The sequence below is a fragment of the Panonychus citri genome, unplaced genomic scaffold (assembly GCF_014898815.1).
Source record: "Panonychus citri isolate SS breed McGregor unplaced genomic scaffold, ASM1489881v1 Contig00055, whole genome shotgun sequence".
NCBI classification, from domain to species: Eukaryota; Metazoa; Arthropoda; class Arachnida; order Trombidiformes; family Tetranychidae; genus Panonychus; species Panonychus citri.
Window position 1 is genome coordinate 1 of NW_026515460.1, and position 71846 is coordinate 71846.

The 71846-nt window shown below is 30.0% G+C and overlaps 10 protein-coding genes across 13 annotated transcripts; 6 read left to right on the forward strand and 4 right to left on the reverse strand.

Annotated features, from left to right (window-relative positions):
* Positions 1-50: 50 nt before the first annotated feature.
* LOC128385885 (GTP-binding protein 4-like) lies at positions 51-2231 on the forward strand (the record flags this gene model as incomplete). Its single annotated transcript, XM_053344815.1, has 3 exons — positions 51-214; positions 483-1275; positions 1355-2231. Coding segments are annotated over 3 exons (1785 nt in total), but the record flags the coding sequence as incomplete, so codon positions are not given.
* A 123-nt stretch (positions 2232-2354) lies between these two features.
* Positions 2355-3406, forward strand: LOC128385884 (uncharacterized). Its single transcript, XM_053344814.1, has 2 exons — positions 2355-2803; positions 2887-3406. Exons 1-2 carry the CDS (start codon positions 2779-2781, stop codon positions 3291-3293), a joined length of 432 nt encoding a protein of 143 aa, XP_053200789.1. The 5' UTR covers positions 2355-2778; the 3' UTR covers positions 3294-3406.
* LOC128385883 (mesoderm-specific transcript protein-like) lies at positions 3339-4946 on the reverse strand. The gene is made up of 5 exons (XM_053344813.1): positions 4662-4946; positions 4421-4575; positions 4107-4243; positions 3916-4006; positions 3339-3846 (listed from the first exon to the last, which is right to left on the reverse strand). The coding sequence occupies exons 1-5, from the start codon at positions 4822-4824 to the stop codon at positions 3415-3417; spliced, it is 978 nt and encodes a 325-aa protein (XP_053200788.1). The 5' UTR covers positions 4825-4946; the 3' UTR covers positions 3339-3414.
* A 90-nt stretch (positions 4947-5036) lies between these two features.
* On the reverse strand, positions 5037-25259 carry LOC128385882 (band 7 protein AGAP004871-like). 2 transcript variants are annotated; one of them, XM_053344810.1, is made up of 6 exons: positions 24606-25259; positions 15078-15181; positions 10455-10610; positions 8021-8280; positions 5956-6060; positions 5037-5712 (listed from the first exon to the last, which is right to left on the reverse strand). In XM_053344810.1, exons 1-6 carry the CDS (start codon positions 24937-24939, stop codon positions 5184-5186), a joined length of 1488 nt encoding a protein of 495 aa, XP_053200785.1. In that variant the 5' UTR covers positions 24940-25259; the 3' UTR covers positions 5037-5183. The 2 variants fall into 2 exon arrangements, with proteins under 2 accessions (XP_053200785.1, XP_053200786.1); XM_053344811.1 differs by lacking the exon at positions 24606-25259 and adding an exon at positions 21913-22879.
* Positions 25260-27487: 2228 nt separating this feature from the next.
* On the forward strand, positions 27488-28365 carry LOC128385890 (ras-related protein Rab-36-like). Its single transcript, XM_053344820.1, has 2 exons — positions 27488-27497; positions 27568-28365. Exons 1-2 carry the CDS (start codon positions 27488-27490, stop codon positions 28077-28079), a joined length of 522 nt encoding a protein of 173 aa, XP_053200795.1. The 3' UTR covers positions 28080-28365.
* Positions 28366-30281: 1916 nt separating this feature from the next.
* Positions 30282-30791, reverse strand: LOC128385891 (uncharacterized). The gene has a single exon (XM_053344821.1). It carries the CDS (start codon positions 30789-30791, stop codon positions 30282-30284), a length of 510 nt encoding a protein of 169 aa, XP_053200796.1.
* A 4144-nt stretch (positions 30792-34935) lies between these two features.
* Positions 34936-39116, forward strand: LOC128385887 (ras-related protein Rab-34-like). Its single transcript, XM_053344817.1, has 2 exons — positions 34936-35672; positions 37838-39116. Exons 1-2 carry the CDS (start codon positions 35373-35375, stop codon positions 38366-38368), a joined length of 831 nt encoding a protein of 276 aa, XP_053200792.1. The 5' UTR covers positions 34936-35372; the 3' UTR covers positions 38369-39116.
* Positions 39117-39249: 133 nt separating this feature from the next.
* Positions 39250-40615, forward strand: LOC128385886 (phosphatidate cytidylyltransferase, mitochondrial-like). Its single transcript, XM_053344816.1, has one exon. The coding sequence runs from the start codon at positions 39331-39333 to the stop codon at positions 40441-40443; it is 1113 nt and encodes a 370-aa protein (XP_053200791.1). The 5' UTR covers positions 39250-39330; the 3' UTR covers positions 40444-40615.
* A 9549-nt stretch (positions 40616-50164) lies between these two features.
* Positions 50165-61689, forward strand: LOC128385888 (uncharacterized). 2 transcript variants are annotated; one of them, XM_053344819.1, is made up of 4 exons: positions 50165-50576; positions 50792-50832; positions 51949-52223; positions 61475-61689. In XM_053344819.1, exons 1-4 carry the CDS (start codon positions 50552-50554, stop codon positions 61593-61595), a joined length of 462 nt encoding a protein of 153 aa, XP_053200794.1. In that variant the 5' UTR covers positions 50165-50551; the 3' UTR covers positions 61596-61689. The 2 variants fall into 2 exon arrangements, with proteins under 2 accessions (XP_053200794.1, XP_053200793.1); XM_053344818.1 differs by lacking the exon at positions 61475-61689 and adding an exon at positions 52555-52880 and having other exon boundaries at positions 50194-50576.
* A 2118-nt stretch (positions 61690-63807) lies between these two features.
* Positions 63808-67587, reverse strand: LOC128385892 (uncharacterized). Of its 2 annotated transcripts, none has more exons than XM_053344824.1 (13): positions 67485-67587; positions 67179-67409; positions 67005-67123; positions 66809-66923; positions 66595-66722; positions 66387-66524; positions 66031-66282; positions 65845-65958; positions 65674-65781; positions 65455-65611; positions 65175-65336; positions 64694-65104; positions 63808-64613 (listed from the first exon to the last, which is right to left on the reverse strand). In XM_053344824.1, the coding sequence occupies exons 1-13, from the start codon at positions 67546-67548 to the stop codon at positions 64336-64338; spliced, it is 2277 nt and encodes a 758-aa protein (XP_053200799.1). In that variant the 5' UTR covers positions 67549-67587; the 3' UTR covers positions 63808-64335. The 2 variants fall into 2 exon arrangements, with proteins under 2 accessions (XP_053200799.1, XP_053200797.1); XM_053344822.1 differs by having other exon boundaries at positions 63880-64613; positions 65175-65354.
* Between the last annotated feature and the right edge of the window lie 4259 nt (positions 67588-71846).

Below are 71846 nucleotides of genomic sequence, written 5' to 3' on the forward strand. Positions count from 1 at the left end.
GTTAATCTCCCAAAATTGGTTGATCTTTTTCATCTTATCCATGTGTCTTGCTTTTTTCTTTTGTCACGTGGTTTTTAATTTTTCTTTTTCTCTTTTTCTTCACCTTACAGGAAATTCATCCATTTTTCGCTGATTTACTTAATGTTCTCTACGATAAAGATCATTACAAGCTGGCCTTGGGTCAAATTAACACAGCTCGACATTTGATTGATAAGTAAGTCCAATCTTGGAAAGGTTTACCTCTTACTCTCCAACTCCTTGTCATCTTCAGTATGATAACCATAATTTTAATCTTCCATTATCTTTACCATTAAATTGGTGGCACGTATAAAGTGTTCATTAACTTAATTCAGTAGTTTTTGAATCCCGTTAGCGTGCTAGATTAAACTCTGATCTGGATTATTAGCTCTTTATTTATATTTTGAATATTGTGTCCAGTCACCAATTCAACATTTTCTTTTTCTCTCCCAATTTCTAATTAGTGTGGCTCGTGATTATGTTAGACTTTTAAAATATGGAGATTCTCTTTATCGATGTAAACAGCTTAAGAAAGCAGCATTGGGACGAATGGCAAATATCATGAAACGACAAAATGATAGTTTAATCTATTTGGAGCAAGTTCGTCAACATATCTCTCGATTACCTTCAATTGACCCTAATACAAGGACATTGTTAATCTGTGGTTTTCCAAATGTTGGTAAATCCAGTTTTATCAATAAAATTACCCGAGCTGATGTTGAAGTTCAACCATATTCATTTACAACTAAATCACTTTATGTTGGACACACTGACTATAAATATCTTAGATGGCAAGTGATTGATACTCCTGGTATTTTAGATCATCCTCTTGAAGAGCGTAATACAATTGAAATGCAGGCAATTACTGCATTGGCACACATACGATCTTGTATAATCTATGTAATCGATGCCTCTGAACAATGTGGTGTCAGTCTGGAAGATCAACTTAGTCTGTTTAAAAGTTTACAACCACTTTTCACCAATAAGCCGATCCTTATTGTCAACAATAAGAGTGATATTGTTAAACTGGCCGATTTACCGGAAGAAAGGAAACAATTATTAGAAAAATTGAAACAAGAAAACAATTTAACCATCATGGATATGAGTACAGTTGCTGAGGAAGGTGTTATCGAAGTCAGAAATGAAGCTTGTGACATGCTTCTTGCCCATCGAGTTGAGATGAAGATGAAAAGTAAAAGTATCGAAAATGTCGCTAATCGACTTCACGTTGCTATTCCTCATCCAAGAGATTCACAGGTAAGTTTATTATACTTATTACTTGTTATTCTTGTCCTTGTATTGACCTTTTGAATTTTTTTTTTGATTCGATTTGTAGGAACGGCCACCCTTTATTCCTGAAGGTGCAAGCAAAAAGAAATCGCAATTAGATGATGATAGTGATTACGATGACGATGATGATGATGATGTTAAAATGTCTAAACCTAAAAAGAAGACAGAACGTGATATTGAACTAGAACTGGGCGATGATTATATTTTAGATCTTAAAAAACGTTATGATATCGAAGGAGATCAAAAGTTTGACGTTATCCCTGAAATTTGGGAAGGTCATAATATTGCTGATTTCGTTTTTGCCGATTTGGAAAAGAAATTGGCCCAATTAGAGGAAGAGGAACGTCAACTTCTTGCCAATGGTTATTACGATCCAAATCTTGAAGAAGAAGATGAACAATTGAAAGAGATCAGAGGTTTAGCTCGACAGATTAGACATAAGAAAGCATTATTGAAGAATGAGCATTGGCTTAATAAAGGAATTACTCGAGCTAAATTACCACGAACTGGACGTAAACGAGAGCGAAGTGTCTCCAGATTACGACACGAGTTTGAAGAACTTGGAGTTGAATTTTCTGATGATGAGGGTACTCATTATGCCGATGCATCTGCACCAAGACCTCGAGGTCCACCATTGAAAAAACTGAGAACAGATAGTGAAGGAAGAGTTCGAAGTAGCTCAACCAAACCAAGAGATCAATCTGGTGTCCGTGATATTGAAGAAAAGGTCAAAGTTAAAGCGATCGCCAAGAAAGCTCAAACCAAGAGGAATCGTCAAGCAAGAAAAGGTGAAGGTGATCGTAAGATTGTTAACCTTAAACCTAAACATTTACTCACAGGAAAACGAGGGTTGGGAAAGAACCAGAGAAGATAAATTATCTCTATGTATCTCATCTTATTCTATTAAAATGTTTATCCTGCAATTTCAATTTTCATCTAAATTTAAAACGAACAACCGAAAAAAAGAACAATTCGAATAATACAAATTAGGCGCTTCTCTTTTTGTTCTCTTTTCTCTTCTCTTTATGTTCGCTTGTTCGTTTGTGTATTGAACGCGTTCAAAGTGACTGTTTTTCTTTCTCAATTGGACTGGATTAGTTTAAATTTCTTCTGATTAGATTTTCTTTTGATTTTTGTTTTCGAAAATGAGTGAAGATTTTTTGACCTTTAGTGAAGATTCGCTTAGTACCACTCGAAGTGAGGCGGGTTCTTCTACAGCCGATTCTACTTGTAGTGATAATGAAAAAAACGCCATCAGAAGGCGATTGATGGAATTGGATCAAACAATTAAACAGTTGGAATATGCCCGAAACAATGCGAAAAAAGATTCTGAGAAATCTAAAGATCAACTGTACACGTTGATGGATAGATTACAAAATTACCAAGAAATTGAAAGAAAATATCAAATGATTAGTGATTGTGTTGAAACTCCTATGCTTCATTTAGAAAATTATTACCGACACTGAAGAGATGGTTGAATTTGGTTACAAAATGTGTAAGTATTGAGTTGATTCTTTGATTCTCTTGACAATTTACTAACTGTGGATTCTAATTTTTCAACATTCGATGCGAAATTAGTGCAAAAACTACAAGCCATAAATGAAAACAAGAGGATGAGAGAAAACAAATTGACCATTGGCTATAGTGAAACTCCTCAAGAATACGCTAAAACCTATGGTGCAAATTTGGAAGGCAAATTTAAACGTCCAACGAGAAATGAACTACTAGAGGACATTGAGGCCTCAGCATTAAATGAACCAGAAATAAATGGTGAATTAAAAGGACTTTTAGATGAACTTCGAAAGGAAAAGAGTGAATATCTCCAGATGATTAATGAATCCATAAAGTATCACGATGAGATGCACCAAAGATTATCCAGACAAAATACTTGCTTAATTAGTCAACCTCCTGATGAGAATCCAGAGGAATCAAATCAAGAAGAGCAAGAATGTATTACAATTCCAGATACTCAATTTATCCCTTAAAATGGACCCAAAGAATTGGTTAATTTCAAGTGAATCTAAAGAAAATTTCATCTCGTGATAATATCGATTAGATTTATTTTGTCAAAACACCATAATAAACATATCAAACTGTACACTTATACTAAAGTCCTTTCTTTTGTAAAAAAAGATTCAATCTCTTGACGACTTCTTCGGGTGCCTCGAAATGAGGATAATGTCCAATGTTTTCATCTAATTTATCAAAATATGGATTGTAGATCAATTTATGATACATCACATCAAACGGCGGTGGATTAACTGGATCACTAGGACCATAAATAAATTGCAATGGAATCTTGGTATTCTTCATGGCGGAAACCCATCGATCCTCATGTTCAAATCTTTCATCCAGATAGGCTAAAATATCACCGAATACTCGGTATCCGTGATTATGTCGCACAATTGCCCAGAAATTGTAAAACTCGGCCATCGTTGGACTGGTTCCACTTCCGAAAACTCTGTTTAAATTGATTGCGAACGTATATTTATTGTTTAACTTTCCAAGAAGATAACCAATCACTGGAAGATGAAGTAGCTGTAAAAGAAGAAGCAAAGAAAATGATAATTCATAGACTGATGACCAGAAAAAAGTTAAGAAATTTACCTTTTGAATAACTAAAGGTGAATGAATTGATGGAAATACTCCTCCATTCATCATGGATACTGATTTAATCTTTAAATTAAGGCCATCGTCTCTAAAGATGTGTAAAGAAAAGAAAAGATCAATTTCAATTATTGAGATAATCCTTTCCCTTGAGAGACTTTTAATCCTTTCAAAATCAATCAAAAACTAACCTTATACGAGCAAGAATCTCTTGAGTCACTGTATCACCATAATCATGGGCTAAAATATGAAAATCGTCAAGTCCAATGTGATTGATTACCGATTGAACAATATCTGCTTGTTCCATGATTGAATAAGAATGTAAAGTCTGTCAAAAAGCAAGAATAATAATGAATGAAAACATTTCCAATTAGAGTAAATGACAAAAGTGAATGATGAAGATGATTAAACCAAAGGAGGAAGATGAAACGATGAAGATGACGAAGAGCAAAACAAAAAGGACAGAGAACAATTTACAACAATACTAATTAACAAGTTAAATTACCGGTTTATCACTATAACCCATTCCGAGAAAGTCAATAAAAACAATTCTATCAAAGCTTTTGATTAAAAATGGATAAGCTTTAAAATAGTCAAAACTTGAAGTTGGAAAACCATGTAAACATAATAATGTCTTTGTCCCATTGTTGATTTGTTTGTCTATAAAAAAAGAAAAGGAAACAAACACAATACATGTAAAATTAGAAGATGATTAACAAGGTAACCCTAAACAATTAATTACTTACCAATATAAAAGATTTTAAATTGTTTAAAAGTTAAATATGATCCCCAAGTTTGCCATTGATACATAATTGGTGAGATCGGTGGGGCTGGATAATTGGTGAATATTGTGAATCCAATTGCGATCAGAACAACCAGAATAGAAGTGATTTTAGTTAACAAATCCATCACAGTTTAGCTTACGATTTGGTCAAAGTTTAAACAATTAAATGGTAAAATAAATTAACCCGACATCAATTAACTAACTAGAGAATAACAAACATTCAAAATGAAAAAAAAACTTCTTGTTCCTTTTGTTAGTCATCAATGTTTACTTTTCTTTTCTTTTGGCGCCAAATATGAAATGGAAATAAAATGGAAATAAATTTAATTTATTTACGAATTTGGAGAAACTTTTTTTTCTTTTTTATTAATTGTAACAATTTAAAAGAGAACAAAATTTTCTTAGATAATTGAGGTAAAAATTAGTGTTTTATTTATAGAGATTTGATTTGATTTACTTTTAATTTTTAAGATCATTTGTAAATTCAGCTTTCTTGTGATTCAAATTGTTGTGGTTGAATTAAAGATTGATGATCAACTTGATTGTTTGACTGGCTCGGTATTGGTATTGCTGATGATGATGATGGGATTGGTTGAATTGGTGATTGTGACTGTATTGTTGATAATGATTCCTGATTTACGGAATCACCATTGGTCTGAGCATTGGTCATTTGATTACCGCTTAGATTATTGTTTAATTGTCCTCTTGTTGGTTCATCAGGAAAAGTCACTTTCGGCTTAATATTTGATTGATTTTTATTGTTAACATTTTTTCTATTGTTATTTCCATGTTGATGGTTATCATTACCTTCATGATGTTGATCTTTACCATGAAAAGGTTCAGTCCAACGACCAGAGTTCAAAAATCCACGAAAAAGGTCAATAGGTAACGGGAAAACTATGGTTGAGTTTTTTTCTGCCGCAATTGAATTTAAAGTTTGAAGATAACGAAGCTGAAGAGCCGCTGGTGAGCCATGAATGACCTCAGCCGCTTCTTTTAATGCTCGAGATGCTCTAGAATTGGAAATAGTAATCACAAAGAAAATGTATCAATTAATAATTAGCTCAAACTAAAAAGCAGCAATTAAGTATTAATGCTCAGTTGACTACGAAACCCAAAATTCGAGGTCTATTGATTAAAGTTTAATTTCTCAAGCTCGAAACTTAAACTAAAGATTCATTAACCAATTTAAAGGCTTAGAAAGTGGAAAGAGTTTGAAAATCTCAAGTTAATCAATCAAATCGTTTAAAATTTACCTTTGTTCTCCCTCGGCAGCGATCACTTTGGCTCGAGCCTCTCGAGCTGCTTCCGCTTCCGTAGCCATGGCACGTTGTAATTGAACAGGTAGACGAGCATCTTTACTGTAATTATCATGAAAACGACAACAAATCAAATTAATACAAGAAGCAAAAATCAATCAACAAACTGAACAAATGAAGTTTCGAATTCCTGTCAATCAAATTGAAAGAATCTGTTAATATGACAGTTAAGAGCTTCTAACATGATGAATATCGGAAAATTAGGAGATAATATTGAACTAGTTAACGTAAATTGAGCTAATTTAAATGAACGAATCAATTGATGATCGTGGTGATACTCGTATCTGTGGTGAATATGTGATGAAGATATTCAGCCAAGTGTAACCACTAAGATCTGAGAATATGATAAGAAGGAGAAAAAAACATCGAATAGAAAATAAAGGAAATTTTCTTATGATAGAAAAGAAGAATAGAAGCAAAAAAAGAATAGAATATTCGAAGATTCTTTTTTTCTCTTTCTCATCTTCCATGTATGTATAAACAGAAGATGAGGAAGTTGAGTGAGAAATAAGTTCTATCGCCATTCATCAATTACCATGGATGGATAGTTGGAAGACATTTTCATGGCGAAGATGAGAAAAACATTATAATCATAGATTGAAAAAACTCAACAAAAGTGAATCTCAAGAAAGATAAAAGTTCTGATGATGGAAATGATTTCTCAGGTTCAATCATGTTAATCTCTTTAAAAAAGGATCAGGTTGAAATGTCGATGAAAAGAAATGGATAAATCAAAATGAAGCAAGAAACTTGTAGCTGATTAAGCATATCAACTGGCTATCCAATCTCAACAAGTTCAAATCTCTGACCATTACTGACCAATGGTCTGAGTACAAATAGATATACACACAGAGAGAAAGAGAGGAAAGTGAGAGAGTGAGATTGAAATAATAATAAATCAAATGAAGTGGAAAGACAAACAAAAAAACAGCTGAATATCAAAATCATCATAAAGAAATTGAATGACCACCAATGACCAGTCAAAAGTAAGAAGAATAGAGAGAGAGAGAGAGAGAGAGATTATCTTCGAAACTTTTTTCGAAAAGTTTCGTTCTCACCATCGTGGTCATTATCATCATCAAAGAATCACAAATCGAATTGGAACTTTCATTTTCTGGACAATGGACACAATGTCCAGTTCTAAAAGTTTACCTTACATACCTTTTCCTTTGTGATCTTTATTACTATTGGACTTTCTCATTGTTAAACTGCTCTTCCATTATCATGTTCATCATCATCATAATCATTATGATATAATATCATTCCTGAGACCTTACATGATGAAATTCAGTAAATTTCATGGATTAAAATGGATTATATTGGAAAGAGAAAAGAATTTTTTTCTTCCTCATCTTCTCCATCATCGCAACAACATAATATCAAAAAGGTGGAAAAGTAATTGGAAAGTTTAATTACTTGGAAAGGGTTAGATTAAACTGACCCTTGCAAGTTATTTACCAACGTCAATGTTGACCACTTTCACTTTTTTTTTATCAAACATTTCATGACATTTAGACAATGGATTAACTCTGGTTGAAGATTAACAATGATAAGCTAGTAAAGAGATTAAATCTTTCAACAATCTGACAAAAACTTGACTTTCGGTGATAATGTTTTCTGTTTGTTTCCACAAGATGAAATGTAATCAGTGAGATAATGACCATGGTGATGATAATGATGACCATAAGAGTATCGAATGAAATGTTTCATGATGGTTTTGTAAACATTGGATGGACAACAATTACTATCAAGTGACAATTACTATTAATTTTTTTCTTCTTTTGATGAGTTTCAATTTTACTTATCCAATGGGAAAGAAAAACGGAAGTAAAGAAAATCTTTTCAATAGGAAACACAATTTTTAAAGTAAAAGAAAATTGGATAAAAATGATGACGATGAAAAGATTGATTGAAGTGGAAAGAATCAGATGAATCTTAACATGATGACGATGATGATAAAATACAATGGAGAAACTTTTCCAAGTCTAGTGGTCAAACTTACATTTCAACTCGTTCAACTTTTACGCCCCAAGGGTCAGTTGCTTCGTCAAGGCTACTTTGCATAACATGGCTAATAGATTCTCGTTCGGATAAAATTTCGGACAAATTTTTGGTACCCAGGACATTACGAAGAGTAGTAGCGGCCAGTAGACGAGTGGACCTACCATAATCTTCAACATTGGAAACGGCGATCGTTGCATTACTGATACGATAATAAACAACAGCATCGACGGCAACGGTCACTGAATCTTTGGACAAAATCTACGAATACATTTCGTAAGGTTTACGAAAACGACAAAAGAGAAAAAAAAAACAAAAAACAATCAGTGACATGAGAAAATCATCATGAGACATACGATAGATACATCGAAGAGAGAGAGAGAGATTCCATCAATCGAAGGAGAAAGAAAGAAAAAAGTTCTCATTTCGAAAATATAACATTTTCGATTTTTCTTTTTATTCTTTACTCAGGATTCCTTGCATTTCTTTGTACGTTTATTGATTTTATTACAGGGAGTTTACCATCATCATTCATCATTCAAACTTGATTTAACATAACTCATAATCATTATCATCCTACTACACAAGAAATATTTACCATGAGAAAGATTTCATGATGATGAAAAAAAAAGTTCTGAAAGAAGTAAAAAAAAAATAACAATAGAAAATGAAAATACAAGGTTGTCATCATCAACTTATCAACAAACACAATTTAGATAAACACTCAACTTCTGAAATCCTCTGTAAATAAATATCACATTCAGAGAGTATTATCAACATGGAGAGAGAGAGCATTTCAAGTTTCAAGATTGTAATAGTTACTAAATTAATTGGAAACTGAGAATGAACTTAATTCAATTTCTTGGAATTATCTTGATTTAAATGATTAATGTTGAGAAAGTTACAGGAAGAGGAAACATTTCAAGAGTAAGCATTGAGACTAAGGAAAAGGAGGTAGAATAACAATAAAATTAATCAATCAACGATAATTAATTGTTTGAATATAATCAGAATGCTCGACATGCCCATTCCTTAATTGTAATGTTAACTATTAAAAGGGAGGATGAGCAAAAAATATCTACATGATGATGAGACCTGATGATTGAAAAATGTTCATCTCTCTTTGTCTCATGATTATCATCATGGTATCTGAATTTAAGATCTGAATTCATGCTGATTAAACTTCATGATAAGGTAAATAATATTATCCTGTTACTTTGGCATTTCCATATTTCCTCAGTGAATTTAATCTCATGTAAACCTGAACTTTTATCATGTTTTTTTCCTTGTTGTTATTATGATTTTAAGTGAAAAGAAATCTTTTTTTTTTATTCCTCTTCATGACAATTAATCATTTCTATTCATTAACTTGAACAATTTAATAAATTACCATAATGATCAGAGCAACTTGAATATACATTCAACCAATTTACTTTACCGGATTATCATTATAAGAAAATGAGATTAACATGATTGAGACTTTGATTTTCTTAATCCATGATAATGATGATGATGATGGTCATCATTGTTATATTTTGATTAGTTTGAGTTAATCCATCACAATAATAATCAAACACGTTAAAGCGGACTAATTAAGTTGATGATCAATTATTTAGACGATACAATTATTAATAGTTAGGATAAAAAGTTATTCCCAATCATAATCAGAAACTTTTACTTTTGATTATTTGACTTGAGTATTGATGATTATCATTTATTATAATAATGATGATTACCAACAATTGTGATTAATTGTAATTAGTTTGTTCTTTATTTGTTATAACAACTAATCAGAAAGAGGAATGAAGAAATTAACTAATAACAAATATAAATAATAAATTAATCTAAATTGATTACATTTAGATATTGATTTTCTGTCAGTTTTGCTCAACCAAAATAATAATATTATTATAAAGTAAACAGTTGAGATGATGCACATGATTAAAGGTTAATTGTTTGACAGCAATTTGATTATGATTAAGTTAATTTCATTCTAACTTGATGATGGTGGTGGTTAATTGTGTTTGAAATTGAATCAAATGTAAATTGTTATATTTAATTTTTCGTCTCTTTCTAGTATATTGATTGTTGTATGGAATCAATGTTAACAAGGAAAGAGAAAGTTTTTTCATTTCTTTAAAGGTAAAACTTTGTATTCTCGAGCTTTCATCTTGTCAGATGAAAATCCCACCGAGAAGGATGAGGATGAAGAGAACAGGAAGAGAGAGAGAGAGAGAGAGAGAGAGAGAGAGAGATGAGGATGAGGATGAGGATGATGAAGGTAACTAAATCTTGTGAATTCAACAAACCAGAAAATTCGTTAAATAAATAAAAATGTTCTATGAAATTGTGACAAGAGTTGGATGATGATGGAGATGATGGTGGTGGTGATGCTGGGTGAAAGGTGGGTAAATAAGGGTAATATAGAGACTTACCTCTTGCGGAGGAACATCAAATGAAACGGTTCTGAGGTCAACTTTTGAATAGGTATCGATACAGGGGATGATGAAAAAGATTCCTGGTCCTTTTGCCCCACCCTTAACTAACCTTCCAAGCCGGAAGATAACTGCTCTTTCATATTCCTGGACAACCTGTATATCAATTTGGGTCACCAAATTATATATATATATCAAAATGTTATCAATAATTAAGAGGATAATTAACTTTAAGGGAAACAATTTCCTTGGAAAAGTCTGACAATTGTAATTCAATTGGATTAACCATTAGTCCCAAAAACTTTTATCCATTGTCTTTAAATGGACAACAATTAACTTAATTTGATTTGTCTCTTTTTTTACTTCTCTCTCTCTCTCTCTCTCCAATGCTTTTATGAAACAAACTTTAAATAATTAATTGTTGTTGATGTTTGGCTGATTAATTGATTGTTATACTTTAATGATAAAATTTTACTCTTTTCCGTTTTTGTGAAACAATTAAATCTAAATTGATCATATTAAATGTTACTTAAATTAAGTATTCATAGTTTCTCATTGTAGGTATTAAGGATTACAGGATTTACCTTAAACCTCAAGATAAAAGGATTAGGATTCTATTATTATTATCATCAAGTTTCAAGAAGCTGAATAATATGATGAAAAATGATGGTGATAATCGTATTGGTCAAGAAAATGTTTCCTCAACAAATGACCACAGAAAATACTGAGAGTGAGAGGTCAGTCTTTTTTTTCTGGGAAATAAGAAAAGTTGACCAACGAAAAGGAAATGATTCCAAATAATATTATGAATATGATTCTTTCCATTATCAGAATAATTCTCAATATTCTGAAACTGAATATTCTTATCACGAACTCAGGGGGTGAAAATATTACACATGAGATAATAATCAGAAATTGGAATCGTCATCTCTTTAAGGTTATCCAATGATCCATGTTAATATCAATCGTATTATCATGATATGAATTTTTGATGAAGAAAAATAAAATTAAACATCTAATTGTGGTGACCTGTTGTTGTTGATTATAATCATTAAAGAGATTGAGCTGATTTATGGTTATCTTGATTAGCATTTTGTAAAAAGACAATTGCATTGTTTGTATTAAATCAAAATCGACGAGGAAATTAAGGAAATGACCAATTTCCGGGTAAATGAAAACAATTCAATAACAGAAAACCATGAAAGTAGATAAATTCATGATATAATATTACAAATCAGACACAAAGATCAATGAACTGATTTACGAATGAGAAAAAAAGAATGAGATATAAATAAAGTTGTAACAATCAGATTAATTGCAAGTTAATCAATCAAATCAAATTCTGTTCAAATTTCAAGACAAATTATTGGAAATTCAATTTAACTGATTATGTGCTCGGGAAAATCGACCGGATAGAATTGTGAATTAATATCATCTATTAGAATCTATTAGATACCGAAAATTGTATCTCAATCACTTTTCATGAACAATTCAGAATCATAAGCAGATTTAATCATCACTTATGTACCATCATGATAATAATAATATTGGTCAGTTTTCCCTTGTCATCAACTGTCCATTTATCAATTGACCTTCACACATTAAGAGCCAATAGTTATCATGAATTCAGCATTTTCAGTTATATTATTCAATAGTTAACAATATCTTATGTCAGCTACTTTATTATCATGTAACCTTATCAAAGATGAAAATTAAGGTAATAAAATGATAGCCATTGGTCAGTAAGTGTATTTCAAGATAGATCATGATAATGATACTACTCTTTTTTTTTCCCTTGGTTAGCTGAAAGAGTGAGATACAAATGATAAATACAATAACAAATAATACACATGGAATCACATGGGAGTAATCAGTTGAAACTATTTCCAGAACTGAGAAAACCAAACTAATTGAATCTCAAAGCAATATCAAGCTGAACCAAAAACAACAATGGTGATGATGATGATGATATAAATTCACCGAATTGTTTTTCCTCCTTCTCATCGTTATCATCATCATGATGAAGGTGGTAAATAGTTGGGATGATGAGGAAGAATGAAAAAAAAAATTCATTCCATTTATGGTGAACAATTTTCTCCGCCATGATTATGATATACACTCTAATTGTGGGTGAAATAAAACTAATTAACAGGGAATCATATTAATGCTAATTGTTATCTCAAGATTATTTTATCGGATTAGAATTGAGTAGTTTTGTTGATTAGCTTTAAACTTTCAGAATCATCATTCTGAATTCAATTGATTAAAATATGATGAGTCAAAAGATTCACAATCAATTGATTGTATTGGTTACAGTTTTGTATCAGACTAAATTACCCTTAGGCTAATTTTAATCATTGGGAAGATTGTGTATCTTTCTTGGTTAAATTATTAATCCTCCTTTTTTTTGTGCCAAGATAACAATCAATTCTGATTACATCATCATGATTTAACAGTTAATAAATCAAATTAGTCTCATGATGATTATAATTATCAATCAATTTAACCTTCTAAATTAATAATACGTAAGATTGGAACAACAATCAAATTAAAACTCGAACCAGTAAATCACAATATCAACAATCAGCTAATCCAATAAACTTTAAATTGACAAATTGCTGGTCAAGTTAATGGGAAATAGTAATCAGCTGATTAAACTAAATTAATGTAAATATTAGTTGAAGTAACAATATATTCAAATAAGAGCAAAAATAATATATACTAGGTTATTAACTTTCATTATAATAGAGACAATCAACTTTGATTAAGGTCAAATAATCAAGTTGATTGTTGGTCATAAATCAGATTACAAATGAATATACATTTTTTCAATCAATCGATCATCTCTAATTAAACTAAATCATTTTACCAATTAAATTGATCAACTTGTATCATCACCAATATTGTAATACATTTGAATTCTCATTCCAATATTTAACTTTTGTTCAATTGATTTTCAGTGTTTTAAAAGTTTATTATATTGACCAACTGATTCGATATTGAAAAGATAATAGTAGCCAAGGGTCAATCACATGGAACGAAGCAAAATAGAAAAAACAACTCAGTGGTCAGTCTAATGGTCATTTGTCTACGTTTTAGATTAGGGGTCACTCCTTACATTAGATACAAGGTAATGATAGGATATATAAGTCGATATCTACTCCACCCTGTTGGCTCATCATGATTATCTGAGTTTAAATTGTGACAGAAAATGATTATAATCAAATGGAATTGAAAAATTTAAAGTTACCATTTAAATGGTCAATTGAAACAGGAAATTGAATGAAAGTCCAATTTACTATTATCGTTACTTAATCATCACCTTAATCTCATTTAATCAGATCATTGATGTTGATCAGTTGAAAGAGAAAAGTAAAAAAACTAACAAGATGAATTAATTTTCTTGTCATGATGTGAATACGATAGAATCAGTGAAACTGAATGAAATCTTTTCAATTCAATGAGTTCAATTTATCTCCCTCTGTTTAAATTGTTAGAAAAATACAATTTAATACAATTGATTATTAATGAGTAACAATTAAGATCTAAATTGGTAATAATATTTTCTCAACAATTGAATTGGTAAAAAAAACTATCAACAAAAAGCAAAGTTTCATCAATTTGATTTCTATCCAATCCTTTTATCAACTATATTCATCCAAAGGGATTTGATAAATTGTTGATTTCTTTTGTTATCACAATTATAATTAAATTGTCAAACCTTTTAATCATTTCTAATATAAAATCATCATGCTGAGCATCATCATCATGAGAAATAAGAGTTGAATTAATATTAGAAACTTATACATGAGAAGTAACAACTTAATCATACAAAAGAAAACAAAATGTTAATCATTTAACCTCTTAATTGGTTTCAATTGGTGAGATATTAATTTATATGTATAAATGTAATCAAAGGTAAGGGGGAAGGGAAAGTTCTTAGAACTTTTTTCAAGAAGTTCGAGCAAATCGAGATGATAAAGATAATGATGGGCATTTATCTTTCATGTGAGATGATGAAGATGATCAGCTATTTGATACTCACTCACATGTACACTCATTTAAGCATCGGTTTGGATGGATGAGGCAGAGAAAGAGTCAAGAAGATGAAAGTGAGATGGTTTAAATTGGCTTCCATGTGAAACGATAAATTGTTCAGCAAGAGGAAATGAAATACTTCAATCAGAATGATGGAGTGGGAGGAGGTGGATGATAAGAGAGAGAGAGAGAGAGAGACAAAGATGAGATCATCAAGAAGATGATGAAAAGTTATCTTATTGAGTAGAAGAGAGAAAAACGAAATTTTCAATTGGTAACCAAGGGAACCAATAGTAGCAATGGTTATGATGTAATAAAGTGTGATGGATACTTGATGATGACCAGTCGAGAGAGAGATGGAGAGAAATGGAGAGAGATGGAGAGAGATGGAGAGAGAGATATGAAGAGGGTGGTGTGTAAGTGGATGATATCGAAGATGAAGATTGAAATGAGTTTTAATTGAGGAATACTTTGGATTGGTCATCATTATCTTCAAATTAAAAGTTTTAATTAAAGTTTTTGAGTGAATGGTCAATCGATTGAGTTAAAGTTTGCTCTTTTTTTTAATTAGTTAATGAAACTCACCTTGATGCAAAAGAAAAGGGATAAAGGCAATGTTAACACGATCAGTATCACAGATATAACGGTTAATATCAATGCACATAGACCAGGATTATGTCCGATTGTATCTAAAAATTGAAGATGAGAATGAAGATAAAGATGATAAAATTGAGAGAGAAAAATATTTTTTTCTGATTAATATGTGAAGGTGAAAAGGTATGGACAATGTCCAGTGATGGTAAATGGAAAAAAAAATACCAAGAGATATTTGATGTGATCAATTTGATTGTCATCTTATTGATTGATTAAAGGCTCAAATTAGTGGGATAATTTAATTTCAATCTAATCACTTTTCAACCTTACGGCTTATTTTGTTAATCAATTGTGGCAATATTTACTTTAATCAATTTCCATCACGTAATCAAAAGGTAATTTCTATTTCTCTTGATTAACAATCAATTCTCATTGTGATCAATGATTCAGAGAGAGAGAGAAAAGTAAAACAATTAACTTTCAATCAGTAATAAACTTGAATGATGATCAGTATTACACTCAGGTGATATTACAAAGATTAAATTGTCATCATGATAAATTAAATCAAGTTTATTGATTGTTGAGATAAGATTGAAAATTTAGGTTATTGGTTCATGGTAATTTCATAAATCACTTCAAGTACCTTCAGGGTGTTTCCAGGGTAGGAAATGAATCAGATGAATATTTCATAGAGAAAATTTTCTTCTAAGAAAAAAGAAAACGAGAAAATTGAATTTTTTTCCTGAAATTCTGGTTGTACTGAATAATTTTCAGGAAAAAGATTTCACATTAACAGGTGATAACGATAATGATGCAGATTATTTCATCATCATCTAAGTAGGTTACAAAGGTAGACTTTTCTGATGAAGTTTCACCATTGAAAATGAACCATTATCATGAACTTTTCGATCAATTGAAAACGATGAAGTAAATGAGGAATATGAAGAAAAAAAAAGTTTCTTTAAGGTAAAGGACTTGAGGCTATTATGATATTCATGAGATGATCAAAAGTTCAGCTAATGTTTAGATTTAAAAGTTTTCATGATGAAACGATTTGTGGTAAAGTTGGAAAGCTCAGTGGACTCAGGAACTTTTGAAAAACTTCATTCAATGGGAAGAGATAAAGTAAAGATAAAGTAATACAAAGAATATCTGTAGATTTTTTTTTCATTTTCTTTTCGTTTATCAACATGTTTTCCATGGTGAACATTTTTCTTCATGAAGGAGAAAAAAATTCCTTCTCCAGAATTATATCTGGATCTATTCCAATCATCATGATACCCTTCATCATCTCTCATCATAACCATCATCATGGCTTCCAGGAAATACAAAAGTCTGTGTATATATACAATAGATATGAAACTCACGCAATGAATTTTTGTTCATGTTCATCATCATGATAATCATATAATAATAATAATGGTAACTATTTTTTTTGTTTCTTCCTTCACCAATGAGGATGATAAGCAATCATCATGAATTCTGAGATGATAAATTTTCCTCTTCTCGTTTAATTGTTACAAGATATGATTGCAATTCGTTAATTGTTCTGGTTTTATTCAATTCATTGTTACGAGGAAGATGAAGAAAAAAAAATAATATCATCATCGAAATTGTTTTTCATAACCTTGACATGATCATCTCTCTGTTTATAGCATCTAATCATCTTAACACAATTAAATGAATTAGCTGAATAATGAAAAAAAAGTTAATTGCCCTTGTTAATTAGAAGCTGAGAATCTTAATTATAATTAAGCACTAATGATAACAGAGACACAAATTGCTACACAACAACAACAACAACATTTTAGTTGAGGTTTGGAGGTGGAAAAAAAAATATTATTAAGAGTAAAGGAAAAAATTAATTAACTAATCTAGTAATTAATCCTTTCGCAATTGGATTGCATTTGACTAACTATAAATTATGATCATCTAAATTGTTGATTAGGTTTATCATGGAAATCAATGATTTGTATCATTAGTCTCATGTTTACAGTTGAATGGTTAAAGTAACTTTAATATTGAATGATTATGTTGATTAAATAAATTGCATCGTAATTTTGAGTTAATCAAGTGATTTGATTTACATTTATAATTTAAATTTAAATCCATGATGGTCAATATCATCACTATGGTTATAATAGTAAATAAGGAAAAATGTTAATCCCTCCATTAAACTGGATTAAATTGTTATTAATCAACAACAGATTTCAAATATTGATATTATCCTAATGATGATCAGTAAATTGTTATCAAGATGTAAAAGTCCACACCCATTGATAAAGTAATTGTTTAGTTGGATATGTTTTGTTCATCGTCATTCTTAATGATCGTCATGATAATCATGATAATCTGATTCCCCCTGATCACATTTTGGGACATAATATTAAATGAGCTTAATCAGTAATAGTAATCATACAATATTAATACAATCATTAGTATGATTACAATCAAGTTTGATTGTGATATACAACAAACAAAATAAAGAAACAAATTGAATCATATTTAATCAATTTGAAGTAAACATTTACAATCAACCAACCATAATTTTGATTACCATATAATAATAATGTAAATAAAAATCCTTGATTGTTGTAAATTCATTTTGACAAAATGTTGTAGTTGATTAAACCAATTGCCTTAATATAATCAACAGAAATTATCATAAGTCTCTGAGCAATTTGGTCTAATTTAAAATTCAGTGGAGGCAAAAACAAATTCAGGAAACTTTTTTCGGTTTACTATTCAGGGAATCTATTCAATTATAATTCTCGATATTCTAATTCTGTAAGAGATTCTCATTATCATGTAATTCAGAATTTCGTAGTGGAAATTATTGATAACCGGTTCGATGTTACAGAACAACAATAACAACAACAATATAACAATTAGTTTAGATTATAATCCCAGTGGATTAATTAGTAAACTTTTTTGTTACTCTTTTTAAATTGTTTCCTATTGAGTTTCAGGTTCTCAGTTGATTTTGTTAATTAGTCTTGGCCTTAAACAGTTTCGCTTCTTGTTACTTTGTGTAATTAAATTTCATGGATAATTAAACTTTATGAATCTGATTAATTGTGATTACTTTTTTTTTGTTTCCATCTACTTAATATTCAATAGTAATAATAATAACCACTTCTACCTGTATGAGAAAATACAATTGTTAATTGTTGTTCATTTAAATCACCTCTATTTTAGTAATATTAGTTTTAATTGTAAACTCCTTTAGATAAATTGAGATTTTAATTACTTCAAATGAAACAATTGTAATTGTTTAGGGTAATCATTTGGTAGGAAAACAATTGAAATCATAAATTTTTGTCAATTCATTTGAAAAACAATTAATTTTCACCAAGAAATTATCACTTGACCATTAATAGGGAGTTAAACTGTAAGAACAATTAAATTAGTAGCTAATTAATTAATTACAATAATTTGAATTTGGTTTGTTGGTCTCAATTTTTTTCACTTTTCATTAATGGGAGAAAAGCCTAAAAATGTCAAAGATTAAATTTGCTCGCAATTAAAAAAGGAGTTAATATCTGATGATTGTTGGTTTAATTGTTAATCAGCACAAACCATATGACGATTAACAATCAATAGAATTACTTATAATCAGAAAGATATTATGATTTTGTCCGGAAGGAAAAAGGATGAGGATGAAGATGAGAAAGTGGAACCAAGAGTAGAAACCAATGGTAATCTGTGAACATGATCATCTCTCATATTCTTAGCTAAAGGTTTACTGTTCAGGATTCACGAAGATGCTGATGATGATAACCATGTAGATGATAAGTTTATCATCATGATCATAAGTTTCATAAAGCTTATGAATGAGTATATAACTGAATTGGAATCATGAATCTTGTCAGAAACATTCACAAATGATCAGTCATTTCTTGGAGAGAAATCAAAACAATAGGAAAACAACCAAATCTTATGAATTCATGGTAATCATCATGAAAAACTATTATTAATAAATGGAAAGATGATTATGATTATTAATTGTTAAACCAATTTAAGTTAATCATTACTGATAGAATTGATAAATTGATTGATAATCTAAACTAAAAAGCTAATGATTATCATTTCCAAAATCTGATCTTCATTTAAATCAATGAGTTTTCTGGTTAATCGCTATGAAATTGTATTATTAAAATGATAAAACAATCAGCAAAGAAAAAAATGAATTCCAATGATTTATTATCATCATCATAATGATAATCGGTTTGGTGTAAATTTTTTTTTTCACTTGAAAAATAAAAATTTTCATTCATTGAACTTTCAACCTGAGTTTATGATGCTAATAATGTAATAACCTACAATTTTCATACGTAACCCTGATCATCATCATCATCATAACTCATGTATCATGATGATAGATAATATTATTACTTTATATATACATAGCTATCTACATATTTACATGTGATTCTCATGATGATGATGATGTGATTTCAAATAGAAACATTAAGAAATTCAATGTTACTCCCAACGAACAATATCAAAATAACAATAGGCTAAAGTTGTGATAACCTATCAGGAAGAAGGGGAAAAAGTTATATAAGTTATCCAAGTGAAACGATTTCTCAACTGATACTTTGGTTGATGGAACAAGAAAGAAGATGAAAAAAAAGGATGATGAAGAAAAAAAAAGATCAAGAAGAAAAAGTATAATGAACATTTTCTCTTCCTTTAGCATCCTCATCCTCATCATCTTTGTTCATCAATGACTTTTGGCTATCAAACAACAACAACAACAAGAGTAACCGTTGATGATTAAGCTGATGATGATCACTGATCTGATATTGATTTTGTTTCAATATATCGAGAGAGAAATGTTGATGATGATGATAAGTAGTAGTAGTAGATGATGAGGAAGATAAAGTGAGAAGAAGATGAAAAAAATGATGAGGATGACGAGTGAAAAGTGTATCAGGTTCATGTTTATCTTTGTTGTTATTTTTGTTTATCTCTTGATAATATCTTAAGTTACTGTTACTTGTATTAGATGTCAAGTCAAATCATTTCAATCAATTGAATCTAATCAATTGTTAATCATCACAATCGGTGAAAGTATAATAACAACAACAATATAATCAAATATCAGATGATTAGACGATGATCATTCAACAGGAATTGTAATAGTTTCCTAATAGTATTTGAGTTTAAATGATTTTATCATTTTTAGACAGTTTTTACAATTTTTATTCATTTTATTGATTTGACAATCAAAGGGAAATCAAATGATTGAAAGTCATTGATTAATGATTAACCATTGATTAACCAGAGAGAGAGAGAAATCAAAATTAGTTGATAATTTCATTTGGAAAGGTTAATCATTTTGTCTGACATAAACTAACATGATTATAATCATCGAGCTTGAACATGTCAACAATTTAAGGTTTGATTAAATCGTTTTGTCATTAGTTATGATTAGTTATTCAATCTTAATGATGAATGATTATGATTGTTGATTCAGTTTCATTCATTGAAATTTCATCATGTTTATCATCATTATCATGTTATAAATATAGAAACTTTGAATAATATTTTGTATCAACATTAAATTGAATTAACATTTGGTGATAGTTGGTTAAATTGTAATGATTAAGGCAAAAAAAAAGGTTAACCATAAATTGTAATCAAAGGGCGTTGAATGTAAATCATAAATGATTACATTAATAACTATTATTTGGATGAAGATGATGATGATGATATTAATTTAATCACTAAACTGAGAAAGAGGAAAATAAATCATTTAAAGTAAAAACATTTTAACCTAACAAATAATTAATCATGTTAACCAATTTCTAATTCAACAATCAATTGTGTACAAACACAATGGTAGTTAAAGAGGTTAAAATGAGTAAAGAAAATTCAATCTCATCACCAAACGTAATTAACTTTAATTGGTGATAATTTTCCGTATCCACATACACACAATACAATCAATAACAATTTAGAAATTGTAATTTGTTAGCAAATCAATAGACTTCAAGTTGAGGTGGTTAAGGAAAGTTGATCATTTCTGTTTTTCATTTGAAGAGAAAAATTTTTATTCACTTTCATGGTAAATTTCAGGGAAACTTTCAACTTTATTTATCTGAAATTCAGTGAGATAAGAAAATTTTTAGTTCTATCATTTGTTCAGAGGAAATTGATAATATCTATTCCTCTCTCTCTTTGGGAAAGAGATATTATTAACAATTTGGATTGAGAATGTTGTGAAAAATTCTGACATTTCAATTCTAAATTCAGTGTGTGGATTGATATATTTATCTTCATGATCATGTTTGATTTATATATAGTTGAATGTTGAACAGACAGATTTTACTTCATGGTAACTTATTGGAAATCAGATGAAAACAAAAGCAATCCTGATGATCCTGATCATCATCATAATCATCACCATGAAATTGAAAAATCTTTTCATCATGTTATCAGAAATCTGAGGAATTTAATTTCCTAGATAATTCTGATTACAATTCTGGGAAAGTTGTTCATTTGATTGTCATTTGGTATAAAAGTAATCAAATAATCAAACACAATTGATAATCAGTTGAACAGTTTGTCCAAATTGATTTTGAATTACAAAATTTTCAGTCTGATTGTTATGATTAACATATCATTCAAGTTCATGATTAAACGATAATATAACAAATAAACATGGAAATGTCAATCACAACCACGAGAAGACACCAACAATTAACTTATATTACAATATGATGGAAAAGTGAACTCTAATTAAGATGATTAAACCAAAATTGATTGATTATATTCTTGGGATGGTTAATTAAGGTTCAATCAATCATCGTTGATTTACCTGAGATTGCTGATTCTCCGATCCAAAGGAAACCTGGATTCTGATTATTATTGATATTGTTGATTTGATGATTAAAAGACTGGTTTAATTGGGAAGGCTCTGATTTACTTGCATGTCTTATTGTTGAACTTGATATAATTTGCTGGTGTTGTTGTTGATTGTTATTGATGTTTGCTAATTGTTGTTGTTTTGGATGGTTAATCATTGGATATAAAGATGAATCTTTAATTGTTGTTGTATGAGTAACTGATGATCGACCATCAATATTACCCAATGTAACAATGGTAGGTACTGGTGATGATGAGGAAGATACATTATGATATCTTCTTTCCATGATTATAATTTGAAAACAATTAACAATTAAACAATTAAACAATTGGTAATCATTTAGTTGACACTTTCAATATACACAGACAATCATTAATGGAAAATCAAATCAACTTTATTGCTGCGCTTATCCAAAATGCTTTCACTCAATTACTATTGATGAGACAATCAAGACAAGATTAACACTTTGATTAAACTGATAATTGGCATGAAAATTTCATTTGTTATTATAAAGTTATCACAATATATAAAATGAAATAATTGACATTTTCATTGGTAGATTTAGACAGAACTCAATTGCATATAAAAAAAGGTAATATTGACTCTCATTAAGTTTGGTGGGAGGTCAACGATACGGAGGGAAAGTTAAAGAGAGGGTATTTATCAGAATTGGATGAATTGTTATCAACACTCAAGGAAGACTTGAAATCAACTGAAACAGTTCTTGAATTTCTATAGCATTTTCTTTGGATCATCATGATGATAATACTAATACTTCATGAGGTTTATATCAAATCAGGCGCATTTCAGAGTATTCAGTTTATCAGAACTTTTTTTCTTCCTCTCTCTCTCTCTTTTAATCTCGTGATATTTTCTCACTATTATTTAGGTTATTTGTTCATAATTTTCTCGCTTTTCCAATTAAATGGATTCAGATTTCTTTCGAGTTACTTAATAAAAACCTGTCACATCATGATGAACACGTTGCTTTGACAAGAATCATCTCTGAATCTGAATCTCCGGACAGAAATAGATTGATTATTTTCAGTTCTTTCTATTATTTATGTTAATTCATATCAGTAATTTTTTCCATAAAAATAATACAACTCATTGATCATCACTCAGAAGCTTATGGCTCAGTTCCAAGATCTTTTGGTTTCAATGGTCACCATGTAATTCACTCAAAGTCAATAGAAGAAATTTTTTCTGTTTACTGAACTTTTTTTTTCTTTCTCTTCACCATAAAGACAAATACCATTCATGATATTCAACACAATGATAACTAAGATAATTTAAAATGATCAAGGGAATTGGGTTCGAGTTTTAATAATAATAACAAACGAAAAGTTCACAGGTTAAAATGGTCGAAATGAAGTTTCTGAAAGACGAAAAGTTATCGTTTAAAGAGCCACATGAAGCTAGAATTAAATTACTTAATTGTTATGAATTGGAACGAAAAAATCAGTTAATGATCACGTTGATTCCTTTAACTAACACATTGAACTGATATCAATCATCATCACAATCAGTAGTTAATCACATTAAGCTGATTAATTTCCTCAAATCGGATTATCAAATCAGCGGAGATCAGCAATGGAATGGAAACAATTTATTACTTTTATCATTCACCTTTTTCCTTAAAACAATTAACTGATCATATTCAGCCAACGATTTGCTGAAAATTTCACAGGAAATTCAATGTACCATGAGCACAGATAATTTTACAGTCGATGATAAAACAATTTTAGAAGATGAAAAATTAACCAGTTGAAAAGCTTCAATTCTAAACATAATAGATTCAATATTTCACCGTAAATTCATGATTCTCAAACGTTTTCCCCATTGATCATCGGTAAACAATCAAACTACTGATCAATAAAATGAGATAAGTGTTAAACTGAATAACTGAATCAGAATAATAGTTGAGTAAATACCAAGTTCCTAGTTCATTTTTCCCATGTAAAGATATTCAATTTTTGAATGAGAACTTTTTTTCCAGAGGTAACTTTGTAATTCTAAGTAAATATTATATCCTCTCTCTAATTCAGTTCAGTTTATCTATTCAATGTACCATGTACAATAATCATTGTAATCATGATAATCTTGGAAACACTTATGTCTAAATTGTAGTTTAAATTTGTCAATAAACAATTTCGTTGACAAAATATATTATTAATATTACATAGTAGATATTAGAAAATAGATAAATATTGTATTGGAATTACTCTCAATTTGAATATCAACTAATCCTTGAGGAAAAATGATTTAGTTGATTGTGATTAGATGATTGCACAAGTGAATTAAATTGAATTTAAATTGTTGATTACTGATCGTACATAAAGTATGTTAATCATAATATTTGCAATCATTTTATTAGTTTAATATTTGTTTTCACTTTGATTGATTAACTTGAACTTTTTTTTTGATTGTTTTTTTTAACAAACACTTTGATTAATTGTTTAAGTAATTTAATTTTCTCATCCTTTGGGAGTCAAGGATAATGATTAAAGTTTTGGTGTAGATTAGAAATCAAATTAAACTAATTAGAGACCTGGGATTGGAAACGACAGATATTTTTGTACTTTGGTGGTGGACGATTGATTATGATTGATTGGTAATTAATTAGTTTGATTGTAATTACTTACTGAATACTTCATATTGGTTGGCATCTTGAGGAGGTTGAGATGATGAAGGCAATGATAAAGATGGATGATGATGCTGAGAGTGAGAGTGAGGTTGAAATGGATGATGTTGTAATTGTTGGTGTTGATGTTGAGGCTCATTTTTTATCTGTTGAATTAGATTATTATCATCAGGTAATCGTTGGTGGTGTTGATGTTGATGTTGATTGTAATGCTGTTGTTGTTGTTGTGAAATAATTGTCACTGGATTAATTGGTTGCTGTGAGTTTGATCCACTGGCGTTGATTGATTGTCCAAGAGATTGTAATTGTTTTTGCTGTCCAACTTGAGTTGTCATAATGTTTGCTTGATAAAATTGTCCAATTGATGATAACAATAATCAGTTAACTGTAGACAATCAATAGATTGACAAGTTTACTGTTCACCATCAGTGTTGAAACTTAAATATCTAACTGGTAATCGTTAATTAACCTTGTTAAGTATTTGGATTCATCTTGTTGTTAACAATCAGACCAAAAATAACACATTTCAAGATAATGATGAGGATGAGGATGAGATAAATATGAAAGATGAAGATAAAATTGATGATGTATGATAAAGATGATTAGTTTTTTGCCGCTTTCGAAAATGATGTTTACCGTTAAATGGTTAAGATTAACAAAACATTGAGATTTGTTCACTTTTTCTCATCTCATGTTGATTATTGTAACAATTTAAAACTCTTCTTCTTCTTCTTCTTTTAATTGGAAACAATCAACTGTTAGTGTTAATATTTTCCTTTTCTCTTTTCAGCTCCCGATAAAGTTAATTGTTGGTGGAATGGGAAAAAAACAATTTCTGATTACAAGCCAAAAGTGATAAACGAAACTCAAAGTTTCAAGCAAGAGATTGTTTGAAGATTAAGGATTCAAATGAAGGTTACATAGGGATGAAGGATTAAAGTCAATCCATTATTTTGGTTTATATCTTTTACTGGTGTTTACACACACACACATAATCTAAAGGGGTCATCAATGAAAATACACCATAAGTATTTGTTAATTGGCTGAAATGGGTTTTCATAAGCTCAACAAATCAAAATGTTTTCCCATCATGATAATGATTTATCACTTTTCCATTCCGGTGAGATGGAGATGAACCAATCATGTTTACTCCATGAGATATTTTATCTCTATGTAAATTATTTTAGTTTACTGGAATAGATGTATTTTCATGTTGATAAATCAGAAAATTTGATTAATTGTGTTTGGCCGATCATTTGTTTAGTCTGTTCCTAGATTGAGATATCTAAAGAATGGATTAACCTCACTCAATAGAAATCTATTGATATTATTTCAGGGAAAGTCTTTAATCCATTCATTTGGACTATAGTTGGGTTATAATTGAGATAAATTACATGTGGTTACATAATTACGTTACGTAATTAATTACGATCAGAAATAATTAATCAAATGCATTAATAAGACGATTATCTACTTGATATTACTTTGAAAAACTTTAACTTTGTCTAGTGCGTTGATTAATCTTATCAAAGTTGATATGTTTTACCTCTTAATATTAATTATCGAAATACTTGGGAATGAAATTATAATAAAATTAAGAATTGTCTCCATTAAATTATAACAATCAAATGTAATAGATTTGTTATTGGAAATTAAAGACTGGTTAATTTACAAAACTTCCATAAAAAAAGCTAACAGAGTAACAGGTAAAAGGTTAGATTATTATTTTTCTCACTCACCTTTGCCTATGTTATTTTCTCAGATCTTTTAAGGAAGTTTGAAAAGAGAACACCCTGTAACATATCTCGAAAAACGTAATTCATTGGAAAGATGGATAGTGGCATCTGACGAGCAAGATTAATATCTACAGAGCGTCAGCGCTAATTAGACAGATTTCTAAATAACTCGTAAACTAAGAGTCGCAGAAACAAATAAATTACACTGTTGGACTTGTCAATTTTCAGAGTTTATTTGATCACCCGCGATCGATCATCATCCGATGAAATCAGATCACCCGCTGTAGTTAAATTAATCAAAAATCAAATTTTTTTGATTATTCTGCTTCTCCGAATCCCATATGTTTAATTAATAAATCCGAAATTAATTTAATTCAATAATCTCCTAAAAATTATCCATTTAGCACAATTACCTCTTTCTAAATTTTGACATCAATTCGACAATTTAATAGTAAAATATTCAATGATAAAAACACTACAAGCGAGAAATTTTAAGTGACACATAAAGATACAGAAAATCAGAGAAATTATAATAGTTGATTGGTCGAAATAGATTTTGAGGTTGAGTGTTCAGCTTTTCGAAGTGCCGACATTGTGGGTAGTATTTTCTTATCCAAGGACCATGAATTTTGCTATAAGTTCAATCTATAGTAGCAGTAATCCTTGATTAATACTTGCGTATGAAAATTTGATATTCAAACACTTTTTATGAGGATTCGTGGGGTTATAAATGAAGGCATAAAAATCTTCATGATATTGACAGTAACGTGTTTCAATATGGTGAAAATTATTTAACAGTGGTATCAATCTTTACGAAACAAAAACATTTTAACAGGGATAATAAAACGATATTAATCGAATTGACATCCCAACTTTCATTATGATTTTAGGATTAAATGCTTTTATTTTGATTTATTTTAGAACGTGCTATCAAAAATCGATAGTTAATAGATACAATTCCATTTACACAGATTGTCAGGTCTTCTACAGGGCATTTTTGATCTTTTTGTACTACCTCTATTTAACTGAATATCTTTCGAGAAGTAAAAGTCACTTAAAGGTCGTTTGAAGGTCTCTATATTGAAGAAACAACTTTTCTCCAGATTTTAGTTTTAAGTCATTATTATGAAAGGAATACAATATAATCATGCTTTATGGTAAGAACGATTCAAGCCCCAAGTTCATAAGAGAAGTAAAATTTACAAATCAATTTGAATTCATATTAAGTATTGAATTTTATTACACTGGTTAATTCTTATTTTCGAGGGTCAAATGTTGCCTTAATTGTTTTCGATTTGACTAATGTCAAGTCATTACTTAATTCCCTAAATTGGTCAAGGGAAGTGTTGAAATGTACCAAGAATCCGATTATATTTCTCATTGGCTCGAAAGCTGATGCAATTTCCCCTGCAGCTCGAGAGTTCAATGAATCGGAGGCAATTAAAATCGCCGATAAATTGAAAGCTGAATACTGGTCAGTTTCCGCTCGAACAGGGGAAAATGTGATCCCATTGTTTCACCGAATCTCATGTCTCACCTTTCAACAAATTATTCGTGAAAGAATCGACGAGATGGAAGCAATTAAAACTCTACAACCATTTAATAGCTCGACAACGGTACCAATTAAATCATCGATACCATTAAAACCGACAACCAGTATTATCACACTTAATAAGAAAAAGAAAGTTTCAACAATTAAAAACTGTCTTAATATCAGAAGATTTTACAAACCTAAATGATACGAAAGTTAATTGTTACCCAACAATTAACCAGAAAACAAAATGCCAAAGAGTCAAGACCAAAAAAAAGTAAACACGATTGATTGGAATTAGGAAAAGACTCAGATTTTCAATTGCAACCGATAAAATCTCATCTAATTGTAATTAAAACGATCACAAAACACCATCAAAAAGTATATTAGTTAATTGCGATGATGTGGTTATCGACGTGATTAAACATTAATTGGTTTACTTTAAATTCATTTCTATTTATAAATATCAATCTGTGAATGGAATTACTTTACAGATTATACAGCCACGAAAAATTAGATGAGAACAAAAATTATATCAATTACGCATAAAGAGATAATTTAATCAAAATTAAAAGAAAATTTTAATTGATTTAAATGGAGAGTAACAGAAAAATGTAATCACAATTAGAAAAAAGTTATCTCTCTATGCTTATTAGGCATAATTTTTGTTCTCATCTCATTTTTCGTGGCTGTATTTATATTTCCATTGGAATCAAATTTAATTCCTTGATTCAACTGAACACCTTTCTCTTAATTGTATTAGGTAAACAACTAAGTAATGGCCAAAATTTTTTCGAGCTTACGTTTGGCTTGATTGTTAGAAAACTTTAGATTTTTGATTAATAAATTTAGTATAATTAGAGAGGTTAGATAATAAGCTTTAACATGATACATAAAAGATCATTTTATGATGATTAGTTTAATTACAATTAAATTATATCTAAAGTGATAGAATTTTTGTTTTTCGATCTTTTTTATTCGGAGGCCATTTTTTCGATGAATATTGAACTTTCGAAGATTAAAATTTAAACAAAATGTTCTTTGGATTTTCGAGCTACTATTGGATAAATTTGAACAATTAAAACGATCAAGTTCAAATTTTATTTAAATTTAATCAAAAAATCATTTACCATTGAAGAGACATTGTCTATGGAGATTTTTACATGAAAATTGATTCTAATTCAAGAATTTCATGAAAATCGGCTCTTTATGGAAAATCAATGGTAAATGATTTTTTGATTAAATTTAAATAAAATTTGAACTTGATCGTTTTAATTGTTCAAATTTATCCAATAGTAGCTCGAAAATCCAAAGAACATTTTGTTTAAATTTTAATCTTCGAAAGTTCAATATTCATCGAAAAATGGCCTAATAAAAAGATCGAAAACAAAATTCTATCACTTTAGATATAATTTAATTGTAATTAAACTAATCATCATAAAATGATCTTTATGTATCATGTTAAAGCTATTATCTAACCTCTAATTATACTAAATTTATTAATCAAAATCTAAAGTTTTCAACAATCAAGCCAAACGTAAGCTCGAAAAATTTTGGCCATTACTTAGTTGTTTACCTAATATAACCTAATTTTAGAATTTAATTATTAATTGTTAATAATTGTAATGTATTCTCATACCTAATTGATGTAATAATAATATAATTATTGAGTAATTACAAATGATGAGTGAATTAAGTTGACAACTTTGTTGTTTTGCTCTCAAATTGTTCAAAACTAAAATCAATTAGACTGTTGAACTTGTCAATTTTAATAACAATTCAGTTGAGTTTATCGATAATTTATCAACTGAGTAATGAAGAACTCAGGTAGACTTATGATTCAATATTACTTCATAATTTCAATAAGAACTTTATTAGGTTAATCATAATGTCTTCGGTGAATAGGATTTTTTACTTAATCATCTATTCATGATCGAAGATATAAACTTAATGATTTACAATGAATTAAATCGTCTTATTTATATGGAAAAGAGAAAGACGAGAAAGAGAGAAAAAAGAAAGAGAAAAAGAAAGAGAAAGATAAAATCTTAGATACGATCTATTAAGATCGTATCTAAAAAGTCGCTATTGTTATTTTTGATTAATAAACAGAAAATTTGATTATTAATTAATTGTTAATTGTTTTCCACTGAGTAATCAAAGATATTGATTACTCAATTATTGTTACAGTAATACGAAATTAAACACAATTCCGGTCATAAAACGGGAAATTATATGTTGATTCTTGTAACTCGCTATTACTTTGTTGGCAAAACATGTTTAAACTCATACAGTCTCTTTGAAATTTTGTTGGAAGTAGTAAGGAAAAGATTGCTTCTGGCTCATAAGACATTTCTGGCTCAGAGTTGACATCTCTGGCTCAGTTGACATATGAAATGTTTCAGAAATGTTAAATGCGGGTCAATGACGTTCGATTTACAAACATAGTTAACGCTGTATCAATCTCATCTTGTTCTTTGGCTCCTGTTATTATCACTGAACCAGTGGTGTAATAAATTAATGTCACCATCTCCGTTTTGATGTATACCGCTGGATAAATCTCAGGCTCATATGTTGTATCTTGATAATTGGCTATCATGGCATGGGTGTCAAATGAATAGGGAAGAAAACTGTGGGCTGTGATGTTAACAACCTTAACGAAAACAACAGACCTCTCAGGGTATATCTCTTGTAAACATGAACCAGCTCCGTTTATGTTCTTGAATCCTGTGGCTGTCACTTTTCCCGATGCAAAGACTAAGAAGACACCTTCCTTTCTTCTTACAACCTCTGCATTGAACCGTTTCTTTCTCTTTGAATTATCCACATTAATTTGTATTGGACCGATGTTCCACAGTGAAACTACATTAACAATGTCATATTTAAGCGAGGAGGATCCCTGATTCTTTGATGTTGCCATAATAGATACTCTTTATTAACAGTATAACGAGTAGACACAGAATGATGAAATTTATCACGAGTAGATGCATTTTAACTTTTAATTCATTCTCCTTCTTTCTTATATACTCCCTCTTGTTCTAGAGATGTCAACTTTGTGTGAGTTAGAAATGTATATTAAATGATAATCTGTTTCAGAGATGTCAGTTCTGATGTATACGAAATGTTGGTTTTAATATGAGCCAGAAATGTACCTGAGTTAGAAATGTACCTGAGTTAGAAATGTACCTGAGTTAGAAATGTACCTGAGTTAGAAATGTCACTTGAGTTAGAAATGTCACTTGAGTTAGAAATGTCACTTGAGCCAGAAATGTCAACTGAGCCAGAGATGTCAACTCTGAGCCAGAAATGTCTTATGAGCCAGAAGCAATCTTTTCCTTACTACTGTTGGACAATAGATGGACAAGAGACTTAAAAAATGAGAAGAAAATTTTATCATTTTATTATTGACATTTTGCTTGTTAAAGGTTTCCAAACACCATTGGACATCGATTGTTAAATTTCATAATGAGATATTCAAAGATAAAGATGCAAAATGCTAGAAAACTAAGTGACAGATAAAGAAACATAAAATCGCCGAAATTAGAATAGTTAATTGGTCGATATGAACTTTGAGGTTTGGTATTCAGCTTTTCGAAGCGCCAACATTGTGGGTATTGTTTTCTTACCCAAGGACCATGAATCTTTCTAAACGCTCGTTCTCCAGTAGCATCAAAATATCCTTGTTCAATGATTGCGTATAAACATTTAATAATCCAACGTTTCTTATAAGGATTCTTGGTGCTATAAATTAACGAATGAAGCTCTTCATAATAGTAACGTGTACCAGTATGGTGGAGAAAATTATTTATCCCGTTACCATTAATCTTTACGAAACAAAACATTTGTAACAGTGTTATTAAATCTTTGTGTTCAATAAAATGTGATAAAATTGGTTTATCAAAATTTTGGGAATAATATTCGTAGAATGATTTTTTAGTAAGAAGAATGAGTGGATTTGCTGAGCCATATGTTTCATTCACTCGCCAAAGGCAATTTTCTTCGACAAAAGCAGTGCAATTAACTCTGGGGTGAGAATACAAGTCAGGCCATTTATTGACTGGTGGTGGTCGTAATGATATCGAGTATTGAGTCGTGAACGATGTTGAAAATAGATGGAAAATGTAGTGACCAGAAAATAAACAAGAAAGAAACAAGAGTAAACCAAATTTACTTTTCATCAACAATGAAAACTTTCGGAGTCGAGATAGATCATTATTTCTGTTTTCACTTCCAATGATCGAATGTGATCGAATCAAGTATAACACTGAACTAAGAACAAACAACAACGAGATGAGTAGATAAACAGAATGATCGATGATTTCAAATGTAGATAGAATTCCTTTGTCAATTGAAGGGTCGAAGAATTTGGATAAAAGTTAATGAAGACACAATAGTCACTCATTATTATTGGATTTATAGACACATTTCTAAATCCATAGTCAAAATGACGTATATTTTCATAACGAAACAGCAAGTCATAATTTCCTGACGAGAAAACATATTGGTAACTTTCATTTTTACGGCTCTCAGGAAAAAATATGAATTCTATTGGAACGTTGCCTAAAAAATTAGACATAACGAAAAACAAAACTTTCCGATAAAGATATTCACCCGGGTCATACATAGCGAAGAAAACTTTAAAAGGATCTTGTGTGAAATTCATTTTGTCTGAACTTCGAAATCTAAATTCAAAGCTTCAATATTGAAAGTGAAGAATAAAATAAATTATGAAAGGTTCAGTTTCTCGTCAAAGATTTTGCTCCAAATTCATTTTCTATCAATTACATTAATCGAATTGACATCCCAACTTTCGTTATGATTTTACGATTAAATGCTTTTAATACTATTTATTTTAGAACGTGCTATCAACAATCGATAGTTAATAGACACAGTTTCATTAGCAAAGAGGTAAGATGAGCGTTAATGGATTAAGGATTTCAAGATAATCATCTTTTATGGTGAGAAGGTCTAAGTTTATAAGGAAAGTCTATAGCACAGTAGATGTTTTGCCGAATATCATATAATTAAGGTCTTTTACGTGCTTTTATATTAACCACGACATTATCTGGTCGACCAGAGATATTTTAGTCTAAAATTTTTAGAAATTTTTATTGTCACCTTAGCGGTGATGATTTAACATTAATACTACAGGGGAAGTACTGTAGCTCCTCCAAAAAGGAGGAAAGTCGTACCAGACGACTTGGGGAGGGAAATTACAATGAGATTGAAATGCAAAAATTCAGGTAAAGATAAACTATTAAGTGAGAATTTATAAAATAGATTAATTGATGATTATTTTGCTTATCCAAATGTCCAATTTGATGATTATAATTAGGAACCAAGGGTTGAGGTGTGATGAAGATCCTGAGGTCCGAAAATGGTTAACTCATTAGATTTGGTATGGAGAAAAGAGAAAATAATATTAGAATTTCAATCTTTTAAACAATTTTCTTGGTTATAAGTGTAAGGTGGTTTTATGGTATTAACTTGATCTACGTGATAAGATGAACAATAATAACACGAAATTAAATTTTAAATTTACAGGTAAAGTTAAGGATTTATCAGGAGCGAAAAAAGTTGAACTTTCCCCTAAAAGAAAAGTAGACAGCATTGCCATCTATGGAGTACAATCAATAACTTTTAATATTATTATGATTTAAAATAGCTTGATTGAAAAAAATTCTGATTTAAAATTCAAATATTTAAATTCTTTATATTTAAAAACAAAAAAACAAACAAACAAACAAAAACTAAACAAAATGATTGTCACCATTAGATACATTCAACCAAATGAAGGACAAGCCAATGAAGCCACCAAATTATTCAATCACTGATTTAAAATTGTATTTGAAAAATTCATGTAAACTGGGCAGTTAGCTCAGGGCCTCAGGGCGGTTGGACTATGTCCAATGGAAATGTATAAAGCATTAACCTCGGGGGTAGGTGTAATAAAGATTAACTATTAAAAGTATATTCAGACAAAATAATCAATTTTTATGTTCAGCTTTCATCTCATAATCGTCTAATTTTAAAAACCATTTAGTTCAGTTTATCGATAATTGATTAACTGGGTTATTCAAAATTAAACACAATTCTGGTCATAAAACAGGAAATTATATTAAGGTTGTCCAAAGGTAAATGCATAAAAATATAAATACAGAAATAGATTATCAATGCAGTTAATATCTTGAATCTAAAAACTTAAGTTTGATTTCTCAAATTTTATTTTAAAAGATTAACATTTTTTGTATCGACTTTCAAAAATACTAACCAATTGCTTCATATCTTTGATTTCATATTAATGAACAATAATAATGAAAATACTAACCGTTACTCATAATGTACATTAACTACTAGTAAGTAAATTAGCGTCTAATTCATTTTGATTGTTAATTGTTGATGCTAATTATTCATTCGAATATTCATTTATGTCAATACCTTAAGTATAAAAGGTGTAATCAGTTGATTAATGAAAGTATATTTTAACTGGAAAAACAAACAAAACAGAAGAAAATTAATCCAAATTAGCTTTGCTCTTTTCTTCTTCGTTAATTGTTACATTCAATTTACCAACAATTTAATGTTAAACCACAAACCAAAAAATGATTGAAGGTCTCACGGAATCATGATCATCTCTAAATGGGAAGAAACTTCAATCCATATTCATAACCTTCATGGTCGATTCAGAAAAAGGTAAATATCTACAAGAAATATGAGAGAGAGAGAGAAGGAGGGAGAGAGGGAGAGGAAGTAGGAGAAAATTGTGATGATGAAGAAATAAATTGTCAGGGTGATTAGTTGATGTATATTTAATCTGAATACTGAGACAAGTCTAATGATTAGTACCCAAGTGATGACAAATCAGCCTACCCATACATTTACATATTTGAATGTTCAACCTAGACCTTCAACAACAGCAACAGAGAGTGAAAAAACTTTGATCTGTGGGGTAACAATTAACTAAATTGTTTCCTTTTTATGATCAATTTTCTTCATAGGCTGAGAGCTTGACTAAGCCATAAATATTTTCCCATCTTCTCATTCAAAGTTTAGACTTAAGTAGAAGCTTCAATTTTTTTTGGTCATTGATTGTTAATCACAATTAACTCTCTCCTTCTTCCTCTCCCTCTCTATCTGTATCTTTGTCTTCATAATTACCTCAATCATCATCATCATATTCACTTATTCAATTAATGGATCATTTCTACAACAACAAGGAATCTACAATTGTTACTATTGTTTACTCTTTGCTAGAGTTTGTTTTAATTTCTCTTGTTTGTTACGCCATTTTGGATTCGCGTATTTCTGTTAGATTAAATTTCTCTTCTTCAACTTATTCAACAGGAAACATTTAATTCAAATTAATTTCTTGTGATTAAATCAATTCCCATTCTTATCTTCACTCGTTTAAACCTTAACTCTAAGTGAACTTTTTTCTTCCATTCCCTTAAGTTGAAAAACTCGAGGATCCATTGGGTTTCCTGGTCGAGATTAAATAATCATGACGATCTCTCAGGAGATCAACAGTTTCCAGGTACCTTATCGTAATGATGCCTCACCCTATGGACGTGAAGTTACCTTTGATTGGAAGGTGATTGATTATTGTGATCAACAGAAATTGTTACCTTATCAATGGACAAGATCAGCAAAGTGTATTCTTGTAGGTGATGTTGGTGTTGGAAAAACATCTCTACTTAAAAGATCATCTTGTGATGAATTTACCTTTGAACATAAGGATACCATTGGTGTTGATTTCGAGATTCAAAAATATTCAATTCTGGGCAATCAATTTGATCTTCAAGTAAGTTGACATGAAAAAATATCAACGTTGTTTTGTTAGATGTGCTAATTATCATGAAAATGGTAATCAGATTGACGATGATCAAAATTGCTGAGTAAATGTTTTCCTAAGTCTCTCATATGATTAACTTAATTTTATCACCTCTCAATTTACCAGAATTCAGGGTAATTGGAATGAACCTCCATTGTATTTATGATTACTATTAATGAGACTTTCTAATCATGATAATTATCTTGATTTGACTCATTCAAGCTTAACCAAGTTTTCCTTGAAAACAATTAATCATCTTATTAAATCATCACATTCAACTCTTAACATTAGCAACAAGTCCAATAACATTGATCATCTTCACAATACAGAGAGATAATTGTTAATTGTCTTGAATACTGATAAACTAAACTGACAATTGAAATTCAATTGCTATACAATTAAGTCAATAAAGACAAACTGAATTAACTTAATAAAGGCTAGGTGACGATTCAGTTGTAAATCGATTGTAATAATAATTCATTATTACAATTGTTATGTTGTTTTTATGATTCTAATCAAATTGAACTAGTTTAAGTTAATTGTAACAATCAATTAACTTTGATGAAACAGCATTCGATGGTAAATAATGTTAACAATTGTTTTCCAATGAAGAAAAAAAAATCTTTGCTTTTTTTGGTTCACCTTCAGGAACAATTTATCCTGCTGATTGTTCAACAATTTAATATGGTTAACTTTGATTCATTACAATTAGGAATCAATAATATTGAATAATGAATTAACTTTCTCATTGATTATCATAATATAACCATAACAATTAGCTTTATCTTGTTATTTCTTGTAAACTTTTTCTTAATATCAAATTTTAATTGTGATAATTATTTTCCGATAATTATTCATTAATTGTTTCATTGTTATTATCACAAGGTAATCAAGGAAAAAGGTTAACATCAAGGCTTAGGGTTGACAATTACTATGATGATGATGATGATTATGATGATGACGGTTAATCAAGGTTAATCAATAGCTGATAATCATCAAGGTTTAATCAACAACAATTAACCCTAATCATAAAATCCTTTACCTCTGTCAATGCCTTGAAGTTGATCAACTAATTCTTGGTCAGTTTCGTAACAATTAAGTAATAATCTTTTCATTCTTAATCCTTGTTTTCAGTACAGTTGATTGTGTTGAATGGCCTTAATCTCTTATATCTTTCGGAGAGATTATAGGATTATAAGATTATCTTAATTCATCTGCCTTGTACAAAGAATGACTCATTTCCAGAGGAAAATTAATTAGCAGAATTTTGGTTATAATTAGTTAACAACAACGAGGAAACTTGAGTGAACCCAATTTCTCAATTGAACTAATCTGGTTTTTTTCTGTGAACATCAATTTCGTTGAATGTTTATTTCCCATTCATCATGTTCATCCTTGAACTTATTCAATTGAGTGAGGAAATATCCGTTTACCATGAAACTGAATTCGTTTTCCATGTTTTAATTATCCAAGTGCAATGATTAGACTAAAAATTCAGCCTAAAATCAACACAGTAAAAGAAAATCTGAAAATTAAACTTTCAGTTATCCTTCTCATCCTCTTGATTACTTAACTTGTTACGTTAATTTAACAATTAACAAAGAATAGAAAGTGAAGTTAATTTAATTTCAACACCAACCGAACAATTTAAATTATCATATTTATATTAATTGAAGAGTGAACTGAATCAAGAAGACATGAAAATAAACCTTCACTATTTAATTAGATTTCCTTGCGGTTCATTAAGTTGATGATCATGTAAACAATTTCATCTTAATCATTGGCTAGATTGTTAATCGTTTATTGAGTTGATTTTCAAGGTTATTGTTAAATAATAATAATTAAATAATAATTGGACATTAACAAGGTTTTCATCAGTTTGATAATCATTTTTAATCACGACAATCAGTTAATGTCATAACCTTAATCAATTACATTGAGTACAATAATATCTGAGTCTCTTTTGCCAATATGTTTGCCCGGCTCATTGTTTAATTACAATTACAATTGTTTCAATTGTGATGAATTAAATTTTCCCCTTAACAATCAGCTAATCAATGATCTGTAATTGGTAATTTTAATTGTTCTAATTTTAACTTGTTCTTTGTGATTTATATTTTTATCTTTCAATTTAGATTTGGGATACTGCTGGACAAGAGCGATTCCGTTCATTGGCCAGTTCCTATTTTCGAGGGTCAAATGTTGCCTTAATTGTTTTCGATTTAACTAATGTCAAGTCATTACTTAATTCCCTAAATTGGTCAAGGGAAGTGTTGAAATGTACCAAGAATCCGATTATATTTCTCATTGGCTCGAAAGCTGATGCAATTTCCCCTGCAGCTCGAGAGTTTAATGAATCGGAGGCAATTAAAATCGCCGATAAATTGAAAGCTGAATACTGGTCAGTTTCCGCTCGAACAGGGGAAAATGTGATCCCATTGTTTCACCGAATCTCATGTCTCACCTTTCAACAAATTATTCGTGAAAGAATCGACGAGATGGAAGCAATTAAAACTCTACAACCATTTAACAGCTCGCCAACGATACCAATTAAATCATCGATACCATTAAAACCGACAACGAGTATTATCACACTTAATAAGAAAAAGAAAGTTTCAACAATTAAAAACTGTCTTAATATCAGAAGATTTTACAAACCTAAATGATACGAAAGTTAATTGTTACCCAACAATTAACCAGAAAACAAAATGCCAAAGAGTCAAGACCAAAAAAAAGTAAACGCGATTGATTGGAATTAGGAAAAGACTCAGATTTTCAATTGCAACCGATACAATCTCATCTAATTGTAATTAAAACGATCACAAACACCATCAAAAGTATATTAGTTAATTGCGATGATTTGGTTATCGACGTGATTAAACATTAATTGGTTTACTTTAAATTCATTTCTATTTATAAATATCAATCTGTGAATGGAATTACTTTACAGATTATATTTATATTTCCATTGGAATCAAATTTAATTCCTTGATTCAACTGAACACCTTTCTCTTAATTGTATAACCTAATTTTAGAATTTAATTATTAATTGTTAATAATTGTAATGTATTCTCATACCTAATTGATGTAATAATAATATAATTATTGAGTAATTACAAATGATGGGTGAATTAAGTTGACAACTTTGTTGTTTTGCTCTCAAATTGTTCAAAACTAAAATCAATTAGATTGCCCAACTTGATTAAACAATTACCCTTAGAGACAATATAATTGTTCATTAACTAATCAAGTAATCAGATTTTTATATCAACAATTAAACTGTAAATATTGTATGATAAGAGAAAAACAAGTTTCTTGATCATTAATGTTTTCCAAACAATCAAAACTAATTGTTTCACAATTGAATCTTCCATAGGTTCAAAGTCATTATAATAAATCATTTGTATCATTAAATTGTTCTCAATATTTTTCCATTTAATCAAAATCTTTAATCACTTAATTCAATTTAATTTAGAATTTTGATCAACAAGTGGCTCCATCTAGTAGAATGAAACATTTCTATTAACATATGATTTCTAATTTTTTTTCCTTGTTTACATTATTTGTTTTGATTATTTTCTTAGTTGTTTTTTTTCTGCTAAATTTTCATTCATAATTTGATGATTAAATGTCTCTGGTTAATTCATATTATCTGAAAAATTTACTCTCTCTCTTACCTGGTGGTTATTGTTTCGCCTTTGCCTATGGATCGGCAGTTTTTAAACAATCAGTGTCTTCCCTTGGTGTTGTTGGTCATTCTGTAAACTCAACGACTTCACCTTCCCGCCTGATTAAACCAATTAATAAATTGACATCATGGTTTTCATCATCACCATCATCATCTGAAGAGCAAGTGAAAATGATTGACATGATTGTAGTAGTTGACGATAGCCTTAAATTTCATGAGAACAATTTATCAACCAACCAGAATCACTATTCAATTTTAAAACGTTTCGGTGCAAAAGTGATTACCAATATTCAAGATAATTTTGGAGCCTCAATTTATTTTAATACATTGATTCCAATCAAAGATGATAATGGAGCTGAATGTTTACTTAAATATGGAATAATTAATCGAAAAAATCTAATCAATGATCTCTACGATTGGGATCATCTTTACACCTCCGGGCGTCTTCATAAGCCGGTGAAAATTATTCACTCACCAAGTGATGATGGAAGTATTTCCAAAGCCTTAACAATTAACCATCAAAATGCTCTCTATTCAGCTCTCCTTTTGCTCAGTGAAACTTTTACCGAGGAACAATTGTTTATAACAATAGCCAATTTAAGCTACGATGGCGATTTTCGGATGACCTTTGGTGAGGATCGTAACAAAGTGGCCAAAATAGTGAAACCAAATATTGAGAAATTTAAATCAATTTATCAGCCTTATATTGGTTCGTCCATTGAGAAAGGATTATTATCTTTTAACAGTAACCAACGAATCTATTTTCAAGATTTATCACCACGAGTTATTTGTCACAATTTAAGTTTATTACCGAAACGAGTTCAGCAAAATTTATATTTCAATTATGAAAGTCGAGGTAAACTTCGTGATTTGGATGATGTTTTAATGGCGATCGCTCAAAGTTACAAGTATTCTGATGATGTTCGTCAAGCAATTAGACAAATTGTTAGGAAATCAAGTTGGACACAAAGTGCCAAGGGTGTTTTCACCGCTGGACTGATCAAATCAATGAAATATAGTACAAGAAAATTAATTAAAATGAGTAAATCATGAAAAAAAAACTCATAAAGAAAAGGAAAAAAGTTTCTATTTTTTGTAGATCAGTTAATTGATTTTTCAATTAATATTAGTCAATTATGATTCTATTGTTTAGATGACCAATCCTTGGGCTACTGTATAGTTTGATGAAAGTTTATTTAAAAATTAAATATACTTTTAAAATCCTTCAGCATAAGAACCACCACCAATGAGACCAATCAAATGTTTCACAATTTAATGATTGTGCATTTGGATTCTAAATATTAATCAATAATTTATGGTTAGTGTTTAAAATTTGATTCAATTCTAGTGTCTCATGCGAGTTTTTGAACATGCAGAAAAAAAGATCCATCGATTGATTCTCTATTCATGTTCTTTACATGGTAACAATTATCATGAAATACTTGTTGATGTGAATGGATCGTGGAGCAGAAAATGAACAAGATAGAAACAATCTCAATTTACCTTGAATCACATGTAGAAATATATTGAATGAAGATGATCGAGTAAAATAGTCTGGTCATGCAATCGAATAGGATAATAGGGAACCAAAGAACGATCAAAATTGACATAAAATGATTAATCAACAATACTGAATGATGCTAACTATTACAGTACTTTCTCATTTAAGTTGATATTACTTTATTAGTCGCCATCTATTGACAAATGGGTTTTTAGATGATCTTTAATCTTATGAGTCATTAGCTCTGTACAATAATTAGTATAAATTTTAGGGACCGTTGAGAAATTTATCAACTTATTTGAGAGTAACTTAAATGAGAAAGTACTGTAATTAGTTAGTATTGATATGGTATTTTCTGATTGAATGAACCAAACTTTCAAATGATAGAAACCTTTTTTTCAATAACAATGAACTTTTGATAATATAAGTTTCAAGAGTGTTGGTTATTAAATCGATGGTTTCATTTGATGAACGAAACATTCAATACAAAAGACAATCAATGCAAGAATGTTAAGTGCTACAAAGAGCTTAATTAAATCAGCATAATTGGAATAAGTGATCGGTTCATATGCACCATCAGGTGTAGCACTCAATTTCTCATATCGCCAACATGGTGGGTAATCTACTGTTAGATATTTAGTTGAGGCCACTTTTACTGCTCTACTCTGAGCAACACTACAATATCCTTGTTCAGCGCATGAATATGCAGACCGGATGATCCAGCGTTTCTTATTAAGGCTCGTGTTCATAGAATAGGCCAGAGAGGTCAGTTCTGTGTAATAGGAACTTGAGCTAATGTGGACGAGGAAATCGGTTCTATTCCTTTTATCGAGCTTTTCTTGGCAAAAGAGTTTAATTACCTGACGGTGTATCGCACTACTTTCGAAATGTACCAAAATTGGTCGATTAAGATTTTCTCGGAAATGTTTTCCACTGATTTAATTGTGACGATTGGATTTTGGCCGCCGAAAGACTTATTGGCATTTGCGAAACATAGACTATCAAAAGAAGTGCAATTAACTTTGGGATGAGAATACAAGTCGGGCCATTTGTTTATTGGAGGTGGTCGAAATGATATCGAGTATTGAGTCGTGAACGATGTTGAAAATAGATGGAAAATGTAGTGAACAGAAAACGAACAGGTGAGAAACAAGAATAATCCAAATTTACCTTTGATTATTATGAGAAATTGACCAAATGAAGATTTCTCAGAGATAAAGTAGCCCAATCGAGTAAAATATATTACCAGTGCAAGGATAATTAGGATAAGCATGAAAACATAAATTGAATATTCGATGAACTCAAACGATGATAAGATTCCCTTGTCAATCGTACTACTTGATGAATTTGGGTAGATATTCAAGAAGACACATTCGCTACTTTCTATCACCGGGCCGAATGCCAAATCATCATCGGGTCGAAAAAAGAACGGCGTTACCTTTGGAAAAATAATGTCATATTTGGCCGATTTTAAAACGTCATCAAAAGTTTCATTATCGCTTTTGATATCTTTTAGATATTCAAATTTCATAGGAACACGACTCAAGATATTCTCAAGAGTTAATTCTTCAGATAACTTTACATATGGACTCGATGGATTAAAAAGCATTAGAACGTTTAAAGGATCTTGAGTAAAATTCATTTTTGATAAAAACTTAACCAAACTAAAATCTGAACTAAAATATTCAGTTTCGTGTTTCTGAGTCTGGAGATAGAAAGACAGTCGATTGAAAATGTGATGAATAATTTGCTTTTGATACTCTTTATTTTGATCGATTTGATTGCTGACTTAAATCACAGGAATATCGTCCATTTTGGAATTGTGAGATAATTAAACTGTTCTACACTTATATTAGTCCAGAGTTGTTTTTAAGAAATATCTGTAGTTTATCGTTACCATATTGTTTATGTTATTAATAAATTCGATGGTAAAAATTTTCAAAGAGTTTTGAGTTAAACAACTGAGCTCATTTAATAGAAAACTAATAACAATCAAGAAATTCAACATAATCATAACGAGTTGGATGAAAGGGACAATCATTCATATCATTTCATGTGACATCATCATAAATGTATTGAGAATAATAATTTTATTTGAATAAAAAATTATTAAATTACTTTACAAATTAATGAATTGTCATCAAAGAAAACATGAAATTGTTTTATTGAATTGATATTCTGAAGTATAAACAAATAAAATAAAAAAAAATCGTGATGTTTTAACAGTTTCAGGTTTACATTAAATCAATCATGTGAAAATAATGCTCATTGAACTTTTTGACGATGAAAATGAGTTTATCGATACATATTAATACATACATAATATATCCGAGAATTGGTACAACATTTAAATTTATGAACAAATGATTAAAACGAAAACATGTTATCAATATATTTCGGCATTTATAATCAATTTATTACTGAATTATTGTCACGTTTGAGAATGAGGCAAATTCATCTGCGACTCGGCTAGATGTAATTTTGAGGGCGACTAGATGTTATTAAATCTAATAGGTTTCATGGACATTAAAATTATTGAATTTTTTATATTCTAAATGGAAATTAGATAATAAGGCATATAAATGTTTTGCTTAATCTTTGTCTCTTAATCGACTCAATACTCGATATCATTTCGACCACCTCCAATAAACAAATGGCCCGACTTGTATTCTCATCCCAAAGTTAATTGCACTTCTTTTGATAGTCTATGTTTCGCAAATGCCAATAAGTCTTTCGGCGGCCAAAATCCAATCGTCACAATTAAATCAGTGGCAAAACATTTCCGAGAAAATCTTAATCGACCAATTTTGGTACATTTCGAAAGTAGTGACGATCACCGTCAGTAATTAAACTCTTTGCCAAGAAAAGCTCGATAAAGGAAGAACCGATTTCCTCGTCCACATTAGCTCAAGTTCCTATTACACAGAACTGACCTCTGGCTATTCTATGAACACGAGCTTAATAAGAAACGCTGGATCATCCGGTCTGCATATTCATGCGCTGAACAAGGATATTGTAGTGTTGCTCAGAGTAGAGCAGTAAAGTGGCCTCAACTAAATATCTAACAGTAGATTACCCAATGTTGGCGATATGAAATTGAGCTACACCTGATGGCATATGAACCGATCACTTATTCCAATTATGCTGATTTAATTAAGCTCTTTGTAGCACTTAACATTCTTGCATTGATTGTCTTTTGTATTGAATGTTTCGTTCATCAAATGAAACCATCGATTTAATAACCAACACTCTTGAAACTTATATTATCAAAATTTAAATCAATCGAATATAAATTATTTCTGTTCGAATCAATTCTTATTCTCAATTAATATCGAATATGTTCAACGAATATTAAAAAAAATGTAATTACAGTTGACCTTAAGCGTGAATGTGGAAGTATTAATAATTTGTCTAATTGATTTCGCTCGTCTCGAATTTTAATATTAATCTGAACTCGTTATTATCGTTGGATATCATTTTTAAATATTAATAGTTAATATTTTCTTTCATGCGTGATCTTAATCGATAGATCAATTATTAATAAAGTTTCACGTTCTAAAACAATGATTAAATTAATGGTCTAATACAGTAAAAGACTTTGAGTTCGCAACCACTTTTTAAATACTTCAAGCAGTTAATGATAATAAATTAGAGATATAGTTAACCCAGAGATATGATAATAAGTATTGTCCACTTATTTGAGTGATGTGGTCTTAAAATGGTCAACTGATTAGATATCAAAAGTTATCTTTACTTGATTATCATTAACTGCGCTAATAATTAAGAAAGTGGTTGCAAACTCAAAGTCTGTGGACCGATCACCAGGATTTTTTAGCTACTAAAAAGGAAAAGGGGTAATTCTTTTAATTTCCTGTAAGGTCATGAAAAGTAAAGTGTCGATGAAATAAAAATTTCATCATCTGAAAACTTATTATTGCTGAGAAAAAGTGACCTGAAGTTTCAACTTCGAACTCGATTGATCTTTAAATTGTCAAATCAAACAAACTGCTTACAAACACAAGGAAAAAAAAGAATAACGGTAAAGGACACTCTGCAAAAAATTAGACTTTTTAGTTAAGAGTTGAGACTTTGTATATTTGTAGGGCCAAAATATGAAGTCTGAATATGTTTATCTGTTTCTGGTCTGATCAGTAGTTTTCGAGAAAATCAAGTTCGAAGTTGAAACTTCAGGTCACTTTTTCTCAGAAACGATAAATTTTTAGATCATGAAATTTTTATTTTATTGACAACTTTTCATGCCCTTACAGAAAATTAGATTTGTTTTGGTGAAAAAAATGTCCAAAGTGCTCCGGTCATAATTCCGTTGTATTTAAATAAATGGACCGCGATTAGTCCCTAGTGTCGAGAATGATCTGAAACTTATTTCTGATACTATCCTAGTATGGGTTAACATCGTGGATCGAGCACTTTTTCCATTTGATCAACAGTTTTACCGAAATGAAAGGGTGGCCTGCGATCTTCGTGGACTAATATCTCCGAAACTACAATACTTAGAGATGTTTGAATAAGTCCAATCATAGTCATTTAACCAAAACTACGGAGAACTATCAATTTTTGGCCTTGAAAATTGATGGTCTAGCTGCGACTTAAGTAAATTGAAAGTTATACTACATTTAAGTTATAAATACCCGAATGTATTGTGTTTGCTCGAATGAAATATTATTTCATCAAACATTGTCAAACTATTTATAGCAAAAACAACCAATTTTTAAGGCCAAAAATTGATAGTTCTCCGCAGTCTCAACTCTTAACTAAAAAGTCTAATTTTTTGCAGAGTGTCCTTTGAATTCTATCTATTGAATCAATTTGAACCGTATGAATAACATGCTAAGAATAACTTTCGAACACAATTCAGAGACATTGACCAAATAGAGAGTAGAAATAATTTTCTCGAAACTTTTGATGAATGTAAACTTTGCCCTTCAAGTGATTTATTAGTATTGAAGAAATTAATTGATGATGATAATCAAAAATACTTGTAAAAAGTTCAAGGATTGTAATCAGGAAACTTTCACAATAGAATCGCATTCGAAACCATTTAATCAACAATATTAACGATAAACAAAATTATTGTACTTTTTTCGAGAAAAAGAAACTTTTCTTCAATTAATCACTTAACTAGTACAGAAAATCGTGCTCATCTCATAAATGATCAATCTTTTTAATTGTTCGCTGTTGTTAAAATGATTAAATGATCATTCAAACACTTTTCTAATTCCACTTTCGGTGTTAATCATTTCAATGTTAATCCTTTAAGACTCATCTAAATGGTTAACAAACAATTAACTTTCCGTTGAAACTGCAACACGAAATTTTCTTTCATCTCAACTTGTGAAAATTAAATTTAATTAAATTCGCATTTTAAAAAAATTAAACCAAATTATTGATACAAAGGTAAATGTTAATTGTTTCTGCTTTAATTAAAAGTGAACAATTTAAATAATGTAACAGTTTAAAAAGCTTTTTTTTTCATCTTGTTTTAAATTCAATAATCTAATCACTTTGATTAAATGGTTTGAAAGTTAATGAGCTGTTGAGTGATCAAATTAATGATTGTAATAATTAATGATCTTGTTGATTAACTGTCACAACAATTTACTTGCCCTAAGGGCTCATCATCAATGATACTATTTGTTAACCTTGTCTGGCTTTTCAATTTAATACTTAAATTGTCACAATTAATCTTACTGATACTTGCAATTGATTTACCATAAAGAGCCAATGATAATGATTGAGTATCTTTCATAAACCAATGCAACTTTGATTGTTAACAATGCAGAAGCAATCAAAATGATCATCATATCAATTTGATTGATTAGCCTCTGATCATAATCCTTATCCTAATGGGTACAATTAAGAGTAAAGAACAATGTTAAAGCTAATTGTTGAATATGTTTGTATTAATTTCGGGATTATGATTGAGTAAAATTTTCATTGAATTAAATTAAGACTCCAAGGGAAAAGGAGTAACATTTAATTGATAAAAATTATTTGATTGTTATCAACTTACCTTGAATTTAGTTAACAATTTTATCAAAATTTTGAATTGGGTTAATTAATTGTTACCTAGAGTACAATATGACAATTAACTTTTTGGGTGTCATCATAAACATTGTATTTATGTATGAATTATTTAATCGGATTAAGGTGAGCTATCAAGGTACATGATTAAATTTGTTGTAGAATCAAATTTGATCATCAAAAAATATTAATTAATGGTCACTAATTTACTGGAGTAGCAATTAACAATCAGAAGACCCAAATGGATCCTTCAAACTGACCTTTGATTGTTGGTACAGATTAAATATTAATCTATGGTCAATCAACAATTATTGCTCGAAATCAATACAATTGTTAATATTGGAAGAGTAATTAATCAAACTCAGTCTTTCATGATTAATTTGAATCCTATAAGTTTATTAAATTATTGGTTAATCAGAGACAGAATTAATAATTTATTCACTCCATTGATGAATGATGATAATTGTTACTGATTCTTATCTAAATGGTAATTGGTTAATTGTTAGTTATGTTAAACAATCATGACTCTAATAAAGTTGTTAAAGTAAATGTATTTGTATTAATAATAATGTTTTGTTGGTGAAAGAAATTAAATTAAATCATTAAACCACCGGTTAAACATTTGAATTTCAATGATGATTGTTAATTGAACTGTCTGAGAAAAGAAAGGTTGAAATGTGTGATTGTAATAATTTGTTAATTGGCAGAATTAAATTAACAAATCAACATGATTAATTAAAAAAAGAAACAAAACAAATTACTATGGATGTGGTTCCAAGCTTGTGGTCAGTATTAATCATCTTCTTGGACACCTACTTGCAACTCCTACACTCGTTTATCATTTAATTGTGAACAGAAAAAAGTTAAATATTCAATAATATTGTGAGTCGAAAAAAAAAGTTATTATTAATCAATTTAATTTCTTTTGTTTTCTTTTCAACCTTATACACGATAAAGATGATAACAGGTAATTCGTATACCCTGTAACTCACCTTTACTACTGATTGTAAATGATTTTATATATATATTAATCAGAAGCGTCAGAACTATTCAGATGATGAAGTATGAAAAATGATCATGATTATTGTGGTGTAACAATTTGAATGTTTCCATTTGTTTTATTCAAATTTTATTGTTATTTATTTAACTAGCCAAGGGTCAAGATATTATTTATATGAAATAATAAACTGTTCATAAGTCGACCTTGTCTTTCAACCTTTATCTTGAATCACGAAGTTGATAAATTAATGGTAATATTTATAAATCATGATGATGAACATGTTGACTACGTACAAAGTGCATTGCGAAAACAGGAATGGTCAAAATGACCATCACTCTTACCTGTTTTACCTGTTTCCTTTTTCATCATTAATACTCATCATCAACAATAAAATAAAAAAACTGTACATGAGTTTCAGGCTTAATTGTGATGGAGTGATTAACTTTTTTAGTGTATTATTTACCTGAGTTGTAGCTTGATTAATTCATGAGTGTATCAGGAAACAGGGTAATAAGATTGGTAAATGATAATGATAACAATTAATCATTACTTTTTGTTGTTGTTGTTGTTTAGATCTGTAGTGTTATTGATTTATTGATGATAATTAGTAATTATTGGCTTGTTAACGGTAATAATTGAATTGTGATCATGATGATTGTTTAAATTACTCAATTTAATTACTTACTGATTTTCACTAACAGGTACATTTACTGATAATTAAGCTTACTACTTTTATTGAGCTGCAATTAGAGGCTCAAAGGTTTATCCAATCAATTTGGAAAACACCAATTTAGTGCTTGATTAATATAAAGTAAATTAAATTAGGATAATTTAACCGCAATTAACAATTTAATCCGATAGCAATTTATATATTATTATTGTACAAAACTTACCTGTAAAACAGTATGATGATCAACTTGCTCATCATTACAATTGTTGAAATGATTGATTGTAGCAGGAGATCAAATTAAATCAAGATAATGTTTCAATTGTTTTTAATCAACAACCAATTTATTCAAAAATAGAACAACTTTTTTTTTCATCCAATTGTACAATACAGGAAAAGGAAATGATGATGATGATTAGATTAACGATATTGCTCCATATCATAAATATCAACAAACTAATGATAAGTAATAAATTTTTTCCTAATGACAATTAATCTTAACTATTGCAGTTATTTTAATGTAACTTTAATTGTGATCACAATTATAATCAACCATCTTCATTAATGGTCAAGTGTAATTGGATTACCTATTCCCATACATAACAATTACTATTATTATTATTATTATTTACATGTTATCAAAATATTTCATTTTAACACAATTAACTTAATCATCAGCATCATCAGGATAATTAACTTAATCATCTATAAAGGCCTGAAAGTTGATCGTTAATTATGATGATTAGAAAGAGACTTGAAATTTAATTTAATGTTAATTTTTTCCCCATTTTTTGTTTTGTTTTGTTTACAATCATTGGTTGATTGTATTTTGTTACATAGTTTTAATTGTTAAATTGATTAACTAGTTAATTGTTACAGAATCATGTTAAAATATACATGAATTAGCATAAAGTTTTACATGTATATTGTTCATAACCATAATCAGAATACACAATTAAATCATGATTAATGAATTTTATTCTCATATTTGATTGTCAAACATTCTAACTGATTCTTAATTGTTTGATTACCTTTAATTAATAGAATTAACTGTTATTTACATACCACATAGTCTGTTATTAATCATGATCTTAATCAGGTTAGATTTTACTTCTCACGAGGATATTAATGAAATGCTCATATTGTTAGAGTGATAAGTTGTTCCAGTAATTGTGATAATTAGTATGATCAGGAAACGAAAATCAAATTACTGGTATTGTTCATGATCAATATAAGGAAAATGTACCATTCGAAGTGTCATTGATTATTATTAATATAGAATCAACATTTTTAAATGGAAGCACTTTTCCATTGCCTTATTGGTGATGATAATCAGAATTCTGATACAATGAGAAATCAACAAGTTCATTAAAGAGAGAGAGAGAGAGAGATGATAATGATTAGAACGAGGAAACTGATCGAATCCTTTATCTGCTCATCATCAACTCCAATTGAACATTTCTAATTGGGCTCATCCTCTTTTTCACCTTCGTTACAATGAAAAGTAACTTTATTATTATTATTATTATTGTATCGAAGGAGGTTAATTACGATCAAAACTGACCATCATCTTCTAAATGAAGATGACCAGCCTTCTCTCTTTTCTTATATATCATTTACTCCACCTCTTTGCAAGAGATGAAGGAGAAAGTGATTCTTTGAAAGTTCGAACTCGAAAGAAAACTTTCTTCTTCTATTCTATCAGTGCTAATGACTTTTCTCTTATCTTTATTTTCCATCTTTTCCATTGATAATATCGTATCGATGTTCCTTCGAGTTTAATATAAAAAACCCTAAGTAATTAGTCCATGTCGATCAGTACAATATTGTAATCAAAGTGTTTCACTTAATCGAATTCTCAAAAAGTTCTAAAAGTTTTCATCGTCACTTTTATTTTTTTATTTCGTTTTCGATTTTAAATATCATTTAGTTCCCAACCAATTCAACAGAAATGAAATTTTTTCTACTTACATTGGGTACGTTTCATTTAATTTAATCTACAATTAACTTTACATTATCTGTTCCCTCTAATCAAGTGCTTATCGTTATGCTGATAAGTTCGTGTCCATTGTCAATTAAAATCTATTTCAAACTCTAATGTTGATCTAATCGAATTGTGTATCATCATCATGGATAATAACAATTTAATCGAAACTTTTCTGTTCTTTTTTCAAACTTTTCTCATTTACAGTTTTTCTTTTATCGATCACCTTTACATTAACCAAACCAAGGGTAAGTTTATCGATATTCAATTGAATAATAATAATAATAATATCGTAATAACAATTTTCTTGAAAGTAACTTCCATTTGATTGATTAATTAGACTGGTAAACTATTCACTGTCATGTAAAGATAATAAGTAAGAAAAATTAATTATCATGTAGAGAAGAAAATTTAAATTGTTACATTAATTGTTTACGGTTATCGTTAGTACTTTGTCCAAGGTGTAATAGTAAAGTTGAAGGAGGAGAGATGATGATTAAGGAAAAATTTACCTGATTTTCATCATGATTATCATGATTTCGAGCCTGATCAATGTTGATTTTTAGCTTTAGTTAATCGTAAGTGTGAGACTTGATTATTTTTTCTTGTTGTTCCTCTAATCAAGTAGATTTACTGTTTACTAATTTAATTTATGCTTCTGTGTATCTGTTTAATATTAAAACTGCTACAAAATCTTAATCAACATACTAATCATACGTAACATTATTAATGATTATACATTTACAATGATTTAATTCAATTCAATTGAAAGGCTTTTCTCATGATTACAAGTTGATAATTTAAACTTGATCATCTCATGGATACATGATGATGATTAGGAAATGTTATTCTTTACATCCTTTTGTATATTTCTCTTGGAAATTTAATTAATTTGACAATCAAAGTAACAATTTTCATCTCAAATTGACATTTCAATTAAAGGATTCATCTCAATTATTAAGTTTCTTTATTGTTGAGAACATCAATTAAATTGTTAATTCTTATGTTTACAGTTTCTGTCAGGTAACAATTAACTTGAAACTGTATCAAAATGTATGTTATTTAAAAGAAAGAAAAACTTTTTAACAGTTAATTAATTGTAATCAAAACGGATACAGACACTTAATTAAATCTCATGTTTTATGTCTGTTTGTTGCATTAACGATAAGATTAAGTACTCAGATTAAGCTTTGATGAATTGCAATCAGGTTAAGATTAAGAGAGGACATTTTTTAAGTGGACACACTTAATGATGGTCATCATTAACTTTTTTTTTAAATCTCAAATTGTTTCGATATTTATTTTGATGAAAATCAATTGGTTGATTTCTTGGTGATCTTATTTTTTGTTTAACATGATATCAGATGAAAAGGTCACCCTATGAATTAGCCATGGATTATGATAAACTATTGGGTGGACCATTGAAGGAAACCTTTTCATGTGAAGGATTAAGATTTGGTTATTATGCTGATATGGACAATGATTGTAAGATATTTCATATCTGTCACCCTCGACAATTAGCTGATGGATCAGGAATCATGGAGCATTACAGTTTTATCTGTGGAAATCAAACTGTTTTCAATCAATTCTCGCAAACATGTTCACATCCAGATGATGCGATTCCATGTGAACAATCAAGGTAACAAATTTATTGAATTTAACTCAAATATCAATCAATCTTTAATCTCACAAGTTAATCTGTCAAAGCCTATGAGATCATATTGAAACTTTATTAATACTTTTAATCTAAAGAAATAACAATCAGCAGGATACTTAACTTAATGGTTTCGATCTGAAAAAAACGATCGCAGGTATTAAGATGATACAATCATTTGAATCAATATATAGCTCAGTAATTTATTCAATTTTCAATATGTTCGTACAGTTTTTTAACTGCCTGAGGGTTTGAAGGAAAAATACATTCGATTCCATCAGAAAATCAAATTAATTGGTTTTGTTTTCATTCTCAGGGACTTTTACTATCTCAATGAACGTTATGGCGTTGAAGATGAAAACTTTCACCGAGACGAAGATGTTAACGCTTACAATAATATCGTTGCTGAATATGGATCTAGAAAAAGAAGTGGATAAACGAAATGAATATCAATTGGATCGAGTAAGCCCATGGGTTCATTTGATGGTCTATCAATTTGCTCTATTCAAACCGTAGGTTAATTAGATAATTTTCTCAGAAGTCGATCGGAATATTTCAACTTTTTTTCAAGTTTTGTGAATTTGTAATTGTACAAAAAAATAACCCAATCAATTGAAAATAAAATCGTTCTTGCTTTAGTAACTGACTCTTTCGAAATCCAAGCTTCTAAGAACAGCACTCAAACAAGAGACCAAAGTGATCTTGATTTGGTTATTAGTCCCATTCAGCTTGCTAAAAGTTTCCAAAAACCAAAGGATATCGTTTTGTCAATTTCATGGTAAGATGTTCAATGATAAATGCGAAAAACGCGAGAGAATTAAGTGACAAATAAAGATAAAGCAACCCAGAGAAATTAGAATAGTTAATTGGCCGATATGAACTTTGAGGTTGAGTATTAAGCTTTTCGAAGCGCCAACATTGTGTATATTTTTTACTTATCCAAGGACCCTGAAACTTGCTTTGAGTTTGAGCGTAAGAGGTAGACAAAAGCCTTTGATCGATACTTGCATATGAACATTTAACAATCCAACGTTTCTTATAATGATTCGTGGTGTTATAAATGAATGCATACAAATCTTCATAATAGTAAAGTTTTCCAAGATGGTAGAGAAAATCATTAACTCCATTCATTTGCGTCTTTGTGAAACAAAATGATTGTAACATTATTGATACAAAGCTACCTGTACCAAAATGTGGTAAAATTGGTTTATTTAAATTAGCGGGAAAATACTTGGAGAGTCCCCTTGCTGTAATAGAAACGAGTGGATTTGATAAGCCATACATTTCATTCACTCGCGCCCAACAATTGTACCCGGCAAAAGCAGTGCAATTAACTTCGGGTCGAGAATGCAAGTCAGCCAATTTGTTAAGTGGTGGTGGTAGTAATGATATCGAGTATTGAGTCGTGAACGATGCCGAAAATAGGTGGAAAATGTAGTGAACAGCAAATGAACAAGAAAGAAACAAGAGTAAACCAAATTTACTCTTAATCAGTAATAGAAACTTTCGGAGTCGAGATTTTCCATTTTCAGTTGCATTTATCGAATATGATCTCATGAAATCTACAACCAAGCCAAGAATGAACAACAACGAGATGAGCAGGTAAACAGAATAATCGATGATTTCAAATGCAGATAGAATTCCCTTGTTAATTGTAGGGGTAGATGAGTTTGGATAGAGATTCAAGAAGACACAATAGTCATTCATTACTACTGGACTTATAGTAACATTGGTCAATCCATAGCTAAACTCATGAATATAGCTTGGCCGAAGAATCATGTCATAATTTCCCGATAAAAAAATTGAAAGGTCACTTTCATCTTCACGGCTCTTCGGAATAGAAAGTTCTATTGGAACGTTGCCTAAGATATCGTATATAATGAAAAGCAAAATTTGTTGGGCTTTCGAAGCTTCTCCGTGGAAAGGGAACAGAACCTTAAAAGGATCTTGAGTGAAATTCATTTTTATCTGAACATCAAAAGCAAAGAATAAGATAAAATGATCGGAAGGCTTCAGTTTCACTTCAAAGATTTTTGTCCGAGTTCATTTTTTGTCTATTATATTAATCGAACTGTTATCCCAACTTGCACCCTTCATGTATGATTTTACGATTAAATGCTTTTAAAGTGATTAATTTTAGAATTTTCTGTCATTGTCATTAGGTTTCCCACTATCACGACCATAAACCTTGTCAACACCTTCATCAAACTAATTCTTTTGATTGATGTTAATGATGAGTTTTTCTCAGTCAGGCTAGTTTATCATTAAACGGAGATGAAAAGTCAATTTTTATTTATTATTAAGTATTCTCTGACTATTTCAATGAAAAATGCGTATTTAGCAAACATTACAATTCTTCACTAGATTGTCCAAGGTATTAACCACGTTCAATAAGTGTTTTATTTGGAAGTTCAGATAAAAATGAATTTCACTCAAGATCCTTTTAAAGTTTTCGTGGCTTTGTACGACCAGGGCCAATCTATGTACGGGAAATTTATGGTTTTCATTGTATCTAATTTTTTTAGGAAACGTTCCAATAGAAAATTTATTTATTCCTGAGAGCCGTGAAAATGAAAGTCGCCTCTCAATCTTTTTATCGGGAAATTATGACCTGATGTATGAAGAAAACAATATACGTGATTTTAGCTATGGATTAATCAATTTAACGATAGGTAAAATAGAAATGAATAGCTATCGCGCCTTCTTGAACTTCTCAATATAAACTAAAACTATAAAACTTTTCAATATAAATTTTTATCCTTTTATTATGAAAATTTAGCTTGTTAAATGTTTCCAAACACCAGTGAACATCGATTGTTGAGTTTCATAATGAGATGTTCAATGATAAAGACGCAAAATGTTAGGAAATTAAGAAATGCATAAAGATACAGAAAATCAACGTAATTAGAATAGTTAGTTGGTTGGTATGAACTTTCAGGCTGGGTATTCAGCTTTTCGGTGCGCCAACATTGTGGATAATTTTTTCTCAACCAGGGACCATAAATCTTTCTAAGAGCTCGAGCGTAAGTGGCAGTCCAAAGCCCTTGATCGATACTTGCATATGAACATTTAATAATCCAACGTTTCTTGTAATGATTCGTAGTGTTATAAATGAGTGAATACAAATCTTCATAATAGTGACCTGTACCAGTATGGTAAAGAAAATTATTGACCCCATGGTTTGTTAGCTTTACTATACAAAATTGTGTTAAAACTGATGAAACCAAATAGTCTATACCAAAATGTGACAGAATTGGTTTGTCAAGTTTGTTGGGAAAATATTCATAAAATTTGGAGCTTGAAATAGAAATGAGAGGATTTGAAAAGCCATATATCTCATCCACTCGCTCCAGGCAAGGGAGATCGGCAAAAGTAGTGCAGTTAACTCTGTGGTTGAGGTATAAGTCAGACCATTTGTTGACTGGTGGGGCTCGAAGGGATATCGAGTATTCGGTCGTGAACGATGTTGAAAATAAATGGAAAATGTAATGACCAGAAAATGAACAAGAAAGAAACAAGACTAAACCAAATTTACTCTTAATCAGCAATAGAAACTTTTGGAGTCGATATTTGTTAATATTCTCGTTTCTATCTCCAATTATCGAAATTGATCGAATGGAACGTATCATTAAACCAAGAATAAACAAAAGTGAGATGAGAAGGTAAACTGAATAATCGATGATTTCAAATGATGATAAAATTCCTTTGTCAATCGAAGGGGCTGACGAGTTTGGATAGAAGTTCAAGAAGGCGCAATAGCTACTCTTTAACACTGGACTCATAGTCACATTGGTCAATCCATAGCTGAACTCATGGATGTTTTTTTCCCTAAACATCAGGTCATAATTTCCCGATAAAAGAATCGAGAGATGACTTTCATTTGCACGATTCTCTGGAATAAATGTAAATTCTACTGGAACGTTGCCTAAAATGTTGGAAAAGCAAGGAACAAACTAAACATCTCACTTTTCGGATTTAAATCCTTTTTGAAAACGGTGTAGAAAATTTGAAAATAATCTTGAGTGAAATTCATTTTCATCTGAGCTTCGAAATAAAAATTTCAGTCAAAACTTAAACTTTCGAGAGTAAATTCAAAATGATCCAAAGGTTTTAGTTTCTCTCCGATGATTTTCTTCATTTTATTTTATTGATTAGATTTTCATTTCACCTTTCATCAATTAATTATGATTCTTCAATTAAATTCCTTTAATATCATCAATACTATGTTTCCATGCTCTACCAACAATCGATAATTTAGTTGACACAATTGCCAACGAAAATTTCATAAAGCTTTCAGGCAACGATTTTCAAGCTATTGGAAACAAAATAACATATTAATTATTAATATTTACTAATAGTTAATCGAATCATAATATTATCACTATTCTAAGTTATTAGATGAGAAGTTCGATCTGATAGAACTTCATTATTTTGACATTTCTTGGTCCAATGTTGTAATAGATACAACTTCTAATATCGAGTAAATTGATCGACTGTAACTCCATCTTTTTAAGCCAAATCTAATTAGAACAAAAGTTAAAATCAATACAATCGTTAGAACCATATCTTTCATCATATTAATTATTTCTCTGTTATTATTTTTGTATAGATGATTTTTTATTTAAAACAACCTGAAGTATCAATCGAGCTTCTAGTATGAACGAGACCGAAATGACCAAGCGATTTGATAATTAGTTTCACCCAGCTTGCTGAAGGTTTCCAAAAACCAAAGGATATCGTTTTGTCAATTTCATGGTAAGATGTTCAATGATAAATGCGAAAAACGCGAGAGAATTAAGTGACAAATAAAGATAAAGCAACCCAGAGAAATTAGAATAGTTAATTGGTCGATATGAACTTTGAGGTTGAGTATTAAGCTTTTCGAAGCGCCAACATTGTGGATAATCTTTTCTTATCAAAGGACCAAAAATCTTGATATAAACTCGATCTGAGGTAACAGCCCAATATCCTTGATCAATACTTGCGTATAAACATTTCATAATCCAACGTTTCTTATGAGGGTTCTTGGTGTTATAAATGAGTGCATACAAATCTTCATAATATTGACGTGTACCAGCATGGTAAAGAAAATTATTGACCCCATGGTTATCCAGCTTTGCCACACAAAACAGTAGTGAAAATGATAAGAAAAAATTGTGTTGAAAAAAAAGTGGTAAAATTGGTTTATCAAGATTTTGGCCAAAATATTCGAAAACTGCACTTGTGATAGGAATGAGGGGATTTGAAAAGCCATATTCTTCATTCACTCGCCCCAGGCAAATGGACGGGTCGAGAGTGATGCAATTAACTCTAGGATGTGAATTTAGGTCAGACCATTTGTTGATTGGAGGTGGTCGTAAGGATATCGAGTATTCAGTCGTGAACGATGTTGAAAATAGATGGAAAATATAGTGACCAGAAAATAAACAAGACTAAACCAAAGGAGGATGGTCGCCGAATTTTAGTTTTGAGTTAAGAGTTGAAACTTTTTGTATTTGTAGAACCACAAATATGAAGTCCAAATATATTTATTTTTTTCTGATCTGATCAGTAGTTTTCGAGAAAATCGAGTTCGAAGTTAAAACTTCAGGTCACTTTTTCTCAGCAACGATGAGTTTTTAGATCATGAAATTTTTATTTTATCGACAACTTTTCATGCCCTTACAGAAAATTAAATTTGTTTTGGTAAAAAAATATCCAAAGTGCTCCGGCCACAATTCCGTTGTATTTAAATAAATGGACGGCGATTAGTCCCAAGTGTCGAGAATGATCTGAAACTTATTTTTGAGGCTATCCTAGTATGGGTTAACATCGTGGATCGAGCACTTTTTTCATTTGATCAACAGTTTTACCGGAATGAGAAAGTGGCCTTTGATCTTCAAGGGCTAATATCTCCGAAACTAAAATACTTGGAGATGTCTAAATAAGTCAAATCACCGTCATTTAACCAAGGCTATCAGGAGCAATAGTTTTTTGGCCTTAAAAAGTGATGGTCTAGCTGAGACTAAAGTTAATTAAAATTTATACTACACTCAAGTTATAAACACCCAAATGTTTTATGCTTGCTCGAATGAAATATTATTTCATCAAATGATGTCAAACAATTTATAGCAAAAGTGACTGTATTTTAAGGCCAAAAAACTATTGCTCCTGATAGCCTTGGTTAAATGACGGTGATTTGACTTATTTAGACATCTCCAAGTATTTTAGTTTCGGAGATATTAGCCCTTGAAGATCAAAGGCCACTTTCTCATTCCGGTAAAACTGTTGATCAAATGAAAAAAGTGCTCGATCCACAATGTTAACCCATACTAGGATAGCCTCAAAAATAAGTTTCAGATCATTCTCGACACTTGGGACTAATCACCGTCCATTTATTTAAATACAACGGAATTGTGGCCGGAGCACTTTGGATATTTTTTTACCAAAACAAATTTAATTTTCTGTAAGGGCATGAAAAGTTGTCGATAAAATAAAAATTTCATGATCTAAAAACTCATCGTTGCTGAGAAAAAGTGACCTGAAGTTTTAACTTCGAACTCGATTTTCTCGAAAACTACTGATCAGATCAGAAAAAAATAAATATATTTGGACTTCATATTTGTGGTTCTACAAATACAAAAAGTTTCAACTCTTAACTCAAAACTAAAATTCGGCGACCATCCTCCTTTACTTTTAATCAGTAATAGAAACTTTCGGAGTCGAGATTGTCCATTTTCAGCTGCATTTATCGAATATGATCTCATGAAATATATAACCAATAAAAAACAAGAATGAACAACAATGAGATGAGCAGGTAAACAGAATAATCGATGATTTCAAATGCTGATAGAATTCCCTTGTTAATTGAAGGGGTGGACGAGTTTGGATAGTAATTCAAGAAGACACAATAGTCACTCATTACTACTGTACTTATAGTAACATTGGTCAATCCATAGCTAAGCGTACGTTTAAATTCTCTCCTTGAAGTCATGTCATAATTTCCCGATTGCAGAATCGAAAGGTTAGTTTGATTTGCATTCTTCAGAATCATTGAGAATTCTATTGGAACGTTGCCTAAAATATTAGATGCAACTAAAAACTTAATTTTCGAGTCAGGATCGAAACGAGTCAGGATCCTGTCCATCCAAACCGTAAAAAACTTTAATAGGATCTTGAGTGAAATTCATTTTTATCTGAACTTCGAAACAAAAATTTCAAGGAAAACTACATCGAAAGTAAAGAGTAAGTTAAATTATCGACTGGTTTCAGTTTCTTTTCAAAGATTTCCTCTAAAAATTCCAAATTCATTTTCTATCTATTAATCGAATTGTTGTCACAATTTTCACCATTCATTTATGATTTTACGATTAAATGCTTTTAGTATGATTAATTTTCAAATTTTCCATCTTTGATATTAGGTTTTCTACTATTATAAAGACCACAAACCCTACCAACACCTTGATTGATGATTTTTCTCAGTTAGAGACGAAAACATCAATTTATACAAATTATCAAGTATTCTCTGACTGCACGTTAAGAGTGTGTGTTCTTTACTACCTAATATTGACCACGTTCAATGAGTGAGGAGGCATGAGACTTGAATCTTGACTTGATCTCTTTTGCAAAACATTCAATTAAGAAAACTGTTGTTGCAAAACTGCTCAGCGAAAGAGTCCAAGTTAGTATATCGACGATATTTGGAAAAGCAATTGGATGGTATGAACTTCTGGCCTGTAAACTTGAGTCTCTAATGTGATTGCATTGACCGTCGGTCAGTTTGATGTCATAATATGTTCTATGAAATATTCTTAAAGTCCGACCATAAGCTAAGCGACAATATCCGTTCTCTATACAAGAATAAGATCTCTTGATGAGCCATCTCTTTTTTTCGTCCATCAAATACTTATTGTAAACCAATACCGAACTCGTTTCATAATAGGTGAGTGAACTGGAATGAACATAGAAATTTTGTCTTTTCTTTAAAAGTCCAACTCTACAAAATGTGTAAATCAATAGACTATAAAAGGAACTTGACTCGAAAATACTTATTAGATGTTTATCAAAATTTTCTTTCAAGTATTGTTCTAGTTTCTGTAGGTTGATAGGAACTATCGGATTCGATTTACCAAAATAGATACTCGAATAATAGAAACAGTCGAAGTTTTTGAAGGCAACACATTCAACTTTAGAACGAGAGAGTAGATCAGGAAGTTTGGTGATTGGCTTCGGGCGAAATATTATCGAATATTCTGTTGTAAAAGATGTCGAAAGTAGATGTAATAAATAATGGATAGAGAAACTGAATGATATTAAAAGTAATAGACCAAAATGACCACGAATTTTAAACAGAAACCAATTGTTTAAATATCTTCGATACTTGATGAACTTGTATGAATGAGAGCGGATGAAATATATTATAATTCCAAGGAATGATAGAAACATAATAAAGACATAAACTTGGTGATCGATAATCTCAAGTGAAGATAATAATCCTTTGCTAGTTGAACCAGTTGATGATTTTGGGTAAATGTTAGTGAATTGACACCATTGACTGGACAGAACTGGACTCAAGGAAATGTTTTCAGGTATCGCCTTGAAAAAGTTTAGCACAAGAGGTGGGAAAAGTAAATCATTCTGATTTGTTCCGATAGCGTCTATGAATGACATGTTACACATTTCACTTTTCAAGCAAGAAGTCCAGTTAACGGAAACATCACTCAAAATATTATATAAATAAAGACTGAGACGAACTCTGATCAAAGAATTGGATAAATCGGTATTCGGACTGTGTACTATCAAAGAGTTTCCACTAAAATTCATCTTGTCAACGTTGTGATGAGTTTCCACTCACCGCAGTTTATTAAATGCTATAAGTGAGATCGATGAGATAATAGTTACGAACTATATTATTAATAGAATTGGACAAATTTTATAATGGGAAAAGTTTCCAAATTAATTGCATAATTTTCACATAAGAATTGTTGAATAACTGTTATTTAGAATCTATTGTCAATTTATATCATTTAATTCATCAAAGATTGTACATTCTAGTTACTAACAATTCTAACGGAATCATTTATCGTTCCTAATGGATAAATTATACGACTATTAACTGTAACACTTAATGTTTTAAGCTCTTTCTCTATGCTCTTTATTGTACTAATATTTGACATTTCAACTTTAATCCCAAGAAAATAATTCAATGAAATTCACTTTTATTATTACAATAAATTGTTTTTTGTTTTCATTCTCAGGGACTTTTACTATCTCAATGAACGTTATGGCGTCGAAGATGAAAACTTTCACCGAGACGAAGATGTTAACGCTTACAATAATATCGTTGCTGAATATGGATCTAGAAAAAGAAGCGGATAAACAAAATGAATATCAATTGGATCGAGTAAGCCCATGGGTTCATTTGATGGTCTATCAATTTGTTCTATTCAAACCGTAGGTTAATTAGATAATTTTCTCAGAAGTCCCTCGAAATATTTTAAATATTTATAACTTTTTTTCAAGTTTTGTGAATTTGTAATTGTACAAAAAAAATAACTCAATCTATTCGAAATAAAATCGTTCTTGCTTTATTAATTGCCTCTTTCGACATCCAAGCCTTTAAAAACACTAGAAGAAATATTAATATTTGAATAGTTCTTACAAATCAAAAGTTAACTGGACAAAAGTAAAGTTACTAATTTTTCTCTTTTCTTCTTTATTTTGTTAATTATTTCTCTGTTATTATTATTTCTGTATACAGATGATTTTTTATTTAAAACGACCTAAAGTATCAATCGAGCTTCTAGTATGAACGAGACTAAAGTGATCAAGGGATTTTATTATTAGTCACATTCAGCTTTCTAAAGGTTTCCAAAAACCAAAGGATATTGATTTGTCAATTTCATGGTAAGATGTTCAATGATAAAAGCGAAAAACGCGAGAAAATTAAGTGACACATAAAGATACAGAAAATCAGAAAAATTAGAATAGTTAATTGGTCGATATGAACTTTGAGGGTGAGTATTCAGCTTTTCGAAGTGGCAACATTGTGGGTAGTATTTTCTTATCGAAGGAGCATAAAACCTGCTTATCATTCGGTCTACAGTGGCAGACCAAAGTCCTTGACCAATACCTGCATATGAACATTTAATTATCCAACGTTTCTTATGAGGGTTCGTGGTGTTATAAATGAGTGCATACAAATCTTCATAATAATAACGTGTTCCAATATGATAGAGAAAATTATTAACTCCGTTCATTTGCATCTTTACAATACAAAGATTTTTTAACAGTGATGATACTCCAAAGTCTGTACCAAAATGTGTTAAAATTGGTTTATAAAGATTTTTGGGAAAATATTCAAAGATTTCATCAGTTGTAATAGAAATTAGGGGATTTGATAAACCATATCTTTCATTTGCTCGCTCCAGGCAATTGTACCCGGCAAAAGTAGTACAATTAACTTTGGGACGAGAATACAAGTCAGACCATTTGTTGACTGGTGTTGGTCGAAGGGATATCAATAATTCAGTCGTGAACGATGTTGAAAATAGATGAAAATGTATTGAACAGAAAATGAACAAGAAAGAAACAAGAGTAAACCAAATTTACTCTTAAACAGCAATAGAAACTTTTGGAGTCGAGATTTATTAATATTCTCGTTTCTATCTCCAATTATCGAATTTGATCTCATGAAATATATCACTGAACCGAAAATAAACAACAACGAGATGAGAAGGTAAACAGAATAATTGAAGATTTCAAATGCAGATAGAATTCCCTTGTTAATTGAAGGGGTGGACGAGTTTGGATAGAAATTCAAGAAGGCGCAATAGCTACTCTTAAACACCGGACTTAGTGTAACATTTGTCAATCCATAGCTAAATTCACGGATGTTTTTTGTCCTAAACATCAGGTCATAATTTCCCGATAAAAAAATTGAGAGGTGACTTTCATTGTTACGTGTCTCTGGAATAAATGAATATTCTATTGGAACGTTGCCTAAAAAATTAGAAGCAATGAAAAAATTAGCTAAATAAGCTTTCGGGAGTGGCCTCTCTTCGTAATCGGTGTAGAAAACTTTAAAAGGATCTTGAGTGAAATTCATTTTCATCACCTCTATACAAACCTTTCAACAATTTAACAAAAGCATAAGCTAAAATGAACGAAATGAAATCATTACAATTGAGAGTTTTGCTTAATCAAATTTAAAAAAACTACTGAAGGTATAATTTGTTTTGAAAATTTTCTATCCACATTTTATCATTGATTAAATTGTCATCTAAAATTCCATCAATTAATTATGATTTTACAATTAAATAAGATAAATATCAGCAATATCTTCTGTCATCAATTGATAATTTATTAGACACAATTTCATTGTAAATGTCTAAATCTTTTAAACAGGTATGTTTTTTAATTATTAATATTATCTTCGATTGCCTTTCTATTAATGTCTTCATATTCAGAACCAGAGCCAGAACCTGAATATTATGTTAGTGCAGCTGAAAATTGACAAATAACTTTAATTATTGATTATTCAATAAATAGTCCGTTTTAATCATTTAAATTTTCACAAATGATAGAAAAATTTATGAGGATTCTAATGATATTAAATAATAGTAAATCCGATAATTAACAGAAAATTAACAACTATTTTAAGACTAATTGTTGGAAATTATTGAAACCTTAAAGCTAGAAAACAATGTAAAGCACTTCATAGATAACCATTACTAATGAAGAAAAATGATTGATCATTGACTAATTGTTTCTTCAAATTGAAAAAATTAGAAAAATAATAAAGTTAATTACAATTTTTTCATACCATCAGGTAAGGTATGAGTGGTAAAGTTTGGCAGTAATTGAATAATTCTCTGTTCTTAATTTTACTAGTATTTGACATTTCAACAAAATCCAAAGAAAATTATTCAATGAAATTCACTTTTATTATAACAATAATGTGTATTTATGGTGCTCGAACTTGGCATCAAAAAGTTAAACGTTATATCTTTGTGAATGAGTTTCATGTAAATTAATATTAGATGTATATTTGAAAATTGTTTTTCGATAAATGTCCATTAAAGTTATTAGATGATAAGTTCGATCTGGTAAAACTTCATTATTTTGACATTTCTTGGTCCAATGTTGTAAGAGATACAACCTCTGATATCGAGTAAATTGATCGACTGTAACTCCATCTTTTTAAGCCAAATCCAATTAGAACAAAAGTTAAAATCAATACAATCGTTAACACCAAATGTCGAACCAAGTGTGATGGGTTTTGAACATAATTCGTGGTACCATTGTAATTTTGAAGTTTAATGTGAGTAGAATTGATCCTTTTCGATGTTTCTCCAATTATGTTATTTTGCTCCGGTTTAGTTTTCTCTACAAATTCTTACCAATTCAAAGTTATAAGAATCATTGTTAAAATTAAATGGAAATCACGTCTTCGAATTAGTTTTTTCGCTCCTTACCTTTCTTTTTCTTATCTGGTGCCATTGGGACAATGGCATTTTCGTATTTTGATGTCCAAGCATCGAGAATTTGGAAATGTGAATCACTGACAAGGAATTTGATGCCCCGTAAGGTGAATGCTGGTTTCAAGAGACTGGCTAAAGGTGTTTCTTTGGTAAATGAAGCCAAAGTATCATGGAAATTATTGTAAACTAAACAAACAGTTCCAATTGAATCTTCATGTGGAAGTGGTTGTCCAGTAGAAAGCCTGATGCAAGAATTAATTTGCTCAGAATCACAACTAATTACATAGCTCGTATCGTGTCTTTCAGCTTGTTGGATTAAACAATCATCATCGTTTTCTGCATCAATAGAATCAAATTGTGCTAAAGTATTGCGATTAAATTTACGATATGATTTCGAGTGTAAATCTGAATTAGTAAAAAGACAATAGATGAATTATTAATGGTTGAATATCAACAAGGTAAGAATGTTACTTACTCAATAGATCGATTGCTTCTGCTATTCTGATTGTTGCATTGATGTAAATCTTTGAAGGGGATGTTAAATTTATCGAGATGATCCGTAGAAATGAAATGTGCAAGAAGTTGCTGATAATTCGTATAAGAGATTTCTCAACCTCGATAAGATTAGGCTCTGATTCTGTATCATTCAAATTATCTATTAGATGAATTTACATAAATCATATTCCATAGATGCAAAGAAATAATAGAAAAAAATTGGATGAAAAAGTTCTAAATAAGTAAAATTTAGTACTCACCAGTTTTTGCTATTTTCAGGTTCAGAGTAATATTAGCAATATTATCACTATCATCGTAACAATTACTGAGTAACTGTTGGTGTCTACGTGATGCTGATGAACGAATCCCATCAATATTCATAGTGAAATTGAAAAAGCTTCTTACTTGTGATATTTTCTGATGAAGTTAAGAATGAAATTAAGTTAATTCGAAGATCAAAATCCAATATTCCCACTTACTTTATTTTCATACATTGGATATAAATCTCTGGTCGCATAGACCAGAATATAACCGGAAAAAGTGTCTTCGTCATTGATGGTAACATGAAATTTTTCCTCATATGATAACTATTACGAAATATAAGCCCAAAGGTTAAATATCGTTCCGATTATTATTCATCTTGAACTTACCTTTTCAAGCATATATAAAGTTGTAGAAATATTATTATAAATAATATCGTTTTCAGTTTTGTCAGATTCAACCGCTCTCCAAACATTAAAGGTAATATTTTTCGGCTCCCATGACTGAATGAAAACAATCAAGGTAACTTCATTAGATTTCATTAATATTCAAATGAAGGTGATAATAAGACTTACGAGTAGATATTGTCCTTTGTAATCGTATTCTAAGTCAAGCCAAGCGACTTTATTGAAGCTCAATTGACTGTAGGTCAAGGTGATTGTGTCACTATCGATGGGAATCGGTTCAACTTTGCACTTTCGACCATTATCCTTATTAGTACCTAGAACGTACTTGAGTCCAAGACGATAATCATTGATTGATTCCATGAGAACCCCACCTTGAAATCTTTTGATTGAAGAAATTTCCTCCAGAGTTTCGATAATAAACTTTATCCAATAAAAAGTAGAGACGATAAAGAAAATTATAATAATTCAATATTTGAAATTGATTATTTAGAATTGATTACAAGGGATAAAAAAATCATGTTTACCTCACTTGTTGATTTTAATCCAACTGATTGATCAACGAAAGTCTCAGATACATTTACATGATATTCTTGAAAAACTTTACTCCCTGGAAACTTTATGCCATGGTGAAAAAGGTAAGGACAGTTAACTTCAAGAGGAGGCTATTCAAATGAAAGTAATTCAATTCTCAATGAGGATTAAAAAATTACCATAATGATTATCAACTCATACCTGGATGATTTTTCTCCCCGTAGAAAGTTTTGTCACATTTATATCAAAAAACCTCAATTGAAAATAATCTTTCTTAATATTGATTTCTTTTAATTGTGAAAAGTTAATAGATTCCGATCCAGTATCACCTTGAGAAAAGGAAAATTAAAGAAAACTAATCATGAACTCGCCCTGAACAATCCATCTATGGTATTAGGTATTTAGAAAGACTTACAGGTAAAAGTCAGGGTAATTCTCATGTGTTCAAAGTTTTTCTTCATAATATCAGGAATAGCTAAAAGTAATGTCTTCCGTCTCGTGTACGAGTTACAATATTCATAAACCGTTACCTGGAAAAGAATTAGGTAAATACATTATTCATTTACTTTTTTTGTGTTAGTAAAAAAATTCGTAATTATAATGATTCTTACATTCTTAAAATATTTGGTGACCATGAAGTAGAAAAAGTAAATACCATTCAGCATTTTGTTCATTAATTTGTTTTCTGTTTCCTGTTGGTTCGCATCATTCATATCCACACAGTTTTCTCCTAAACAAGGATAAGAATATTAGTTAAATCGATAAACAATTGAGTTGAAACTTACCTTTGATAATTAAATGTTTTATATTGGTGTTATTCAAGTTATGATAAACTGTTATTTCTTCAGACCGATATAAATTTTTAAATTCAGTCAAACCGTTTGCATCCCCTAAAGAATCACTGATTATCATTATCTCAGAGAATGAGTATTGTTCAGATTGGCTAGAAGAGTATCGATAACCATAATTTATTAGACCTTCGATCTCGAACTCTCCTTCTGGTATGGTGACTGATACTAAAATTTTTCATCACAACAATTAAAATCAAGTTAAAACAAAAGAAAACATTTAATAACTAAAAAGGTTCTTACCTTCACCACAGTTAATGAAATTAATCATGTAAAAGTACAAAATTATAAGCACCATTATGGACATTCTGATTAACTTAACCTTGCCTTTCTTGAATCACTCAGGAATGTAACAATTATCAAACTTGACTAGTTTGAAGACAAAACCAATTAACAATTACTCAATCAATTTAATTAATTGTTATGATGAAATTGAGATGTCTTCATCTACTTACAAGTTTGATCTTAATTATTCATCCATTTTCTAGATTTAATTGGGCGAACTGGTGTTAATTATTTCCGTTCACATGAAAGACAAAGGAAATGATGAAAATGTAGCTTTAATTTAAACTCTAATTGGGCTGATCAAAAATCTTCACTGACAAGTAATAATGGTGATCGAGCTGATCAATTTTCTAGATAATTTTTGTTTACCTCCAAATATGCTTAATAGGATTGGTAATAAAACTAGACCATGAAGAGCACCAATGATAACGATACCAAAATACATTCGAAATAAAAGACAACGAAAATTTGAGATGTCGACCAGGCGAGAACCAGAATACCAGCAAATTTGGTCAATGTTATACCGGAAAGAACCGAGGATCCCATTGATGCAAGTGCCTCTTGTGACCTTTCCTTTCGGGTCTCCTCTTAACGAGTACCTCGTTCCTTAATAGATGATAATAAGAAACCTCATAAAGATTTAGCAATACATTATATGTCTTATTATCTGATTTCCATTTAGAATATTAGAAATTCAATAATTTTAATGACCATGAAACCTATTAGATTTAATAACATCTAGTCGACCTCAGAATTACATCTAGCTGAGTCGTAGATGAATTCGTATCATTCTAAAATGTGATACAAATTCAGTAATAAATTGATTATAATTGCCGAATTATATTAATAACATATTTCGTTTTAATCATTTGTTCATAAAATAAATGTTGTACGAACATATTAATACATGTATCGATAGATAAACGCGTTTTCATCGTCTAAAAGTTCAATGAGCGTTATTTTCACCCGATTAGATTAATGTAAACCTGAAACTGTTAAGACATCACGATTTTTATTATTTCATTTGTTTATATTAATACTTCAGAATATCAATACAATAAAACAATTTTATGTTTTGTTTGATGACAATTCATTAATTTGTAAAGTAATCCAATAATTTTTTATTTGAATAAAATTATTATTCTCAATACATTTATGATGATGTCACATGAAATGATATGAATGATTGTCCCTTTCATTCAACTCGTTATGATTATGTTGAATTTCTTGATTGTTATTAAGTTTTCTATCAAATGAATTCAGTATTTTAACTCGAAACTCTTTGTAAATTTTTACCATCGAATTTATTAATAACATAAAAAATATGGTAACGACAAACTACAGATATTTCTTAAACTCTGGACTAATATAAGTGTAGAACAGTTTAATTATCTCGCAATTCCAACATGGATAATATTCCTGTGATTTAATTGAAGTGAAAGTCAGCAATCAAATCGATCAAAATAAAGAGTAGAAAAAGTAAATTTTTCATCATATTTTCAATCGAAACTTGGAAATTGATAATTTGAGTGAGTGAAATTGATATTTTATTTCTTATTGGAGATACTAATGTCTCTTTAATGTTCGAAATGTTAGACATTTTATCCATTTTGATTTCTTTTTGTGCCGATTTTGTAAGAAAAAGAAACAAAAAATGCAATCAACGTCTTCGATTGTCTTTCTATCTCCAGATCCAGAAACACGAAACTGAATATTTTAGTTCAGATTTTAGTTTGGTTAAGTTTTTATCAGAAAATGAATTTTACTCAAGATCCTTTAAACGTTCTAATGCTTTTTAATCCATCCAGTCCATATGTAAAGTTATCCGAAGAATTAACTCTTGAGAATATCTTGAGTCGTGTTCCTATGAAATTTGAATATCTAAAAGATATAAAAAGTGATAATGAAACTTTTGATGACGTTTTAAAATCGGCCAAATATGATATTATTTTTCCAAAGGTAACGCCGTTCTTTTTTCGACCCGATGATGATTTGGCATTCGGCCCGGTGATAGAAAGTAGCGAATGTATCTTCTTGAATATTTACCCAAATTCATCAAGTAGTACGATTGACAAGGGAATCTTATCATCGTTTGAGTTCATCGAATATTCAATTTATATTTTCATGCTTATCCTAATTATCCTTGCACTGGTAATATATTTTACTCGATTGGGCTACTTTATCTCTGAGAAATCTTCATTTGATCAATTTCTCGTAATAATCAAAGGTAAATTTGGATTATTCTTGTTTCTTACCTGTTCGTTTTCTGTTCACTACATTTTCCATCTATTTTCAACATCGTTCACGACTCAGTACTCGATATCATTTCGACCACCTCCAATAAACAAATGGCCCGACTTGTATTCTCATCCCAAAGTTAATTGCACTGCTTTTGATAGTCTATGTTTCAAAAGCCAATAAGTCTTTCGGTGACCAAAATCCAATCGTCACAATTAAATCAGCGGCAAAACATTTCCGAGAAAATCTTAATCGACCAATTTTGGTACATTTCGAAAGTAGTGCAATACACCGTCAGGTAATTAAACTCTTTTGCCAAGAAAAGCTTGATAAAAGGAATAGAACCGATTTCCTCGTCCACATTAGCTCAAGTTCCTATTACACAGAACTGACCTCTCTGGCCTATGCTATGAACACGAGCCTTAATAAGAAACGTTGGATCATCAGATCTTTATATTCATGCGCTGAACAAGGATATTGTAGTGTTGCTCAGAGTAGAGCAGTAAAAGTGGCTTCAACTAAATATCTAACAGTAGATTACCCACCATGTTGGCGATATGAGAAATTGAGTGCTACACCTGATGGTGCATATGAACCGATCACTTATTCCAATTATGCTGATTTAATTAAGCTCTTTGTAGCACTTAATATTCTTGCATTGATTGTCTTTTGTATTGAATGTTTCGTTCATCAAATGAAACCCTCGATTTAATAACCAACACTCTTGAAACTTATATTATCAAAATTTAAATCAATCGAATATAAAATATTTCTGTTCGAAGCAATTTTTATTCTCAATTAATATCGAATATGTTCAACGAATATTAATAAAAATGTAATTACAGTTGACCTTAAGCGTGAATGTGGAAGTATTAATAATTTGTCTGATTGATTTGCTCGTTAATATTAATCTGAACTCGTTATTATCGTTGGATATCATTTGCGCATTATTTGAGCATGTATAGCTCCTGATGCTAATATTATTAACGCTGACTCGTGTAAACAATGAGCTATTTCGAGAAATTCAGAGAAATTAACACCAGGAAAGCCATCGGCTGAACAAATTTTCGATCAATAAGTGAAAATATCACATGTTCCTTCCTCAGTTCCAGATATTTGGAAATGTTTACAAATTTCTAGAAGAAGATTTTTCTCAAATTCTGAGGCATCTCTTATGTAGATCATCTTAGGTGATAAGGTCGTTTCGCGATGGCTTTTTAACATGTGCCAAAGAAACCTGAAATTCACCATCACTCACTATTCGTCCAGAAAAGTCTTCTTCTGCCATCTCAATCGATCGACGGCAAATGTCCAATGCTTTACGAGCATCTCCAGAAATCGAAGCAACTTTCCTCTTCTTTGCACACCTCTAACAGTAGCTGTTTTACCTGTTCCAGGAACACCAGCACGATAAAGACACTTTATTAAGAGAAAAACGAAAAATAAAAAAATTAACATTGAAAGAGAAAATAAAAACCAAGCTTACCCTCCAGTTTGAACAGTAAATTGGGTGATAATGAAATTATACAAATTGTCAAACTCATTCTCTCTACAAGGTAATTTATATTCTTTTAGACTTGCTGAGCTTCTTAAATTTTTGGCAGCAATCTTAAACTTTTCCATAGTTACAAGATGAAATTGAAAAAAAGCCATTTCTCTGATCAGCTGTTTTGGATACAATATATTTGGTCTGAATCAACGCACAATTACAAACGATATTTTTTAATTAAATACAAATTTTATTAACTTATTACACAAATAATTATTTTTACTACAATTTTTTATTTCATTTCAATTCATCAAAACTTTACTAAAATAAAGAAAATATTAAACTAACCACTATCTAATTCTTGTGTCTTTTTATAATTGAAGAGTTGATTAAATAAACAAGATGATTCGAGAAGGTTAAATTATTTAAATCAACAAAGTGAACTGACCTGATTAATTATATTCAGTTAATTAGTTAATTCATCTGCTAATTGTTAAATTACTATTTTTGCTTTTGAAAATCAGCGCCTCTGATGCCTTTTGAAATGCGACAAATTAATTAAATCAAGGTTAATAAAGAAAAACAATAATTAG

Bases quoted from the DNA above. Each gene is read 5' to 3' on its own strand.
- LOC128385884 (XM_053344814.1), top strand. From the start codon at position 2,779: ATGGTTGAATTTGGTTACAAAATGT. The intron at 2,804-2,886 runs GTAAGTATTGAG...ATGCGAAATTAG, and splicing joins TGAATTTGGTTACAAAATGT to TGCAAAAACTACAAGCCATA.
- LOC128385883 (XM_053344813.1), bottom strand. From the start codon at position 4,824: ATGGATTTGTTAACTAAAATCACTTCTATTCTGGTTGTTCTGATCGCA. The intron at 4,576-4,661 runs GTAAGTAATTAA...CTTTTTTTATAG, and splicing joins ATTTAAAATCTTTTATATTG to ACAAACAAATCAACAATGGG. The intron at 4,244-4,420 runs GTAATTTAACTT...GCTTTTTGACAG, and splicing joins TGGGTTATAGTGATAAACCG to ACTTTACATTCTTATTCAAT.
- LOC128385882 (XM_053344810.1), bottom strand. From the start codon at position 24,939: ATGACAACTCAAGTTGGACAGCAAAAACAATTACAATCTCTTGGACAA. The intron at 15,182-24,605 runs GTAAGTAATTAC...TTCAATTTTTAG, and splicing joins CAACCAATATGAAGTATTCA to ATACAATCGGACATAATCCT. The intron at 8,281-10,454 runs GTAAGTCTCTAT...ATGTATTCGTAG, and splicing joins TTGATGTTCCTCCGCAAGAG to ATTTTGTCCAAAGATTCAGT.
- LOC128385891 (XM_053344821.1), bottom strand. From the start codon at position 30,791: ATGGCAACATCAAAGAATCAGGGATCCTCCTCGCTTAAATATGACATT.
- LOC128385887 (XM_053344817.1), top strand. From the start codon at position 35,373: ATGACGATCTCTCAGGAGATCAACAGTTTCCAGGTACCTTATCGTAAT. The intron at 35,673-37,837 runs GTAAGTTGACAT...CTTTCAATTTAG, and splicing joins GCAATCAATTTGATCTTCAA to ATTTGGGATACTGCTGGACA.
- LOC128385886 (XM_053344816.1), top strand. From the start codon at position 39,331: ATGTCTCTGGTTAATTCATATTATCTGAAAAATTTACTCTCTCTCTTA.
- LOC128385888 (XM_053344819.1), top strand. From the start codon at position 50,552: ATGAAATTTTTTCTACTTACATTGG. The intron at 50,833-51,948 runs GTAAGTTTATCG...ACATGATATCAG, and splicing joins TTACATTAACCAAACCAAGG to ATGAAAAGGTCACCCTATGA. The intron at 52,224-61,474 runs GTAACAAATTTA...TTTCATTCTCAG, and splicing joins ATTCCATGTGAACAATCAAG to GGACTTTTACTATCTCAATG.
- LOC128385892 (XM_053344822.1), bottom strand. From the start codon at position 67,548: ATGTCCATAATGGTGCTTATAATTTTGTACTTTTACATGATTAATTTC. The intron at 67,124-67,178 runs GTAAGTTTCAAC...ATCCTTGTTTAG, and splicing joins AAAACATTTAATTATCAAAG to GAGAAAACTGTGTGGATATG. The intron at 65,612-65,673 runs GTAAGTGGGAAT...TAACTTCATCAG, and splicing joins ATCCAATGTATGAAAATAAA to AAAATATCACAAGTAAGAAG.